At 36.8% G+C, this 72,089-nt stretch overlaps 1 non-coding gene across 1 annotated transcript; it reads right to left on the reverse strand.

Annotated features, from left to right (window-relative positions):
* Nucleotides 1–191: 191 nt before the first annotated feature.
* LOC141716500 (small nucleolar RNA R71) lies at nt 192–298 on the reverse strand. The gene has a single exon (XR_012573208.1). It is a non-coding gene; the product is annotated as a small nucleolar RNA R71 (small nucleolar RNA).
* Between the last annotated feature and the right edge of the window lie 71,791 nt (nt 299–72,089).

The raw sequence follows: 72,089 nt of genomic DNA on the forward strand, positions 1-72,089 counted from the left end.
TTATCAAGATCCGCGACACTTTCAAGTTTAATGGAGTTTCTGAAGATGCTATTAAGTTGAGGCTTTTCCCATTCTCTCTGCGGGATAAAGCTAAGTGCTGGTTACATTCTCTACCACCAGGGTCTATCACCAAATGGGAGGATCTTTCTCAAAAGTTCCTAACAAAATTCTTTCATATGGCGAAGACTGCTGCAATCAGAAACGCACTTACTCAATTTGCTCAGCAATCTGGAGAATCTTTATGTGAGGCTTGGGATTGCTACAAAGAGATGCTTAGAAAGTGTCCTCACCATGGGATGCTTGACTGGATGATCATTAACTGCTTTTATAATGGATTGGTTTCTACTTCTAGACCCATGCTTGATGCAGCATCAGGAGTAGCCTTATGGGCTAAGAGCTATGATGAAGTTTATGAATTGATTGAGCTGATGGTTGCCAATGAATACTGGAACCCAATTGAGAGACTCCTCAAGGCAAGGTAGCAGGAATTCTGGACGTAGATGCAGCTACTACTATAGCTGCTCAGCTTAAAGCCTTGACGATGAAGGTGGATTCTTTGGCTAATTATGGAGTTAATCAGATCACTAGTGTCTGTGAGCTTTGTGCTGGTGCCCATGAGAAAGAGCAGTGTGCTATTTCTAGTGAATCAGCTCAGTTCGTGAGCAACTTTCAGAGGTCGCAACAACCAGCTCCAGCCACCTATCATCCCAGAAATCGCAACCATCCTAACTTCAACTAGAGCAATACTCAGAATACGGTATAACAACCTTATCAGTAGTATGCAGCAAAGCAATACAACCACCCTGGTTTTTAGCAACCGCAATTTGCACCAAGATAACAACTCCAGCTACAACAGTCTAATGAAAAATTTGAATTGAAGGAGTTGAGGCTCATGTGCAAGATCCAAGCGGTGTCTATGAAGACCTTGGAGAATCAAATTGGGCAGATTGCCAATGCCTTGCTGAATCATCAACCTGGTTCACTACCTAGTGACACAGAAGTTTCAGGCAAGAAGGAAGCTAAGGAGCAGGTTAAGGAAATTACATTGAGTTCTGGGAAGGTTGCAAATCCCGAAACATCTCAAGTTTCGGAAGATGAAGCTGTGGCTGAAGAAGAAGTGTATAAAGAAGCAGAAGTGGAATCAAGGAAGACTACTGTGGAACATACTTCTTTTGAGGGTAATACAGGGGAGAAATAGAGTTATCCTCCACCTCATTTTCCTAAGCAGGTGTAGAGGAAAAAGCTGGATAAGCAGTTTTAGAAGTTTCTGGAGGTGTTCAAGAAACTTCATATCAACATACCTTTCGCTGAAACTCTTGAACAGATGCCTAGTTATGTGAAGTTTATGAAAGGTTTTCTCTCTCAGAAAGTGAAGCTTGATGACTTAAAGACAGTTGCTCTAACGGAGGAATGCAGTATTGTGCTGCAACATAAGTTGCCTCCGAAGCTTAAAGATCCTAGAAGCTTCACTATTCCTTGTACCATTGGAAAGTGCCATTTGACAAATGTTTATGTGACTTGGGAGCTAGCATCAATCTGATTCCCTTTTAAATCTTCAAGAAGTTGGACTTACCTGATTCAAAGCCTGCTGATATGACGTTGCAGTTGGCCGATCGTTCTATTACATATCCATGAGGCATTGTGGAGGATGTATTGGTCAAGGTGGACAAACTCATCTTTCCTACCAATTTTGTAACTCTTGATTTCGAGGAGGATAAGAAGATTCTCATAATCTTGGGAAGACCTTTCTTGGCCACTGGCCGAACCCTGATAGATGCACAGAAGGGTGAGCTCACTATGCGAGTGTTGGATCAGGATGTGACGTTCAATGTTTTCAATGCCAAGAAATTCCCTACTGATAATGAGGAGTGCTTAAAACTGGAGATGGTTTATTTGGTGGTTACTTCAAAACTTGATCAAATGCTAAGGTCTGATGCCTTAGAGAAGGCCTTGTTGGGGAATTCAGATAGTGAAGATGATGAAGGTGATGAACAGTTGCAGTATTTGAATGCTTCTCCTTGGAAGTGAAGGCTGGATATGCCTTTTAAATCTCTTGGATTGGAGGAGTTGAATAAAGCTCCAAAGCGCCTTAAGTCATCTGTTGAGGAAGCTCATACTCTCGAGCTTAAACCATTGCCTGAACACTTAAGGTATGCTTTTTAAGGTGATGCATCTACTTTGCATGTTATAATTGCATCTAACCTTTCAGGTAGTGATGAGGAAATGCTCTTAAGAATTCTAAGAGATTTTAAGTCGGCAATTGGATGGACTAAGTAGATATCAAGGGAATTATCCCTTCTTATTGTATGTATAAAATTCTGTTAAAGGAAGGTAGCAAGCCTACTGTTGAGCAACATAGAAGGCTAAATCCGATCATAAAAGAGGTTGTGAAGAAGAAAATTCTCCAGTGGCTAGATGCAGGGATCATCTATCCCATTTCTGACAGTTCTTGGGTGATCCCAGTTCAGTGTGTGCTGAAGGAAGGAGGTACCACAGTTGTTTCTAATGAAAAGAATGAGCTCATTCCTACTCGAACAGTCATGGGGTGTAGAGTTTGCATGGATTACAGGAAACTGAATAAGGCCAAAAGGAAGGATCACTTCCCTCTTCCTTTTATTGATTAGATGCTTGACAGGTTGGCTGGGCATAAGTAGTACTGTCTTCTAGATGGCTACTCAGGTTATAATCAAATTTGTATTGCTCCAGAAGATTAGGAAAAGACTACCTTCACTTGTCCATTTGGTACTTTTGCCTTCAGAAGAGTTTCTTTTGGTTTTTGTGGTGCACCTGCCATATTTCAGAGATGTTGATGGCCATTTTCTCTGAAATGATTGGTAAAAATATGGAGGTGTTTATGGATGATTTCTCTGTGTTTGGTGTTTCTTTTGACGAGTGCTTGAAAAATCTTGGCATCATTATTAAAAGGTGTGTTGAGACCAATCTTGGCGTCATTCTCAACTGGGAGAAAAGTCATTTTATGGTGCAACAGGGCATTATTCTTGGGCATAAGGTCTCTAGTAAGGGTCTCGAGGTGGATATAGCCAAGGTGGGGGTCATTGAGAACCTTCCTCCACCAATTTCTGTTAAGAGAGTCTGCAGCGTTCTTGGTCATGTGGGTTTCTATCGGCGATTCATCAAGGACTTCTCTAAAATCTCTAAACCCTTATGTAATATTCTAGAGAAAGATGTCCCGTTCAAGTTTAATGATGAATGCCTGGCTGCTTTTGAGATCTTAAAGAAGAGTTTAATCACAGCATCAATCATAACTGCACCTAAGTGGGATGATCCTTTTGAAATGATGTGCGATGCAAGTGACTATACAGTTGGAGCAGTTCTTGGGCAGAGAAAGAACAACATATTTCATGTGGTCTACTATGCTAGTAAAACCCTCAATGGTGCTCAACTGAACTATACTACTAATGAGAAAGAACTCTTAGCCATTGTCTACGGTTTTGAGAAGTTTCAATCTTATTTGCTTGGTTTGAAGGTGACAGTTTTCACTGATCATGCTACGATTTGCTATCTGATCTCGAAGAAGGACTCAAATCCTAGACTGATTTGATGGGTTCTTTTACTTCAGGAATTTGAGTTAGAGATCAAGGACAGGAAGGGTACTGAGAATCAAGTCGCTGATCATCTTTCTCGATTAGAAGATCCAAGTGTAACTTTACAGGATAATACATTGATAAATGAATCTTTTCCTGATGAGAAGTTGTTTAGAGTGCAAGAAGAAGAACCGTGGTTTGCAGATATTGTGAACTACCTTATGAGTAATATTATGCCTCCAGACTTATCTTCTGCTCAAAGGAAGAAGTTTCTTCATGAAGTGAAGTGGTACATGTGGGATGAGCCATTTTTATTTAGGAAAGGAGCTGACCAGATCATCAGGAGATGTATTCCGTACAGCGAAATAGAGGGATCTTGCGAGACTGTCATTCGACTGTTTATGGAGGCCACTATAGTGGAGATAAGACAACATCTCGTATCCTTCAAGCGAGATTTTTCTGGCCTACATTGTTTAAGGATGCACATCAGTTTGTTTTGAAGTGTGATCACTGCCAGCGTGTGGGTAATATGTCTAAGAGGGATGAGATTCCTCTTAATATGCTTCTCGAGGTTGAAGTCTTCGATGTTTGGTGAATTGACTTCATGGGGCCATTTGTCTCATCTTGCAATAATCAGTATATCTTGTTGGCGGTTGATTATGTCTCGAAATGGGTTGAAGTCAAGGCTTTGCTGACAAATGATGCGAATGTAGTGCTTAATGTTCTTCATAAGCATATATTCATAAGATTTGGGACTCCAAGAGCCATAATTAGTGACGAGGGATCGCATTTCTGCAATCACAAGTTCACCGCTATGATGCAGAGATATAATGTGAAACATCGCATTGCTACAGCCTACCATCCTCGGACTAATGGTCAAGCTGAGGTATCTAACAGAGAGACCAAGCATATTCTAGAGAAAGTTGTGTATCCATCAAGGAAGGATTGGTCTTTGAAGCTGGATGAAGCTGTTTAGGCGTATAGAACAACATATAAAACTTCGCTAGGTATGTCACCGTTTCAGTTGGTTTATGGTAAGGGGTGTCATTTTCCTGTGGAGCTCGAGCATAAAGCATATTGGGCTTTGAAGAAGTTAAACTTTGATTTGGATGTAGCTGTTAAGAAAAGGATGCTTCAATTGAATGAACTCGACAAGTTTCGACTTCAAGCGTATGAGAACAACAAAATGTATAAGGAGAAAGTCAAGAGGTGGCACGATAGGGGTCTAGTGCTCAAATCATTTGTGCCGGGATAACAAGTTCTTTTGTTCAACTCTCGTCTCCGTCTTTTTCCTAGAAAATTAAAGTCGAGGTGGTCAGGGCCGTTTGTTATCAAAACTGTGTTTCCACATGGAGCGGTGGAGATTTTTTAGAATGATCCAGGCCAAGCATTCAAGGTAAATGGATAGAGGTTGAAGCATTACTATATTGATACGGAAAATCGTGAGGTGGTTAGTGCCGTTTTATTATACACTTGATATTGAGATTCTACGTCAAGCTAATGACGTAAAGCAAGCGCTTCTTGGGAGGCAACCCAAGTTTGTTGTAAATTAGTAGATAGAGGAAGAAGAAAATAAGGAGAAAAACATAAAAAAATCAGAAAAAGAAAAAAATTCAGTCTCAACTACAGAAGCACGGCTCGCCCACGTTGAGAAGCGGGGCGACCGCGCTGATTTTCCAGTAGGTGTGTGCGCCCGCGCTGGTATGCGGGGCGGCCGTGCTTGTTTTCCAATAACACGGCGTGCCCGCGCTGCTAGGCGGGGTGGCCGCGCTGCATTCCTGTACTCGAAAAAAAAGAAACAGAGAATCGGGACTTTGAATACAAAATCAATTCCCAACCGAAATTCCCTCCTCCACTTCCCATAATTTCTATTCCAAATCAATTCCATTACCCCCATTACTCCCATTAATCCCATTTCTTTTCCATAACTAATTCCTAATCTCCTATATATACATACTCTTATTCACAAACTTCTCCATCACTTCTCAAATTCACAACACAAAAATCTCTTAAACATACATCTTATTCTCTATACCTGTTCAAGTTCATTGGCACCCAAAAGACAAAGAACCCAAGTTAGCAGCAGCACTACCGATTCTTCTAGTGTTGGAGGTGTGAGGCCAAGGTTTGTAACTCCAGAGGTTGAGGCGGAGTATATGAGGCTACTTTCGAAGCCCATAGCCAAGGAGCGAGGTTTTATGCCATCAGGGAGGGATGGTAAGTTGTTGCAGATGATTGTGAAGATGGGTTGGATTACTTTTTGTGACACGCACTGCGGTGCCTATGAGTGTGGTTCACGAGTTTTACGCGAATGCAAAGGCGGATAAGAACGAATTTACCGTGATGAGGGGTTGACTGTTGACTATAGTGTTGAAGCAATTCGGAGGGTGATTGAGCAACCCGAGAGAAGGCCAGAGCAGGAGAATTGGAATGAGAAGACGGGGGATGATTTTAACTTGGATTTGATCATTGTCACACTGTGTGTGCCTGACACTCACTGGAAGTTCAAGAAGGGCACAAACGAGTGTGTCACATTCCCTGCCTCGTGCATGAACATGTTTGTATGTGCATTGAATTCCTTTATTTGTGCCAATATCATGCCATCTTCTCACATGCATGATGTTATTATGGAGCGTGCACGATTGTTATGGGGGATTCTTTAGGGAGACTATGTAGATCTTGGAATGGTGATTCATCAGGGTATTTTAAGGTTTCTTTGTGGGAGTACTATGGGTTTTATACCCTATGTGTCCATTGTGACAAAGCTATGTGTGGCGGTTGGAGTTCATTGGCCCGCACATGAGCAGCTGCAACTTCCTAGTGCCCTGATTGATAGTTCGACGTTATTGAGTATGCAGGAGTTGTACAGTGGGAAGCCTGATCCAAAGGGGCTTGGTTATTCTTATGACTACTTGCCGGGTGGACGTCCATCACCTCAGGGATACGTTGGTGGTACGACTCAGGCGAGCAGAGCAGCTTGGAGAGCTGAGTTGGGCGAGGCCGGTCCTTCGCGGTCACAATAGTAGCAGTAGTAGCAGCAGCAAGAGGAAGCACAGGATAGTGCTGGTTTGGGTTCAGCGCAGTATAGGTGCTTGATGAGGAGGATGAATGCGATGCATGATATCCATAGTCGGTTTGCACAGGACCTTACACGAGCGTTGGGGACTACATTCAGAGCTACGGGAGTTAACATCCAGCGGCCAGTATTCGGTGAGGATTTTGTGTACCCACCTCCTGACACTCTTGACACTCCACCCGTTGAGGGTGATGATCCTGATTCTGAGTAGGTATGCATGATTCCTTACTATTACCTTCACCGATGATAGTGAATATTTTAAGTTTGGGGGTGGTAGTTAAGGAATTTATGTTATGTGTGTGTCTCATATAGTTTGCATATTCATGATAGTTTAGTTCATATAGTTGCATATTTGCCATGTAGTAGTTTTTTTAATTTGCATGATAGTATGTTGCATGTAGTTGCATGTGCATTATAACATGATCCCTTAAGTTTGCTTTTCCGATTAATTTGTGATCTTGATGCTAGTGTAGTGATGTCGTATTTAGTGATGTTAAGTCTTATCGAGTTGATTTGCATGCTAGAAGCAATAAAAATTTCACTAAGTCTTATAGGTTGCTTGCGTACTAGATCACGATCATGGTTTATTTGTTTGTTGAGCTTTAATCATTTGTTTATATTTAGAACTAAGGATATTCTCTTAATGATAAAATAACAGGTATAATTAATAATTAGAAAAAAATTGGATTTCATTGCTAGTTGTTGTGGCTAGGTGTTAAATGTCTAGTAGCCGGATCATATTTTATATGAGTATTCTAGGTTTGAATGAGATGGGGCGAAACGTACTCGTTCAGAAATCATGGAAAAAAAGAAAAGAAAAAAAAGAAAGTAGAAAAAAAAGAAAAAAAGAGAGAAAAAAATATGTGTTATGCATAAGTAATCACGAGTGGGCTCTTTAATACTCGAGTTATTAAGTTCTTAGGGGACTTTGTGCCTAGTGACTTAAGGCTTTTATAGTCTGAGATCCACTAACCTAACGATCGCTACATGGGTATTATTGTATAAGTCTTTTATGGATCTCACTAATTGCACGGTCAAATAAGCATATTTTTGTTATTTATGTGTTGTGAATAAAAGCATGAATCCATATAATAACTCTGATATAAGAATTGAAGTGTTGTAAGTCATTTTGAGTTTAGCTTTTATTCTATTTATAACCTGATGATTGCCTTGATGTATAGTGAGTCATGATTATTGATCTAGTTACGATAGTACATCTGTTAAGAAATTGCACACACACACGCTTCTGGTTTGTGAGTTGATTTTGAGATTTAATTGAACTTGTGCGAATAACTGCATTCGTTGAGATGTTGCTCATCGGTTGCTTTAGATAATCTGAGGGGATCAATGCATTGATGTAGTTACATTCATGCATATTTTATTTCTCATTCTTTAAGTCTGTTTATGCTTGAGGACAAGCATAGGTTTAAGTTTGGGGGTGTGTTAAGTGGCATTTATGTCCACTTAAAATGCTCTATAAAGGCTTGAATTGATGTTTTGTACTCAAGTTATTTGTGTTTTTGATGTATTTTGTAGAGTTTTTGCATTTCAGGCATATAACAGGGATCAAGGTGATTTAGCATTATTTTGGTGCTAAATTGGTGCTAGGAATGTCTACAGGAAGTTAACTCCTGGATTGCCATCTCAAACCAGCAAGAAAAATAGAAATCAGAATTTTTTCCAGAAGGTCAGCGTGCCCGCGCTGTGATAGCGCGCGCCCGCGCCCGCGCCGGGTGAATAGAATGTCAGCGCACCCGCGCTGGTGAAGCGCACGGCCGCACCAGGTCGGGTTTCAAGAATTCTGTTTCCACTACAATTTTGAATTCTGGACTTTTCTGCTGATCATGGCTGCTATATAATGATAACTTAATATCGTTTTTCAAGACGAGACGTACCGGAGCTTAAGGAGAAGACGTAAGAAGACCGTATAGCACAATTCAACCAAGGCGAAGAGGATCGTTTATTCTTGAGATTCTTTATTTTAATTTGTAATCTTGGATGCTAGTTTTCTTATTCATTGAACCTAAAACTCTTGTTTAACGTACTTGGTCTATTATTCGTATTTATAAAGACCTAGTTTATTATACTATGCTTTCATCGGAACCCACAGTGATGATGAGTTCAGTTATGGGCTAATCGTTATCGTGGGGTTCTAGCGGATTTACTTATGGATTTTTTTAGTTAATTTGTTTTGATACCTTAGTGTGTGGTGATTGTATGATATCCTAGTATTGGTTGTGCTTATTCGTATTGTGAGAGTCGCGAACTTATACGATAGCGTGTTAACCTCTATTGAAGCGACGGTGAATATAGGGGTTTAGAACTTGCCATGCTAGCATAGGTTCATGTAGTTGATATGCATGATTCGTAGGTAATTTTAACCATCTTACTTGCCCTATGTAATCAGGATATATAGCTTGTGCATTAAACTGTTATGTTGTTAAATTCTATATACATATATGGTCTCAATATAATTGGTATCTATTCAGCTTCTATCTCTTTTGTTGATGTCTGGTAGTAGGGTATACGTACAACGAAAGTTGGCATTTACAAGTTTCGTGTTATCATATTAGTATCATCACCATTGCATGCTAAGGTTAAGAACAAAAAGGCTATTGAATGAAGTAGTAATAAAGTTAGAATCCCATGTTTGTGTTATATAAGTAAATCAACCCTTTAATTCTCATAGTTAATTGAATGTTAGTTGATAATCTTAGTTATTAACAATCTCAATTTATTATTCGTCTTAGCATTGAATAATAACCATACCATTGTTGCATAAGTGCATTTACTGAAATTAACCTAAACCGGTCTATGTGGAAACGAACTAGAATTAGTTTTATATTACTTGCGATCGCGTATACTTGAGTGTAATTTTAGCGCGTGTTTTCGCCCGAACAATTATCCAAACAAGTACTAATGTTGTGACTGAGCTCAGTACAATAGGTGCACTTAATCTTAGTTTTTGCCTTTTCAGTCTTGTTGCAAATGTATCAATTGTGTCATTGATCTTATTCTTCTTCTTATTTGGCCTACCAGGCTGCACCTTACATCTGGTGACAAAGGTTTTGGAAATGGAGTTGCAGTCCAGTATGTTTTCCCACATATTGACTCTAATATATTCGTATAGCAAGATAAGAAACCTCCTGAAGACATGGTTACCAATTACTTAGCACTTCTCTAACACCCTACAAATCCGGGGTCTAGATTTGGGGGTTACTTGCCACTAATTACATTACTAAACCTATACAATAATTATATAAACACAAAACCAACCCTTTTCTACTACTACTCAGGATCTTTTAAGGTTAAAGTATAACAACAAGAACAATTCTCTACTTTTATTACAACCCAAATCAATAGTCTTACAAATTCTCTTTATTACAGACCAGTTATCTACACTAGTTTTAAACTAAGTTTCTTTTATTCAAACAACATCTACATCTATCCCTACTACACCTGCTCGGGCATTTCAAAACTCTCTTCTTGAATTGGAATTAGCACCCTTGGTGCCATAGGGTCCCGCCTTTTGACCCACTTCTTGACTACTCGAGTACGGAAGGGTTTCATCCTCAGCCTTAACTGAAAAATAAGGTGAATAACAATAATAGGGGTGAGCCATAATTGCTCAACAAGCCTACAACATATATATAAATAGTATAAAGGGAATTTTAAATGAACCGATAATCTGGTTGTTCGAGTAATCACATATTTCTGCAGTGAATAATGAAGGCCACTATCGGCGATTACCAATGAATTAGACTGGACATAAAAACCAACATATGCACTATAACCTGCTGATCAGCCATGATATAGCGCAAATCTATGCCCAACTGTATAGAACTACCAACATATAGGATACCCATGCACTATGGCCTAATAATCAAGGGTCCGGTTCATACCCGGCCCACATCGTAACCATCGACTCCATGGATCAGCATCCGGAACAATCGGTATGTGTTGATGTATCTCAACATCAGAATATATCAGAGTATATGTATACGTATATATATAACTATTGGAATATGAATAGAGGATTCAATGAATTAGGAGAAATCAGGAATCGAAATGAACCATGAATAAAGGAACAATAATTGTGTATCAGTGTTTGTGAACATGTGTTATCAGTGTGTAGCTGCCATAAGAATCTGAAAGCAATTTACTATTCTGAACTTAGAATAGGGGAGAAAATTGCCTCATACTTGTTTTACTTCAACAATATCACAATTCTCGAGCACGGGTTGAATCTGCCTTGTTGGAGTTGTATCTATCAAATAAAGATGCTCATTTAGTTGACTTATATTGTAATCGTATCTCAGACTGAGGTCACGCAGCCCTGATTGTCTACCCGTATGACTCTAACTGACTCGTATAGCAATTATCTAGGAATTAGGACTTGAGTAATCACATAAATCACATAGCACATAAGGCACATAATTAATTTAGGCTCAAAAAAAGTTTTAGAATTGAAATCGGATCTATACTCGCCTTAACAAACAATATCTGACTCGTTTTCTAATATTCTGGGATTTATTAGACTCGTGTTTATAGATAATAAGGTCTTTAATTAAATAAATATCATAAATCGACTCATTCCCGAAAGAAATTAAGAATTTAAACTAATTTTAATGGAATCAGGTCATTTTTCTGAGTCTAGGGCTTTCGTTTCGATTAAATCGAATGAATGGTTCAATTATTATGCTAAAAACAAGAATAAATCAATTTATTATTCAATATTTAAGAATAATGCAATTATTATTCATAAAAATTAATTATTCTAAAATTGAACCTCAATTATATTATTAAATATTTATCTAGGAAAAATCAGATTCAAAAATGATTTTTCCTTAATTTTTGGAATTAAATTTGATTTATTACAAATTATTTAAATAAATTGATTAATTATAAAATAAGTAATCAACTTAAATAAACAATAAGTAAATAAATAAATAAATAAATAAATTTTTGAATTTTAAAAATAAGAAAATAGTTTAAATTTATTTATAAAATAAATCAAATAATTAGTCAAATTAGTTACTTGATTTACTAAATAAAAACTGATTTTCTAGATTTATAAAATAAAAGTAAAATAGAATATTCAAAAGCATGTTTTTAGAAATCAATACAGCAAAAATAGGATCAAAACCGGGTTGACCACCGGGTTGAAACCGGGTCGACCCCGGGTCTTCAAGAAACCCGCCGGTCACTGCCCAGAATCTGGTACTGGCTGGTCTTCCGGTGAAAACTCCGGCAGGAGTGAAACGAAGCCTACACAACGTGATTCCACCCGAGTTTCGTCCCATTTTCTGTCCAAAATCCACGAGCAACTTTCTAGCATCAACAACAACCACGAACAGGCGGAGAATCGCCATCTCGGGCCGAAAACCCGAACCACTCCGGCAGGTCGATCAGAAATATGCCCCCTCCCTAAAATCGATTCGAAGCTTCACAATATACATACCAAATTGAAGCTACAGACTTCTACAATTTATTTTAATCATTCAATTATACTCCCAATCAAACACAAATCCAGAATTTGCTATTGAAATTTTACAAAATTTAAAATCTCGATCACTAATATTCATGAATCGTTTGATGAAAATAAGGGCACAAATCGATTGTAACAATCAATACCAAGCTATTCCAATCATTAACAACATCTAATAAGCCCTGGAATCAAAACCCCTAATTCACAGCATGAACCCTAATTTTAAAAATTAGAATCGACGAAATTAAACATGAAATTCATATTGTTAATAGAAAGTAGAGATCACCAACTTTGATTTGGTTACTTACATGATTGATTTGGACAACAGAATCACTGATCAATCTTCAAACAAATCCAAGAACTTGTTCTTCACCCCCAAAGCTAATTTTTCAGATTTTTTATTTTTAATAACTAATTTATAATTAATTAATAATAATCCAGCTATTTATAGTAGTAATAAAAATACCCCTAATTAGAATTTACGCCCTAATTATATCCCTAAATAAAATTAATTGGCCCTTAATTATTAATTTCTTGGGTATAAATTTTGAATTTTTAAATATCCAATAAATACAAAATATGTCAAAAATTTCCAAAAATTGTGAATAATACAAAAATGCAAAGAAAAATAATACTTGATAATTCCATGATCCTATAAAAATAAAAATGTGATTTTTGTGGGGCTTTTGACATCCGCAGGGGTCTAGAAAAGTCGTTTTTCATGAAACAAGAAAATTTATAAAACGACTGGATGTTCAGAATATCGATATGGTATAAGCCATACTAGGCAAAATGAGGCCAATGATTTTGTATGAATTATCAGCCATTAAAACAATGTTTGGGTCGTACAACTTTTGATATAAAAGCATTTGACTTAGAATAAAACACACGATAATTACACAGAACAAATTCTGACAAAACAGAATACACGTAGCATATAACAGTTAAGGTTTTATAACTCAACACACTTAATGACATATTAAAACACATAATTCATCTTTATTAAGATATAATACAAGCATAATTTCTCAGTCGTTACAACCTCCACTCTAGAGAATATGCCATTAATCTGAATGGCCTTCAATGTAGAAATAATGGGTAGGTCTCTGTAATTTTTTATTGTACTGTTAAAAACACCTGAATGGTTATTAACAAACATATCACTTTTGCAATTATTTCTGAATGCAATCCTAGACCATTGGCTTCTCGACTTCTAACTTCTATTCAAAGCATTTTCTTGACAACTGTTAAGAAATAAACATTTAATATGTGTAAAAAATACAATTACTTTTATACTTGTGGACTCTACATGCCAACCACATTACCACAATACATTTCATTCCTTTTTAACTTTTCCATGTGCTTGTTAAATGTGTACTCAACTATGGCCCTGGTTGTCAATCATTGAAATATCCTAACCCCAATCCCTATGTGGTCCTTTCACATGTTCTTGTATAGGTGCATAACACAGAACATATGTTATTCATTAGGAAAAACAACTTTCAATGAATTTTTAAGACCCTAACAGAGTAAGAAAATACTTTAAGTAAGAACACTAACCATATGCAATAAACAATTCAAATAAAGTTTGGTCACATATATTTTTTCTGTCACTTATGAAGGTAAAAAAACCATCATTCTCAAATTTTAAATCATTCTTCAGGTTCTTCAAAAACCAAATCCAACTGTCATTATTCTCAGCTTCTACTACAACACATGTTAGGAGATACATCTCAACATTTACATCACATGCAACTGTTGCAAGTAACTTACCCGCACATGGCCCTTTCAGATGACATCCCTCAAGCCCAAAAGGTCCTACATCCATCTTTGACTCCCTTCTACAGTGGACCAAGATATATATAGAATCTATTAAACCTCCTACGGCCTTTAAAAAGCAGTGAACTCTAGATCTCTTCCTCCCATCAGCCAATTATTGGTTTTCAGTCATTAACATAACTGTTATGTTAAGCGTTGCTTTTATCAACTAATTTCCATACTCCCAAAGCCTCACCTACTGATCAACATATTTTCCTCTTATGTTTTCCAAAAACTTCCAATTGGCCCTAGCAATTACAAATACACTGACATAACAATATCAATCTTTAACAACTTTCATCCTAAAAGTTGCTAGTGGCCAGATTAAATTTATCCTTATTTCATCTTCATAATGTTATGTTATTTGCATTGATCTATTTTTGATGAAATGTTACAGTACATGTATGCTTAGGATTGTACACTTTGATCTGGTATGTATCAGTGTTGCTCATCTTTGATGCATATATTTTCCAATAACATGGATTTTCACAGATAAACTTGACTCTGACACCATAGTTCCTGCATTGATTTATAGGTTTTATGTGCTTTATTGCATGCATTCTCACTGCAGCTCTGAAAATTTTGTCTGTTGGAAACAACAAGTCATTCTCAAATTGTGGATCATCCATCCGTGTCTTCTGATTGAACACTGGACAAGAAACTTCATCTTCATCTATAGAGATAATTTCCATCCTCTCATCATCACTTGAGGCATAGTGTGTTGATGCATCACTGACATCACCTTCTTTAGATTCACTACCATTTTTCTCATTTTCAGCATCAATCCATAAGTCTTCAACAGTCTTATTCTTCTCAATTATTGGTTCCTCCTATTTATCATTGTCCAAACATTTCTTTTTTTCATTTACTTTCTCTTTTGCTTTTGTTTTGGCCTTATCCTATTTCTTCTTAATGATTTCCTTCTTGTGATTACAAAACTCACCATCAATGTTATCCATGTTGGACCTATCTATGTAAAAAATGTAGTCACTCAACACCTCCTTATTTTTTATTGGTTTGTAATTCTCATTAGACTCACCATTACTAAGGTCATCTTCAGCATCTCCCTCATTATTATGCATCATATCTTTAAAGTTTTTTTATGGCTGCTCTGTCCTTCGATCAACATATTATATAGTCTAATTTATTTATTTGGGGGGAGAACTCCTGAGTTGCAACACCATCACCATCGATAACAACAATAGCTTCAGAATTAGTGGCATATATATATCACTACTCTTGAACTCTTGTTGTTACCGATGGTGATGGTGTTGGAACATTTCCTTTTCTAAAATCCCACCATGTTTGTCTAGGGTGTGATGCCCTCCAAATTCGAGGTCTAATTTGGGAGTCACTAACTACTAAATAGTAAAATAATATACACAGCGGAATAAAATACTAGTTATTACCCATTCATGCATAAGGATCGAGCACAGGTTATAATATGAAACATACACTATAACAAACCATGAGTTATTACAACTACAAACCTGATTAGGATAACCTCTACCAGGAAGTTATATTAATCCTAAAAAAGTCTAGATAAGTTTTACATACCAGTTTATTTTTATTAATACCTTACAAACTAATGTACAAACTACACCGTCTTCTGATCCATCCCTACTTTGGAAGCTGAAACCTAAAAATCTGATGATGCTCAGATGGCATCCTCTTCTTGGCCGTGTGTAACATACGAGGCTTCGCTCACTCTCACTGAAAGATCAACATAATAAAACAAGTATGAGCTATGAAATGCTCAACAAGCAATATAATATATGTGCTTGAAATGATAACAATAGTATTATGCTGATAAATAAAGATAAAGAGATAAACAATGATATCTGAACAATAATCAAAGCTAAATATGCTATAAACAATAAGCAATAAGTTTTAATTTTGAATCTTTCAACAACGGACGTACTATCACAGTTGATCAATCCGTGTGATAGCACTGGATCATGATTTGTAAAAACATGTCCCACAATACGAGTACTTATATAAAATGACAATATATCTAGTTGTGGCAAAATTTGTATTATAAATATTTTATATATTACATGACCTTCCGCTGGACCGTCCGTCCCGATCACTTACGCATTCATCCAATCAAAATATTTTTCATAAAGGAATCGAATCAATCGATATCCTCAAATAACCAACTCCCCATTTCACATGGTCTGGGGTAACTGTAACAACTGATGGCGAAATAACTAGCATGATTAGTTATTCGCTAAATATAACAATCATTTTCCAATATATAGAGTATATCAGGATAGAATAGTGTTAGATATATTTGAGATGTCATGTCTAATATGTTTCATGTTTAGTTTTCAGATCTTAACTAACAGGAAATATCAGTTCTTACTGGAATCAGGACTTACTGGAAGTCAGGACTTAAGGATATCATGACTTAGATTATCAGAAGATAATATCAGAAGATGGATATCAGAACTTAAGTACTGGAGGACTAACAGTTAAGGAAAAAAGTTGATTTACAGGAAAGAATATCGATACTAATACAAGAAGAAGATATGCATGGAAAGAGTTAGAGGACTAGAAGAATTATATAAGATATCTGATTAATATATTTTAGGAGACAGAATTATATTCCATATCAATTAGAAGGTATCTTGTAACTTTGTATCTATATAAACACAGACATAGGTTTACACTATATGTGTTACGATCATCGAGAAGATCATACGTTGTAACCTAGCAGCTCTCGTGATATTTGTTCATCACTGAGAGAGAACAGTTCCATTGTAACAGAGTTTATTATATCGAATACATCTGTTTTCTGTTACTTATATTTTAAATCGATTTGATTGTATTCTACACTGTATTCAACCCCCTTCTACAGTGTTGTGTGACCTAACAAGTGGTATCAGAGCCTATCTGTTAACACACACACAGTAAAGATCCAAAACAATCATGTCTGAAGAAGTAGAAAATCCAACCAAGCCCGCCAAAACTGAAGAAACTCCAAAGACTCAAACCCACAATCGATATGAGACTATCAAGGTTCCCATACTGAGGCCTTCTGAGTATCCCATATGGAAAGTGAAGATGGCTATGTTTCTGGAAGCTACAGATCCAGAATACCTTGACAGAATTTATGAAGGACCGCATAAGCCAACCAAGCTCTCTGTTGTGGTTGCAGATCAGCCAGGAAAGACCATACCAAAGGAGAAAAGTGAATACACAGCTGAAGATATCTCATCTATTGCCAAGGATGCAAATGTAAGGCATTTGTTGCATAGTGCCATTGATAATGTCATGTCAAACTGGGTAATTCAATGCAAGACTGCAAAGGAGATATGGGATGCTTTGGAAATAAGGTGTCAGGGAACTGATGTAATCAAGAAGAACAGGAGGACTATACTCACTCAAGAGTATGAGCACTTTGACTCAAAAAGCTGATGAGTCATTAACTAGTTTATATGACAGATTTGTCAAACTCTTGAATGATCTGTCACTGGTGGACAAGGAATATGATCTTGAAGATTTAAATCTTAAATTCCTTTTAGCTCTTCCTGAAAGTTGGAATTCGAAGTCAACTACTATAAGAGACAACTATGCTCTTGATGAAACTACTCTTGATGAAATTTATGGTATGCTTAAGACTCATGAACTTGAGATGGATCAAAGAAGCAAGTGGCATGGGAGAAAGTCAAGGACAGTTGCTCTTAAAACTGAGAAGGAATCCCCTAAAGTGGCTGCCTCAAAGAAAGGAAAAGGAAAGGCTCTCATCATAAAGTCTGATTCAGATTCATCAAGTTCTGATGATGATGATGACTCAGAAATTGAAAGTTTACCTGAAGTAGATGCTGATGAAGAGATGATGAAATTGTGTGCTCTTATGGTGAAGGGTATCACAAAGATAGCCTATAGGAAATTCATAAAGGGAAAGAAGTTTTCCAGGAAAGGAAGAAGTTCTGATAAGAAGGGCTTCAGAAAATCTGAAGGCAAAGGAGGAAAGTCTGACAGAGGAGATTACTCAAATGTCAAATGCTACAACTGTGGTGAGAAAGGCCACATATCTCCTGACTGCAAGAAAGGAAAGAGTGACAAAGGCAAGGCTCTTGTCATAAAGAAGAAAAACTGGATAGACACTTCAGATTCTGAAGATGAGGAGAACTATGCCTTGATGGCAAATACTGATAGCATTTCTGATGCTGCTGAGTTAAAGGTACTTCAAACAACTTATGCCTTTCATACTGATGATATTACTGAGTTGAGATTATATCTTAAAACCATGTTTATTAGTTACAGAGATCAAACTTTAACATGTGAGAGATTAACTTTTGGAAATTTTGCTTTTAAAAAAGAGGAATGATTATTAAGAAAAAGAGTTAGTCATGTTCCATCAAACTCAGAAAGATAGAGATGATGCTTTCTATGTTAGAGATGAAGTGCTAAAAATGAATAAATCTCTAAAAATTGAGTTAGAAAAGGAGATAGAGATTATCAGGACTTGGACTAACTCTGGCAGAACAATTCAGGATATACTAAGTAGTGGGAACTGGAAAGAGGGCTTAGGTTATGGAGATGAGAAAAGTGAAAAAGGAACTGAACAAGTTAAGCCAATTATTGTTAAACAGACTACTAAGCCAAAGGTAAATCCTATTAAATTTGTAGCTAAAACTGTAAAGTCTGATTCTGAAAAGATGAAAGATATTGAGACAGAAGTGAAAGCAGAGTCAACTTCTGACAAATTAGAACATGATAAACCAACTGAAGTTAACATAGGCTTAATGACAAAGAAGCAGCTTAAACATAAGTTGAAAGAGATTATCAGTGTAAACAAGGTAAATGTAGCTAGGAAAAATAGGAATGGAAAGGAAGGTGTGAATAAAAGCAACAATTATATGCCTGTTCCTAATGCTCCTGGAAAGAAATGCTATAACTGTAGAAACTCTAACCATCTGGCTTCTTTTGGCAGGAAGAATAAGAATATAAACTCCTTACCTTCTAAATCAAGAGTTAAGAGTCAGTCTGTTAGTGTTAGTCCCTTAACAATATGGCAAGAATTACAAAAGGGGGGTTGAATGGAATTCTTGAAACTTTTTCTTTCAAATAAAATTGTTCTAACTCGAATATATATATATATATATATATATATATATGTGAATTGATTAGCACAATGCAGAATAGTTACTTAAATGAATCAAAACACAAGTAATTAAAAACAAGAGTCTTTAAAAAACTTTCTGGTGGATTTGAATGATTCCACTAGAGATATATAATATATATATATCGAGAGAACTCTGTGTGCAAAAAGCTCACAGCTGCTTACAAATATTGAACAACTAAGAATGCAGAGAAATGCTAAGAATTCTGCTTACAAATGTTTCTCTGCTTCTATCTCAGATCTCTTTCTTAGTTGCTACATCTTGGTTTATATATCACCAAGATTACAAAGTAATAAGACAGGATAATAAAACAAAAACTATCTAGTCTATTACAATGCTACTTCATTACTCTATTCCAGCATCTTTGAATATCTTCATAATAGCATGGAAATGGTAATGCTTCTTTATTCTCGAAAACCCAGTTGAATAGGCTACCACATTCCATTTGCATCCACTCGACGCATGTGACTGTGTTGTCACTGTCAACAGATATTTGAATTCTTTATCCGTCGGGTTCATGATCATCCATCGAGTTATTGATCATCCATCGAGTTGTTAATCATCCGTCGAATTCATTGTAGTTCATCCGTCGGGTAGCAATCAGGCACTTGACTTCATTTCACTTATGCAGAATTACAAGACATCATCTATGTATAATTAATCAACCTATTCTGCATATCTAATTAAAGTCGACATGACTTAAGTACTACTATAGATTCTAAACAATGTGTATGCAGAAATGTGCTACAGACTTATTGTTATATAAGCTACTCACTCAATGGATAATAAGTCATCATCCTTCGGGACTATATTGAGTCATCCGTCGGGACTATAAACCTTATCCGTCGAGTGCTACATAATTTCACTAAGTAAACTCTACCAAGGTATTTTTTCATGAAATCATCAAGTACACAACATATACACAACAATCTCCCCCAATTTATGTCTACTGGAATTGTAGTCATAAATTAAGAGACACTTGATGATGACAAAACACCTTAAAAATACAACTTTTAAAAGACAGTAGATAATACTGAAAAGTTCTTCAATTAACAAAATGTACAAAGTTTTGCTCACAGTCGTTTTCAAGATTCTCCTCTAGCTTGAGCAGATTTATCTAGTTCCTTGAAGGTCTGGTCTCTTTCCAAGCTTTCTGTTGTTTTCCTCAATCTGATTTTGGAGCTACCTGTGGAATTCCAGTTCATCAGATTCTGAGAGATTTAGCTTTACTTGTATTTCCAAAAGAGTCTCATTGCTAGAGATGCTCAATTGGTCTTCTAATCTGAAAAATTTTCTCACTCCTTTGTCATCCATGAACTCCATCATCCAGTAAGGCCTTAGATGCACTCTTCTCCCTGTGTAGGGGATGATTAGAGTCTTTGGGAGTGCATATTTAGCTCTAACACTCCTTAGCTCTTCAATCTTCTTCAATACCAATCTTCTTACAGTAATATTGAACCCAAAGTTCTTCTTGAAGGATGAATAAATTTTAATCAGCACAACTTGGCTTTCTTGAATGATCCTGTTAAGTGGCCACTGAATCTCCTTTCCTCCTTTCTACTTGAACACTAACCTTTCAGGTAGGTTTCTGTATGCATCAATTCCTTTCACTTCATCTAGTTCATCTAGATAGAGGTTTAGATCAGAATTCTTTGATGTCACACAAGTACATGTAATCTCCACTATTGACTTTGGATTGAGCTTTGACTACTGATTTGGATTTGAGAGGTGACAGCTTCACTTTTTTGACTGCTCTTGACTTTGTTTTCTTTGGCTTGTTATGGATTGGAAAGTAGAATTCAGGAATTGGCATGTTCTCCCATTCTACTGGTTCATCCTTAGGCACTATTGGTTCACCATGGATGTTCCTGTAGGGATCCACCACTTTGATATCTTCAAATACCACAGAGGGTTTTGATGCTTGAGTTGTAGTTGGAGTGGATTCCTTGGGAAATTGATTCTCCAATTCCTTATCAACAATGTCCAATTTCCTTTTAGTTTTTTAGGCCAATTCCTTGATTCTTGGAGATTTCTTCTGTTGTTCAACTTACTTCTTTGATTCAATAACTTCATATGGCTGATAGGGAATTTGTTGTGATGAATTTACAGCATGTAGCTTGGCCAAGATAGCAATTTTCTCTTTCTTTTGTTTAGTCTTTTTAGCATCCAGCGCACCTTGCTTCTTTTCCTGCTTTAATTATCCTTTTCTTCTCTCTTTGCTTGAGCAAATTGAGGATGTCCAGCCACCACACAAATTTCTTTCCCATTCCTAAAAATTTTAGCTATTCTCCTTTTTGAAGCTGAATCAACTGGATCTTTGTAGAAAGCAATTGATCTTGACAGAAGCTTCTTTTTATCAGGCTTAGGTGTCTCATACACAGTATCCAAAGGGTTCTTCAATGATGATTTTGAGTAGTTCACCCTTGGTTTCAGAATTATTTCAGCCTTTGGAGATTTGATGCATGATGGTTGTCCTCTTTCCAGACAGTTCATGCTCATCTCATTCACAAAAATCTTCCTGACTTGAGAGTGATGGATGGCTGACTTGACTGGCTCCTTGACTAATTCAAACTTTTTTTGTATATCCTCATCAATTTTCTCCCAGTTGACTAAACTCAACTTCTCCTTATCAGGTGCTCTTATGTTGGCTGCTACTGCATTGATCAGATCTATATTGTCTGTTACTGGTGGCTTTGAGATAGTAATTGAAGGCACAATTACTTTACTGATTTGAATCTGAAGCCTCTCCCCCTCACTTGGTCCTTTCTCCTCCTTTTTGTTATCATCAAGTTGAGTAGAGGAGAAGGTTTGAGCAGCCACCAATTTTTGAAGTAAATCTGTCTGTTGGGCTTGATGAAGATGAATGGCTGTTAAAGATGCTTCCATGGCTGACATTCTTGTGTCCAAGGCATCTATCTTGGTTGAAAGATTAGAATTTTTCCTTAATTTCCTCTTGATGTCAAGCATTGTAGCTTCTGGAAGTTTAGAATCTATCTTGTCTGAAATGGCCTTCTTCATCTCCTCAATGTCACCCTTCGTTGTGTTTACATCCCTAGCATGTTGGAAGCCTTGGATTTGTTGAAGTTGCAGGGAGGCTAGATGCGCCTGAAGGAGCTTCTTGGTGCTGGCATTAGTAGAGGTTTGAAGAGCAGTATTTGTCTGATTGTTCAGTTGGATCAGGGTTATCTTGAAGTAGTGCTCATCACAGTGCTTTGAAAATGCCCATGATGGCATACCTGATCCTGAACTTGAACCTACTTCTCCCCCTATGTCCATTACCTCATCTTCACTATCCCCACTCCCATCTTCAAAGAAATAAGCTGAACCACCAGTCTCATAGTCCACATCACTAGTTGTAGAGGGCAAAGCTGTGATGGCATCCTGAAAGGAATATGTCCTAAGTCCAATAATGTATTAGGATTTAGGAATAACTTCCTGTGTAATCTGTTTTGATTTCATTGATATTAATAAAAGACTTGTTTTATTTTTATTACGGGCTTTATCTATTTAAGTGTTTAAATAAGATATACCATAGTTTAGAGTAAAGCTTTTTATGGATTATGATGAGATCATAATAGTGAGACCTAAAAAGATGATAACTCTAAACTTAAATAGTTCTTGGTCATAGGATTACTAACTGGTAATTAATAATCCGCAAAGATCGGTACATACTATGCTTGCTTCATTATGAAGGATGTCTGTTCTCATAGACATTTGTGTGGTGACACTATAGCTAGTATGTAGGTGCTTATTATGGAATAAGTTCACTGAATATGACTCGCACAGCTGAACAACTGATGGAGTTCACTCACGTGTCAGCAGTTGTTCACATAGTGATAGTTGTACAAGTATCCTTAGACTTGAGGTCATCATAGTCATCTTGTGTACACTAAACTATGCTTTGGTTTAGTTCTTAGTCTCTAGGGACAATTATTAGGGCTCTTCTGGGTATAGGAATTTGTACACGAAGATAGTGTATGATCAATAAAGGATCTACCCCTTCTAGTGAAGGAAGCGAATGTTCAAGGCTAATCCACTTATGCTAGTTCAGGAATCTCTGGCCAGAGTGAATGAAATTAGAAAGGAGTTTCTAATTTGCATAGAACTAAGCATAGTAAATGGTAAGCAAGTGATTGAATTAGATAGGCTTGACACGAGATCCATGCCTTGTATTTAATCGGGACATTGTAGGGTAGAAGGAGTTTATTGTACGGTAACTATTCACTGAATAGGTTCTTGGTATTCTAAGCAGTGAATTCATATTATCCGGATAGTCGCGATATGCTGAGAAGTATCCCTCACGATGTAGAATAAATGTGATTAATTAAATAATCACATTTAATAAATTAGAAAATTTATATAAATAATGATAAAATAGTTTTATTATTATTTATTTCTACTACCGGCTTAATATTGAACCTACAGGGTCACACCATAAAAAGAGAATGATTTAATGGTGGAGAAATTAATTAATAATGACTAAATAATTATTTATTTATGAAATAAATAATTAATTGGCAAATTTAATAATTGATTAAATGAGATTTAATTGATTATAAATTAATTAAGAAAAGTTCTTAATATTATTAATTAAAGGATTTAATTTTTGGAAATTAAATCAAGAGAGAGAATTATTTCTAAAGTGTTTAGAAAAAGGATTAATGATTAAAAGGTGTTTTAATTATTAATGAGAATAATAAATGGGATAATAATAATATTATTTATGGGAAAATTTCAGCTGAAAATTTTGCCTATAAATACACTATTATAGACCCTATTTTTATTCTAACCCCATTGGAACCCGAAAACCCAAAAAGTTTGGAAAACCCAATTCTCTCCACCTCCTTCCTCCTCCTTAACATCGTTTTCTTGGTGGATACCGGTGGAGTGCTTCACACTTGAGGAGCAACTGCTAAGGATCTCTGATCGTTGTCTCCGAATTATTTTTAAAGGTTAGATTTGATCCCTCGAATTTTTATTCATGCTCTGAAAAATTTCAGAATTTTATGTGCTTGTATGAATTAATTATGATTTTTACAAGTTATATCATGGATTAATTTTGTCTGATGAGAAATCATTTCTCAGAATAATTTTGAATGTTGATCTGGGTTCTACAAGTGTTGTAGATCGTCTGGGTATTTTTTTCATAATTTTATGATGTATAGATTTTTTATTATGAATTTTTGAAGTTCTTACAATTAAAATTCGTTATTAAATAAGTAAATATATGTATATATAGTATATATATATATTTGTATATACATCTGTACTGTTGCAAAAGAATCTGTGATGCACGGAAAACAAACAAAGACAGACTAGCACAGGTGACAGCGGCAGAAAGGACAGGCACGGAAATCGAGGAAAGATGTCCGCTGCTAAAAAACAAAAAAAAATAGGGGTGTAACGCATTCCGGGAATGCGTTACACACCTGTGGCGCATTCACGGAATGCGTTACACCCTTTAATGGCTTAAAAGGGGTGTAACGCATCACCGGAATGCGTTACTGGACTTGTAACGCGTTCATGTAATGCGTTACAGCCCGTCTGTTGATTTTAAAATTGATTTTCTGGGAGTTTCGTAACTCCGTTTTAGGCGTGCAATATACCGTTGGATTCATTTTTTCGAGACGGATCTAATGGAGTGATCAATTTTAGTTTATATAAAAGTTTTGAACTGTTTATATTTCGATGAAGTGTTTTAAAGTTGTTTTTGACTGTTTTAATTGCTTTTAAATGCTTCATGTGATGCATAGAGATGTATAATGCTGAGACTAATGTGCTAGATGATATAACATGCCTACCTTGATGTTTATTCATGTTGATATATGTGATATATGCTTAGTTTATCATGCGATGATAGATTTAGGTGAACTTAAATGAACATAAGGCGTTTGTTAGACAACCTAGTATAGTGAAATTGTTTCATAACCTTAATAACAATATTATGAATACAATCATGAGATTCTTGTGTTTGTGAAACACGTAATTGAATATGAATTTTCAATATGAGAGAAAGGATGATTCTGTCAATAACAGACTTCTATCTGTAAGAAAGGGTTATTAAGTGACGCCTCTTGACAATGCTCCACCCGACCTGGGAATCATCTGATTATTGATTATTGATTTGAAATATTTAATTTAAAAGGAAGAATTTCTTTATAATATGATTATGATTGTAACGTAATATAATCCCTCTAAAATTAAATAATATCAAGTAGTAATTGGCCAATGATACAACGGGCTTGTGTCGGTCATAGCCTTCCAACATGATAGAAAGTAGTTCTTATTTTTGAATCATTGTCGGTTCGTGCTACAGCCGAGGGCTTTGATTTCGAAATAAGAAATACTTGTCTATTACATAGAGATGTGTACATTGAATAAGAATCTAAAGGTCGGTACGTGCTACAGCTGTGGGTCTTTGGGGACTGATTTAACTATACGGAATGTTGGGTTAGACTTGACTTAGAATATTGAGTTTGTCGTGCTACAGCCGAGATTCAATTATTCAAGAGGCTAAAGTTTGATTAGGGAATAACATGAGATGTAATTGACAAGAGTTTTCTGCCTATTGAACATTACATGGCGGTTCGTGCTACAGCCGGGGTCGTGTAATGGAATGTAGGATCCCTATTCCCACTAGCATTAGGAATGCTTAATTTTTCACGTAAGGGGTTGAATAAATTAGATAAACTAGCCACTTATGAATAAAGACCCGATTCATGTAGTATTTTAAAATGAAATCGAATATTTGCTAAGTGTTGTTATGTATTTATCATTTACAGATTTACAATATACATTATGTCTTCTGCACTATCACTCAGGAGCATACTAGATGCTCATAAATTGACTGGTCCTAATTATGCTGACTGGCTTCGAAACTTGAGAATTGTTCTCAGGATTGAGAAGCTGGAATACGTGATTGACTCACCTAAGCCTATTGAACCTGCTAGTGATGCACATAATGATGAACATGTTGTGTATCGTAGGTGGATAGATGATGTAAATGTTGCTCAATGCATTATGCTAGCTTCCATGAACATTGAGCTACAGAACCAACATGAGCATATGGATGCTCACACTATCCTCGTGCATCTACAAGAGTTGTATGATGTGGCAGGGAGGACAGCTCGATATGAGATATCGAAGGAGCTGTTCGGTTGTAGGATGTCTGAGGGATCATCTGTGAATGACCATGTACTTAAGATGATCAATTTGATTGAACGTCTTGGACAACTTGGTTTTATCATGGATGGGGAGCTGAGCCAAGACCTGGTCTTGCAATCGCTTCCGAGTTCATTCTCACAGTTTGTTGTGAACTTTCACATGAATAAGTTGGATGTCAGCCTGCCTGAACTCCACAACATGTTGAAGACTGCGGAATCGAATTTTCCCCCTAAGAAGAGTTCTATTCTTCTAATTGGTGAAGGTTCCAATCCTAAGAAAAGGAAGAGGAACCCTTCCAAGAAGAAGAAAGTAGGTGAGAAAACGCTGGTTCCACCAAAAGCTGAAGACCCCAAGAGCAAAGTCGTTTGCTTTCACTGTAACAAGGTGGGGCACTGGAAGAGGAACTGCAAGGTTTACCTTGCAGAATTGAAGAAGAAGAAGGGTAGTGAGACTACCACTTCTGATTCAGGTATGTTCATGATAGAAGTGAATATGTCATTTCTACTTGGGTATTAGATACCGCCTGTGGTTCTCATATCTGCAATTTGTTGCAGGGACCAAGGAGAAGTAGGAATCTTGAGGAAGAGGAGGTGATTCTACTGATGGAAATGGAGCAAGAGTTGCTGCTGTAGATGTAGAATCGTTTCATTTATATAGGCCTACGGGCAAGACTATTGTTTGAAATAATTGTTATTTTGTTCCCTCGATTGTGAGGAATATTATTCCCATGTTAGACTTGGGTGGATTTTTCATTTATTATTGAGAATAATGAATGTTCTATTCTTAGAAATAATATTCTTTATGGACGTGGTGCTTTAAATAATGGTATGTATTTATGTGACATAATTTACTTCAGATTGAACAAACTAATAAAAGAAAAGGGATGATGAAAATCTCACTTTATAGTGGCACTGCAGTCTCCATTTAGTGGACATGGAGAGAGGGCTGCAGATTTGCTAGGAATGGTACACACAGTTGTATGTGGACCAATGTCTACGCAAGCCATGGGTGGATGTTCATACTTCATTACGTTCATAGATGATAGATCTGGATTCGGATATGTGTTTGATAAAACACAAGTCTGAGGCCTTTGAAAAGTTCAAAGAATATAAGTATGAAGTGGAGAAACAACCAAACATAGTATTATAACTCTTCGATCAGATCGAGGTGGTTAATACTTTAATGGAGTGTTTCTAGATTATCTCAAAGTAAATGGTATAGTCTCCCAGTGGACTCCTAGATTGGTATTTGAAAGGAGAAATCGAACTTTGTTAGACATAGTTCGGTCCATGATGAGCTATGCAAATCTTCCAGTATTCCTATGGGGTTATGCATTGGAAACCTCAGCATATTTACTGAATAAGGTGCTTTCCAAAATCTGTTCCTCAAACTCCGTATGAGATATGGAAAGAAAGGAAACCGAGTCTTAAACACGTTAAGATTTGGGGATGTCCATCTTATGTCAAGTAAGTTGACCCAGATAAGCTGGAATATCGATCCGGAAAATGTAGTTTTGTGGGATATCCTAAAGAGACTTTAGGGTATTACTTTTGCACCTATCATCGGGTGTTTGTCTCCAGACATGTACCTTCTTGGAAAAGGAGTTTATCCTTGAAGGAAACAGTGGGAGCAAAATTGAACTTGAAGAAGTTCAAGAAGCACAAACTACTATGGTTCAAGTGGAAACACCTGTTCTTACTGAACAACCTTTTGTGGAACAGCCCATTCATAGATCAGGGAGAGTGTCTCGCCAACCTGAGAGGTATTATGGCCTTGTCATTGAGAATGACAATGAGTTGTCGATCATTGATGATGACGACCCTGTAACCTATAATGAGGCTATGAGTAGTGTTGACTCAGAGAAATGGCATAGTGCCATGAAATCCAGAATGGAATCTATGTATACGGTATACAAAAGATAGATTATAGCAGATGGCCAGGTGGAGACCTTTAAGGCCAGGCTTGTGGCAAAAGGATTCAAACAAAGGCAATGCATTGACTTTGATGAAACCTTTTACCTGTAGCCCTGTTAAAATCAGTTCGGATTTTGCTTGCGAATGCTGCTTACTACGACTATGAGATCTGGCATATAGCCAGATGGTTTTCTTTCCAATGGAAATGAAAACCTAGTGTGTAAGCTGCTGCGAACCATATGTGGTTTAAAGCAAGCTTCTCGAAAGATGGAACATTCGTTTTGATGAGACAATCAAAGAGTTTGATTTTATCAAAAACGTAGATGAACCATGCATCTACAAAAGGGTTAGTGGGAGCGCGGTAACATTTCTTATATTGTATTGAATTAGAGTTGACACACATAACAACATAGCAGACCCACTCACAAAGCTACTTTATGAAAGTCACTTTGATCGTCATAAAGACAAGATGGGTATTAGATACCAGAGTGATTGGCTTTAGTACAAGTGGGAGATTGAAAGGAATATGTCCAAAGTCCAATCATGTATTAGGATTTAGGAATAACTTCCTGTGTAATCTGTTTTGATTTCATTGATATTAATAATAGACTTGTTTTGTTTTTATTATGGGCTTTATCTATTTAAGTGTTTAAATAAGATATACCATAGTTTAGAGTAAAGCTTTTTATGGATTATGATGAGATCATAATAGTGAGACCTAAAAAGATGATAACTCTAAACTTAAATAGTTCCTGGTCATAGGATTACTAACTGGTAATTAATAATCCGCAAAGATCGGTACATACTATGCTTGCTTCATTATGAAGGATGTCTGTTCTCATAGACATTTGTGTGGTGACACTATAACTAGTATGTAGGTGCTTATTATGGAATAAGTTCACTGAACATGACTCGCACAGCTGAACAACTGATGGAGTTCACTTACGTGTCAGCAGTTGTTCACATAGTGATAGTTGTACAAGTATCCTTAGACTTAAGGTCATCATAGTCATCTTGTGTACACTGAACTATGCTTTGGTTTAGTTCTTAGTCTCCAGGGACAATTATTAGGGCTCTTCTGGGTATAGGAATTTGTACACGAAGATAGTGTATGATCAATAAAGGATCTACCCCTTCTAGTGAAGGAAGCGAATGTTCAAGGCTGATCCACTTATGCTAGTTCAGGAATCTCTGGCCAGAGTGAATGAAATTAGAAAGGAGTTTCTAATTTGCATAGAACTAAGCATAGTAAATGGTAAGCAAGTGATTGAATTAGATAGGCTTGACACGAGATCCATGCCTTGTATTTAATCGGGACATTGTAGGGTAGAAGGAGTTTATTGTACGATAACTATTCACTGAATAGGTTCTTGGTATTCTAAGCAGTGAATTCATATTATCCGGATAGTCGCGATATGCTGAGAAGTATCCCTCACGATGTAGAATAAATGTGATTAATTAAATAATCATATTTAATAAATTAGAAAATTTATATAAATAATGATAAAATAGTTTTATTATTATTTATTTCTACTACAGGCTTAATATTGAACCTACAGGGTCACACCATAAAAAGAGAATGATTTAATGGTGGAAATAAATAATTAATTGGAAAATTTAATAATTGATTAAATGAGATTTAATTGATTATAAATTAATTAAGAAAAGTTCTTAATATTATTAATTAAAGGATTTAATTTTTGGAAATTAAATCAAGAGAGAGAATTATTTCTAAAGTGTTTAGAAAAAGGATTAATGATTAAAAGGTGTTTTAATTATTAATGAGAATAATAAATGGGATAATAATAATATTATTTATGGGAAAATTTCAGCTGAAAATTTTGCCTATAAATACACTATTATAGACCCTATTTTTATTCTAACCCCATTGGAACCCGAAAACCCAAAAAGTTTGGAAAACCCAATTCTCTCCACCTCCTTCCTCCTCCTTAACATCGTTTTCTTGGTGGATACCGGTGGAGTGCTTCACACTTGAGGAGCAACTGCTAAGGATCTCTAATCGTTGTCTCCGAATTATTTTTAAAGGTTAGATTCGATCCCTCGAATTTTTATTCATGATCTGTAAGCTTTTATTTGGATTTTATATGTGTAAAAGTGTTTTGACATGCCCCCGCTGCGTTTAAAATCCAACACATCCTTGGCTCTTAGCATACACTGAGTGGTATGCACCAAATTCAGCATCCTTTCTGCATTGTTTTTGCCCTGTTCATCTAGAAGTTGATAAGCTGGAACAGGATGAGTAAATGCCTCAGCATCAAGGGAGGTGGAATCTATAACAGCTTTAGGTTGCTGAGATAGTCCCTCCCTGTCTGCATCCTGGACATTCATTAACTCACTAGAAATGACATCCATCCTTATAGCTCCAGTACCTGCATTTCTTTCGTTTTATCTCTTTTGTTGTATCAGGATCTCACCCTAGCTCCTCACCCTCACACCCTCACCTTCACCTACTAAGGTGGGATTCCACTCACTCTCTTTTGCCAATCCTGAAGAAATGGATTGCATAGTTTCACTCATTTCCTCTCCTTTTTCTTGGCAGCAACCCAGACTCTCACTCAAAACACTCTTCTCTCTCAATCCTAAGAGTGACTATACAACCACTAAATCTTCTGCACTTGTGTTATTCCTAGTGGACTAACAATGAGATTTACAGAAGGGGGGTTGAATGTAAATCTCAAAACTTTTTCAAGTTTTGAGCAGTTTTAAAGGCTTTGTGTTCAAAATAAACAAGTGTGTGAATTGCTTTAAGCTAATACAGACAGATATATATTCAAGCACTAATGTAAAGAACACAACAGACCTTAAAAACTTTTCTGGTGGATTGTTGTTCCACCAGAGATGGTATTTCAGAAAATCTGTGATTCAAGAAGTTGATCACAGATGCATCCTAGTACAAACTAGATAATTTTTCTCTCAAGATTTTTCTAAACAGCACTGGAAAAATTCTTATCTAATTACTAGCTGCTACTTGGTTTATATAACACCAAGTGTACAAGTGAAGACAAAGATAAAAATACAATAATAAAATAAGTTCTCCACTTGTTTCTTCTCCATATCACTCAAGTACTTTGTTGACTATTGCCTCTTTGTACTAGAGTAGAACGGCTGCTTTTTCTGATGTTCCTGAAATTAGGCTTCCACATTTCAGTTATCTCTGTCAACCCATGTGCCTCTGTCTGCTGTTACAACTACCACTTATCAACTGCTATTTAACAGAACATCCGTTGAAGCCTTCATCCTTTGAAGACTTTATCCGTTGATGTGTTAGCAGTTGAAGCTCTATCTGTTGAAGCTTTAGAGACATCCGTTGAAGCTTTGTTTCTCATCCGTTGAAGGTCTTTAAGACATCCGTTGATACCACTTCATTTATACAAAATTACAAGGCATGAAATATTTACAATTGGCCTTCCTATTTGCATATCTTCTAGTAGTCAACATGACTTATATTTTCTCTTAGCTTCTAAGAATTATATCTTAAATACAGAGACTGAAATGTGCTACAACACTAGACTTATTTCTAAGTAAAGCTGCACCATCAACGGATAGCCAAAGTGGTCTTATCCGTTGAGGCTGCAAACACTAAACTTCTACTTAAGTGTTTTGTTAAATATATCATCAAACTAATGCACATATATTCCTAACAATCTCCCCCTATTTATGTCTATAGGAATTGTAGACATAAATTTAGGGTTAACTTGATGATAACAAAACACTTAACAAATATATGAATTGAAACTAAGTAGAAATTTAAAAGTGCTGCAAAAGTGTATGTACTAGGAGGTAATTGAAGATTTACAGAATTTCCAAGGGTGCTCCTTTAGTCTGAGCAAATCATCTTTTTCTTCTTTGTTCCCTTGTTTTCTTTCCTAACCCTTTATCATTTTCCTCAATTTGGAGTTGGAGTTGTCTGTAGAATTCAGCTTCATCTTCATCACTGATATCCAACTTAGATTGCATTTCCTTGAGAGTTTCATTGCTGGCAATCTTGAGTTGGTCTTCAAGTCTGAAAAATCTTCTGACTCCTTTATCATCTCTAAATTCCATCAACCAATGAGGTGATTTGTGGAATTTAATTCCCCTTTCTTGAATAAGTAAAGTTCTGGGCAAAGCATTGGGCTCCCTCCAAGTTTTCCTTATGTTGGCAATCTTGTTGAGAATTTCAGTCTTGGCAGTCCTGGTAAAGCCAGAATCCTTTTGTATGGCTGAAAAGACTCTGATCAAGGTAGAGTAGCCTTCATTCAGAATCCTGTAGAGAGGCCATGTTCTTTCCCCAGCTCCTTTGTATCTGAACACCAATCTCTCTGGTAGCTGTCTATAGGCAGCTATTCCCCTTACATCCTCCAGCTCATCCAGATAGAGTTCAATGTCTGAAATTTCTTTTATGTCACAGATGTGAACATAATCATCTTTAGAAATGGGTGGCTTAGGCTTAGGTTTTTGTTTTTGAGTGAATTTCTTAGAGGTTAGGGGAGGTGTAGATTTGGATTTTCTTTTCTGTTTCTTTGGTAGTGGAAGAGTGGTTAAAAAGGTAGGCAATTTGATGGTGTCCCAATCAATAGGTTCCTCTTTTGGGATGATTAGTTCACCATGGATGTTTATAGTGGGATCAGCAACACAAGGTTCAGGTATGGAAGGTAGTGGTTTAAATATTGATTTAGTTTCTTCAGTGTTATCTTCACTCCTTCTATGTGCCTTGGCCTTTCTTCTGTTTCCCTTCTGCCATTCCTCTCTTTCCTCCATACTCTCACCAAATATACTCCCAAAAACCTCATCTAGGTTTACAATCTTGTCTTCACCCCTGACTTCAATTCCTTTCTCTCCTTCAACTTGACTTGACTTTAGCTGTTGTTCAAGCTTTGCTTGTGCTCTTTTGTCAGCCTTGAGTTTTTCAGCTTCTTTCTTCAACCTTTTGGTTTCTTCCCTCTTGGCCTTTAGAAATTTGGGATGTCCTTGCATCACACAGATACTCTTTCCCTCTCTAAAGATAATGGCCATTTTCATTCTTTCAACTATGTCCTTGGTCTCCTTGTACTTTATGATGTTAGCACCCAAAACTTTGTCTTCATCAGGCTTTGGAAGAGGAAAGTCCACTTCTTTCATCTGAGCAAAGTCTAGGGGGTTCTTTGTGGAGTCCTTGCTGGATCTAGTGTTGGGCTTGAGAACCATAGGTTTTAGATTCTTGAAAGAAGTCTCTCCAACCTTATTCCTCCTTTCTGGCTTGTGCTCCATAATGATTGGTTCAACCTTTGTGCTATGTTTCACAGATATTGATTTATCTTGTGTTGAGCCAAACACTTGTTGCACCCTTTCATCAATTCTCCTCCTTTGCTCTTTGACTTGAATTTCAGCTGCTGCTAGCTAGATTAGGTCAATTCCATCAGGCTTTCCTTTGATTTGCATAATTGGAGAAGTAGTGATGGCAGGAACTAGCACTTTAGATATCTGGATTTTTGTAGATGGCTCTCCTTCCCCTTCCCTTTTTCTCTCCCCCTTTTTGTTATCATCAAGGAGAGGGGTCAAGCCTTGTGCCTTTGCCAGCTGCATAAGTAGAAGTTTTTGAGATTGTTGGTTGTGAAAAATACTGGCCACAGAATTTTCAATAACTTGGACTCTGTCTTCTAACTTAGCCAGCCTCTTTTCAGTATTTGAATCCTTTTTCAATCTCAACAATAAGTCCTTCATTGTACCATAGGGCATGACTGAATCCAATTTTTCAGAATTGTAGGATTTCAAGTCAGCAATATCCTTCTTGAGTTCATCCACACTCAGATTCTGTCTTACTTGCTGCAACTTCATAAGATGCAGTGAGTCCAGGTGAGCTGTAAGGATTGCCTTGGTACCAGCATGTGAAGTTTTTTGAATGGCCTGTTAGATAGTACTGATTTGTTTGACTAAGGAGACATTGAATTGCCCTGATATAGACTCCTTTGTCAAGGCCCATTCAGGTAAATTTGGAATAGAACTAGGGCTTTCATCTCCCCCTAAGTTCATGCTTCCATCAAAAGAAACAGAGTCATCATTATCAGAATTTACTCCAAATTCCTCACATGACTCACCAGCTGTAGAAGGCATCTTGTTAATAGCAGCTTTATCCCTTTGAAGAGATTCTGTTGTATGTACTAGATGTAGTGTCTTTTCTGCCTCCTCATTGCCCTGAGCAGCCAACAACTGATAGGCTGACACAGGATGAGTAAAAGTGTCGGCATCCAAGGAAATGTTATCAATTACAGCTTTGTAATGTTGCTGAAATTGTCTTTCCTTTTCAGCATCATCCACAATCATTGACTCACTAGCAATGGCTGGATCCACCCTTATATCTATTGTACCTGCCTTTCTCACACTCCTCACTTCCTCACCTTCACCTACTAAGGTGGTACTCCTCTCACTTACTTTTGCCATGCTGGAAGAAATAGCATGCATATTTGAGCTCTCAATCTCTCCTTTTGCCTGGGAGCAACCCAGCCTCTCACTCAAATTGACACTCCCTTCCCTCAGTCCTAAAAGTGATTGTACAGTAATCATGTCTTCTACACTTGGAATTGTTTCAGTTGAGTGTGTAGAGACTATCAACGGTTATGGAATAGCCGTTGAAGCTGACACTGATGGTATCAACGGATAACTGCTGTTAAGCTTATCCGTTGAAGAACAACCACTTGTCAACGGATGAGTGATATCCGTTGAAGAAGGAAAAGAAGTAGAAATTGAAAGTGATATAACTGTTGAATCTGTGTGGATTGATTTGAGTTTTGGTGACACAGATCCTTCAATTACATCTGAAAGAATTTGCGGGTGATCCAACAAATCATCTAAAAGATGATGATCACCTGTATTTGAGTGGGGCTCCTCCCTGAGTTGTAAAGAGGGAGAATTAGGAATTGATGGGAATAACATATCCACATCCAGAGATGGTGATGAAGTGTGTGGTGATTGATGTGTGTTAATTGTGAGAGAATGGGGCTGTGACTCCACATTTGTTGGAGCCACATCAAACTGAGTTTGAGAAGGCATAGATACAGATGGATATATCTGTGCAGTGTGCGCACCCTGTGTAGAAGATTGGGTTCTAGCCCTCTTTCTTCTAATAAAAGCTTTTGTTGGTGAGTGTTTGGCTTCTGTGTCCCTCCCTCGTTTGTTCTGTGTTCCTGGTTGGGAACTATTTTCAATAGTTACATCCTTTTGGGAGGATGCAGCTAGGGATATGCTAGAGACCTTTTCAACCACCACAGCTTTTTGAGAAACTGTGGTTTGGCTAGCTTGGGAAGCACTTATCTCTCCTTCCTTATCCTGGGGGTTTCTTTGATGTTCACCCCTCCCCTCACCACTCACACCCTGTTCACTCCCCTCAGGGTTAAGGGTAGGTGTTACAACTGTTGTCTTTTGAGAAACAACAGAGGTGGTTTTCTTTGTCTTTGATTTTGAAATTTTAGTTTTGGTGACCTTGGTAGGAATCTGTTGGGGCATTGTCACAGATTCCATGGGCACACTAGAAGATAAAGAAATAGAGGGATTGGAAGAAGTAGGAGTTGTAGAAACAATTATCTCACTTACCTGAGGTGCATCCATGATTGGTAAATATACCAATGGTACACTGCTGTTGAGATCCATTCTCAATAAATCTGCAAGAACTCTTTTCTCTTGTGCCCAGCACTTGAGTTTATTATTCTCATTGGTTATGACCAAACCTTCAGCAACATGGTTAGCCAATAACATAAAGAATCTAGCATAATAGATGTTATTAGGTCTATTAGCCTTGTTACCTAATCTAGTACCCAATTCTAGCATAACATAATTGCTAAAGTTAAAATACCTATCAGAAACAAGCATATAGAGCATATTAACAAGAGATGAAGTTATGGCATCAAAATTACTAATTTTCCCAGAGAAAACCTTGATAAAGGCATCCCCAAGAAAACTCCATTCTTTCCTAAGGCCTTTTCTTTTAATACTCCCTAAACTAGCTGAGTTAAGAGAATAACCTATGGAATCTAACATGCTGGATACATCATTATCAGTGTGTGGTGTCATGGCATTGTTCTCAGGCAATTTAAAACATGCTAGTAAATCATCACAGTTAACACAGTGATTTTTACCTTTGAGAGTGAAAGAGATGGTCATATCTATGGAGTTGAACTCAGCAGTTGTCCAAATCTCCTCAACTACTTCACAGTAAATTGTTGGGGCTTCCAGCATTGCATAGCTAAGTTTACAGTTTTTGATGAAGTCCATCATTTTGTGATAATCTGAGTGGGCTTCATCAAAAACTGTAAACTTAGCTATGCAATGCTGGAAATTGTTCTTCTCATAGATGAACCCAGATTGAGACATAATTTTTACTACAGGTGCCATTGTTGTAAGTAGAAGTTGCAGAGAATAACTTGAAGGATTTGCAGAGAGAAAATGGTAAAAGCTTTGAAATTTCAAGAAAGCGTAAAGTAAAAATTTCATCAGAAGGGCTTATATACTTTCTCAAATTAAAAAGTATAAATAAAAAATTTAAACAAAAAATATATTTTAGTGAATTTCAGCCGTTTAAGAATAAACTGTAAGTATTCTAAAAACTACCTTTAAAACAAATACATACAGCTGTATGTATGAGTATCAACGGTTAAGAAAATAGAATCAACGGCTGTGAAACACCTGAATCGACTGATGTGACATTTCAATGGATAAAGTAAACTGTCATCCGTTGAAAGGTACTTCAGTTTTATCCGTTGACGGATAAAAATTCCAGAAATGTATATGTCTTTCAACGGATAATGAACATCCGTTGATAGAACAATTTTGACTTTCAACGGATAGGAAATATCCGTTGATGGAATAATCTTTGTTAAGAAGTCAAATTTGATCTAGCAACTAATACATTTCAGGCTTCAATTCAAATTGCAATAAGGACATAAATTTTATGAGTAATTAAGCATACCTAGCTCACTTACCAATCTTGTGAATGTTGATTCATCAAGTGGCTTGGTAAATATGTCTACAATTTGTTGTTCACTTGGAACAAAATGTAGTTCCACTGTACCATTCATGACATGCTCTCTGATGAAGTGGTACTTGATATCAATGTGCTTGGTCCTTGAGTGCTGCACAGGATTCTCTGTTATGGCTATGGCACTTGTGTTGTCACAAAAGATAGGAATTCTATCAACATGAAGTCCATAATCAAGGAGTTGATTCCTCATCCATAACACTTGAGAGCAGCAACTTCCAGCAGCAATGTATTTAGCCTCAGCTGTAGAAGTAGAGACTGAATTTTGCTTTTTGCTAAACCATGATACAAGCTTGTTTCCCAGGAATTGGCAGGAGCCTGTTGTACTTTTCCTGCCTATTTTGCAACCTGCATAGTCTGCATCTGAATAACCAATTAGATCAAAGCCAGATTCTCTAGGATTCCAAATACCTAAATTTGGTGTACCCTTGAGATATCTGAAAATCCTCTTGATAGCAATTAAGTGAGACTCCCTAGGATCAGCTTGAAATCTAGCACACAGACATGTAGCAAACATTATATCTGGTCTGCTAGCAGTTAAATATAAAAGTGAACCAACCATGTCTCTATAACTTGTAATGTCCACAGACCTTTCAGTCTTATTTAATTCAAGTTTGGTGACAGTGGCCATGGGAGTTTTTGCAGATGAACATTCCATTAAGTCAAACTTCTTTAAAAGATCATGAATATATTTATTTTGACTAATGAAAATTCCATCACTAACTTGTTTAACTTGTAAACCAAGAAAATAGGTTAGTTCTCCCATCAGGCTCATTTCATAATTACTTTGCATTAGCTTAGCAAACTTTTTGCAAAGTTTATTATCTTTAGAACCAAATATTATATCATCTACATAAATTTGAACAAGTATACTAGAGCCATTAACATTCCTAAAGAAGAGATTTTTATCAACAGTACCTCTAGTAAAGTGATTCTCCAAAAGGAATTTTGATAGGGTTTCATACCAGGCTCTAGGTGCTTGCTTCAGTCCATAGAGTGCTTTCAACAGATAATACACATAGTCTGGAAAATTTGGATCTTCAAACCCTGGAGGTTGACTTACATAGACTTCTTCCTCCAATTTCCCATTTAGAAATGCACTCTTGACATCCATTTGATAGACTTTGAAATTGGCATGGGCTGCATAGGCTAGAAAAATTCTGATGGCTTCAAGTCTTGCAACAGGAGCATATGTTTCATCAAAATCTATTCCCTCTTGTTGAGAATAGCCTTTAGCAACCAATCTGGCTTTATTCCTTATGACAATGCCATTTTCATCCATCTTGTTTCTGAATACCCATTTTGTGTCAATAGGACTCTTGTTCTTTGGTTTGGGTACCAGCTTCCAAACTTTGTTTCTCTCAAATTGGTTCAGCTCTTCCTGCATAGCTAATATCCAATCTGGATCCAATAAAGCTTCTTCCACTTTCTTAGGTTCCTCCTGAGATAGAAAACTACTATACAGACATTCATCTTGAGTAGCTTTTCTTGTTTGCACTTTAGATGATGCATCACCAATGATTAGTTCAAAGGGATGATTCTTGGTCCATTTCCTTTGAGGTGGAAGATGTGCTCTAGATGAGGTGGCCTCAGTATTGTCATGATGTGAGACAGAGTGTTGATTAGTTGAAACTCCCCCTGAGTTGTTGGTTCTTTGCAGGGAATTTGGAGTTCTATCAACTGATGATGTAAATCGATTATCCGTTGATGAACTATGATCAACGGATGCTTCATTTTGTACTTCAACGGATGATGCACTATGTCTTTCAACTGATACTGCATTGCCTCTATCAATGGATGCAGAATTTTGTGCATTATCCAAGGGCATATTTTGAATCCCTTTTGAAGTGTCATCTCCATCAATCTCCTCTTCACTATCATCATAATATATCTCAATGTTGTCAAATTTGAGTCTCTCATTGTGTCCCTCATCTGTTAGTCCATCAATCTTTTTATCATCAAACACAACATGAACAGATTCCATAACAATGTTGGTTCTTAGATTGTAGACCCTATAAGATTTTCCAGCTGAGTAACCAACAAATATCCCTTCATCAGCCTTTGCATCAAACTTCCCTTTATGGTCAGATTGATTTCTCAGTATAAAGCATTTACATCCAAAGACATGAAGAAAGTTTAGAGTTGGTTTTCTTCTCTTGAACAACTGATAAGGAGTCATGCCTTTAGCTTGATTGATCAAAGAAATATTCTGAGTGTAGCAGGCACAATTAACAGCTTCAGCCCAGAAATATGTTGGTAACTTTGATTCTTCAAGCATTGTTCTGGCAGCCTCAATCAAAGATCTGCTCTTTCTTTCAACTACCCCATTTTGCTGAGGTGTTCTTGGAGCTGAGAACTCATGCATGATTCCATTTTCTTCACAGAATAGCCTTATTGACAAATTCTTGAACTCAGTTCCATTGTCACTCCTGATATTCCTAACCTTCAAGTCAGGATGATTATTGACTTGCCTGATGTGATTGATAATGATTTCACTTGCTTCATCCTTTGATCCAAGAAAATAGACCCATGAAAACTTTGAGAAATCATCTACAATCACTAAGCAATATCTTTTTCTTGCAATTGACAATACATTGACTGGTCCAAACAAATCCATATGCAGCAGCTGTAATGGTTCATCAATTGTTGTTTCAAGCTTCTTTTTGAATGATGCTTTCCTTTGTTTGCCTTTCTGACAAGCATCACACAAACCATCTCTTGAGAATTCAACAAGAGGAATTCCTCTGACTAAGTCCTTTTTGACTAGATCATTCATTGTCTTGAAATTCAAATGGGATAGCTTCTTGTGCCATAGCCAACTCTCAACTGAACTTGCTTTACTGAAGAGACAAGTAATAGATTCTGCATCTGTAGAGTTGAAGTCAGCTAAGTACACATTCCCTTTTCTAACTCCAGTTAGAACCACTTTGTTGTCTTTCTTGCTGGTGACAACACAGGCTTCTGAATTGAGGGAAATTGTATTCCCTCTATCACATAGTTGACTGATACTCAGTAAGTTGTGCTTGAGACCATCAACTAATGCAACTTCATCAATGATGACATTCCTTGTTGAAATCAAGCCATATCCCATAGTAAACCCTTTGCTGTCATCTCCAAAGGTTATGCTAGGGCCAGCTCTCTCCTTAAACTCAGTGAGCAGGGAGAAATCTCCTGTCATGTGTCTTGAACAGCCATTGTCCAAGTACCATAGATTTCTTCTTTTTCCCTGGTTGCTTGATGAACTAACTTCATTTTCCTCAGAATCAGCCATGAGAGCCAAGTTGACATATTCCACATCTTCATCCTCTTCTTCTCCATCAGCTGCCCAGTCTTTTTCTTGAGTAATGAAAGCCCTCTCCTTTTGCTTGAGCAGATCAAAATATTTCTTTTTGTAATCTACTTGGTCAAATTTCTTCTTTTCAGAAGTTGGCTTTCTGCACTCACTTGCAAAGTGTCCACTTATACCACAATTGAAACACTTGAACTTGGATTTGTCCACCATGTTCTTATGAGGTTTAGTGGCTCTAGTGTTTTTCCTAAATTTCATCTTTGCAAATCTCCTGGACAGAAATGCAAGATGCTCATCAATACCATCAGAGTCATCTTGGCTAGAGTTGTCTTTATTTTCAGCAACTTGCTCCTTACCCTTGCTTGATTCTGATTTGCTTGTGCCATCTTTGGAGTTTGATGTAGATCTCACAGTTTCTTGTCTGCATTCTTTCTCGTTTTCAGCTACCAAGGCAACTGAACCTCCTTTCTTTCTTCCCTTCTCCAATACCTCATCCTGTTCCAGCTCTAGTTCATAAGTCTTCAAGATTCCATATAATCTTTCAAGAGTGAAGTCCTTATAATCTTGAGAGTTTCTCAAGGAGACAGTCATGGGTTTCCATTCCTTTGGCAAGGATCTTAAAAATTTAAGATTTGAATCCTTCACCTGGTACACTCTACCATACAGCTTCAGTACATTCAACAACTTTTGGAATCTATTGAATGTGTCATTTAAAGATTCATTTTCTTCAAAATGAAAATACTCATACTGTTGAATGAGAAGCTGCATTTTGTTTTCTTTTACTTGTTCTGTACCTTCACACAGTAGCTGAACTGTGTCCCAAACCTCTTTGGCAGTTGTGCAATTTATCACATGATCAAACATATCCTTGTCAAGACCATTAAACAAAATGTTCATAGCCTTCTTATCCTTGTGGACTTCTTCTGTGTCTTCCATTGTCCATTCTGCTCTAGGTTTTGGAATGGATTGACCAACAGCAATTGTGGCCGTAGCAACTGTGGCTACTTTGTGGGGAATGTGAGGACCATTCTCAATGCAGTTTACATAACCTTCATCTTGGGAGAGTAAATGAAGCTGCATTTTCACCTTCCAATGGTGATAATTGTCTTTGTCAAGAACTGGGATTTTTACTCCAATATCCTTCTTACTCATCTTTGTTAGTTTCCAAGATCTTTAAACTCTTTGTGTGTCAAGAGCTTGCTCTGATACCAATTGTTATTCCTAGTGGACTAACAATGAGATTTACAGAAGGGGGGTTGAATGTAAATCTCAAAACTTTTTCAAGTTTTGAGCACTTTTAAAGGCTTTGTGTTCAAGATAAACAAGTGTGTGAATTGCTTTAAGCTAATACAGACAGATATATATTCAAGCACTAATGTAAAGAACACAACAGACCTTAAAAACTTTTCTGGTGGATTGTTGTTCCACCAGAGATGGTATTTCAGAAAATTTGTGATTCAAGAAGTTGATCACAGCTGCATCCTAGTACAAACTAGATAATTTTTCTCTCAATATTTTTCTAAACAGCACTGGAAAAATTCTTATCTAATTACTAGCTGCTACTTGGTTTATATAACACCAAGTGTACAAGTGAAGACAAAGATAAAAATACAATAATAAAATAAGTTCTCCACTTGTTTCTTCTCCATATCACTCAAGTACTTTGTTGACTATTGCCTCTTTGTACTAGAGTAGAACGGCTGGTTTTTCTGATGTTCCTGAAATTAGGCTTCCACATTTCAGTTATCTCTGTCAACCCATGTGCCTCTGTCTACTGTTACAACTACCACTTATCAACTTCTATTTAACAGAACATCCGTTGAAGCCTTCATCCGTTGATGGCTTTATCCGTTGATGTGTTAGCAATTGAAGCTCTATCCGTTGAAGCTTTAGAGACATCCGTTGAAGCTTTATTTCTCATCCGTTGAAGGTCTTTAAGACATCCGTTGATACCACTTCATTTATACAAAATTATAAGGCATGAAATATTTACAATTGGCCTTCCTATTTGCATATCTTCTAGTAGTCAACATGACTTATATTTTCTCTCAACTTCTAAGAATTATATCTTAAATACAGAGACTGAAATGTGCTACAACACTAGACTTATTTCTAAGTAAAGTTGCACCATCAACGGATAGCCAAAGTGGTCTTATCCGTTGAGGCTGCAAATACTAAACTTCTACTTAAGTGTTTTGTTAAATATATCATCAAACTAATGCACATATATTCCTAACAACTTGAAATAAATGAAGTTTGAAGTTGTGCAGAGATACTCGACGGATGAGTGATACCCATCGAGTGAGTAGTTTTGCTATCCGACGGATGACTGCTGTTAAGCTTATCCATCGGGATAAAATCACTACTCGACGAATGAGCGATATCCATCAAGAGAGTAGAAATGAATGAATTGGGAAAAGAAACTATTATTGACTATGTGCTGATTGAAGATATTTTGGGCACAGATGATACAACAGTTCCTGAAAGAATTCGCAAGTGAGCCAATAAATCATCTAAAAGATGATGCTCACTTGCACTAGATTTTAGCTTCCCCAACAGAGTTAAAGAAGGGGAATCAGAAATTGATGTGTTTATCATATCCACATCCAGAGAATTTTTTGGCGAGTTTGGTGTTTGAGGTGCTTCTATGACTAAAGATTTTGGCTGTGACTCCATATTTATTGGAGCCACATCAAACTGAATTTGTGAAGGTGCAGTTACTGTGTCTTTAGCACCAGTTTGCACAGTGTGTGTACCCCGTGCATCCCCAAGGGTTTTAGACTTCTTCTTTCTGGCATAAGTTTGGGATGAGCTGATGTCCCTAACCCTCTTGGCATGTGCTCTTAGTTGAGAGCTTTGTTCAATAGCTACATCCTTTTGGGAGGATGCAGTTAGAAATGAGCTTTTAACCTTTTTAAGCACTACAGTTTGTTCGGAAATTGCAGTGTGGCTAGGATGGGATCCACTCAACTCTCCATCCTTATTCTTAGGGATAGATGAACTTACCTCACTTACCTGAGGAGCTTGCATTACAAGAAAATAGAACAATGGCACATCCTTGTGATGATTGGCCCTGTTCAAATCTGCACTGAGCCTTCTCTCTTGAACCCAACAATCTAGTTTGTTGTTTGGGTTCTCAAGCACAATCTCTTCACAGAGGTGGTTAGCTAACATCATAAAGAATCTAGCATAATACACATTTTTACCTCTTTTATTTAACTCTCCTAATTTAAAGCCTAACGCAAACAAGATAAGATCACTGAAATTGTAGAATTTATCTATAGCTAGCATGTAGATCATGTTAAACAAGATAAGACCTTTGTCACAACATCACACATAAAACTCTATCCTTTCCTAAGACCCATTCTCCTAATGTCACTTAACTTAGAAGTAGAAAGAGCATAGTTCATGGAATTCAACATATTGATTATATCAGTGTCAGTGTGTGGTGAGGTCACAGTGTTATCAGGAATTTTGAAACATGCTTTTATAACATCACTATTGATACAAAATTCTTTATCTTTAATAGTGATTGTGATGGTCTTATCTGTAGAGTTGTAGGTAGCAGCGGTCCACATCTCTTCAACAACTTCACAGAAGATTGTGGGAGATTCCAGCATGGCATAGCTAAGCTTGCAATTCTTTACAAAGTCCATCATCTTGTGATAATCACCAGATTGTTGAATACCCTTGTTTACTAATGCAATGAAATTGTTCTTCTCGTAAATGAACCCAGTTTGAGACATAATCTTTACTACAGGTGCCATTGTTAGAGAATAAGAGCTTGAAGAGAAAGAGAGTAAGTACTTTGAGAGAGAATGAAATTAGAGCAGTTGATTTGAGAATGATAAAAGAAAATCAATTGAAATGAAATAATCTTTTATACTATCTCAAAAATAACTATTAAAAATAATAAAGTAAAATAAAGTAACCAATAGAAATTGCCTAAAATAGCCGTTTAAAAATAAACTGTAAAAATTCCACCCATTATCTATCACACCCCCAACTTGACCAACAATTTAAATATAACTATTACAACATTTTAAAAATAAGTAAACATAACCAATCCAAGATCTTACAGTTTAGGGTTTGGAACAGCCCAACACTACCATCTATTACAACTGATTTTAATATCGAGTCCTCACACAAAACTACTATCTCTTATTCTACCTGAGCTCGAACATAACATCAGCGTCACAGGTCTTATGGGCGGTCTGCTTGAATCTAACCATAGCTGCTAGCTGTAATATCAGGGTAAAGCAAGGAGTGAGCCAAATGCTCAACAAGTGCTAAACAATACGATACGAAACATAAATCGAGATATATATTAAAGAATGACAATGTGAAGACATAACCAATAACAACAAGAGATAAAACTTTGGGTGATGGCATTATTTGCTTGTATCAAAACATTAACAAAATCATATCTTAATCAAAAGCATTTTATGACGCTACGGATTACAGCCAGTGATCAGCCACGAAGTAATCCCGAACCTCGCTGGGTTCTAAAACATTAATGGGATCCCTATGAAACTTTTAAGCCTAATATAAGTGTGGAAAAGACTCGCGTCTTAGTCCAGATCCACTATTCAAAGAAAACATTTATCCCCCTTTGGGACTTGAAAATCCACATTTTATTTATTTCAAAAATTGATGCCGATTTATGACAAAATAAACATTTTTATCAAGGGATTATAGATCAACTTGAAATACTGGAAATATGATACTAAATTTAGGGCCATGATCCACTAATCTTTACTCCAGTAGGGTAACTGAAAGGTTTTCATATATAAAAACTTGGACAAGGAATTTTGGTAAGGCAATTGGATATTATGAAAGAGTAATACCAAACTAGGCTTTAAGCAATGGTTTTCGATAAGGTACAAGTGCTAGAACATCAAAAAGACAAGTTTCATGAATACTAAGGGTGTTAGGGTATGAAGAAATGATTTTTAGCTCAAGGTATATCAGGATTGTCAAACTTTAGGGTAAGAAAGAGGGGTATCAAGATTTAGGGTAAGGATATGGTTATCAAACAATCATGAACGACTTTAAGAAATGATTGGCTTTTAGGTATCAAGGTAAAGTTTCTATAGAGGTTCAAGCATCAGGGTGAGATATCAATGCTTAGGAATCATTAGCATGTTAATCAAGAGGATCGACCAAGTGTTATAATAACTCTTTATTTTAATCATGGCATTCAAATTACTTTAACATATTATCAAGATAAGACTTTTGAACTACTTGCAATATGTACTCGAGGATTCATGGCATTTCTATAGGATTCAAAGATAAACATAAGATACGCTTGATTCAATTATATCAAAATGACTCAGGATAGTTGCATCAATATATATGAACTATTTGTAGTGAATACGAAAGATAAGTTGAATCACTTGCCTTGAGAAAGGCTGGTCTGGTCTGACTGGTAGGAGCAACTGGAAGCTTCACTCGACCTTTATGGCAAGTTTACCCTCTTCTCGAGATCCTACATAAATAATAATAATCCTCATTATAATATATTCTCACCAACTAAACCTATTTACAACCCGAATTTAAACACGAATGGCACTTAGGCCTATATGCACTTAATTTATATTTACCTTTAAAATATAATTACACACAAAGCCACATATACTCACATATCATATTGTAATACCAAATAATACCACATACACCATAATGCAACACTAGGCTTGGATGATCTCGACTCACAACTTAAGTCACTTAGTCACTATACTAGACAAAGTCTCCAAATTTTGGCTTCCTAACTCGATGTGCCTTTACTAAAATATTCAAGACCTACTGACCCTCACTTGGTCCTTCTACTCTACTGACTTTATACTATCTTACAACCATGGTGGTCCACCTAAATCTCACTCCTAAGTGTTCTAAAACTATGTGATAAGTGAAAGTGCTCACTGGTGTAAATTTCAGAATGATATCTATGGTTTCTTGAGTGCATTAGACACCCTTAAACTACAAGTTTTCCTCCAAAACTCTTACAGAAGACTCTCCTGACCTTAGGGCATCTCCCAAACTTGATGTGGCTCAAGGTCCTGGCTTGGGCCTCCTTGGGCCTAAGCTTAAAGTCCATGGTTCCCCTATTTTTCTGGGCAGAAAACACCCTGACTTGAATTAACTTGTGACACATGGTTCTAACTTATATCCTATGAACTATGGTTGGAACAACTTCTCTGACATTCCCTCTAACTAAGGCCCACCAGGGCCTAATGAGGCCCTACCCATGACATGGTCAAATCTCCCTATTTATAAGTTGCAACAAAACTGTCCCCTTCTGGACAGATTTTGTTAATCTACTTGCACCTAACCAAATGACATGTAAAACTCCAACCAACTCCTAAAACCTTTTATATACTCCTAATACTAATTTCTGGTGGCTTGGGCCTCAAAGTGCACATCAATGACATGGTCAAAACTCACTTTAAACCTCAGGGTACTAAACTGATTTTCTGCAGAAACTATGACTCTCCTTTCTCCAAGGTTTTTACTTGACAACTCAACCACCAATAACCAAAATACCCAAACCAAGACTTAAACATGGTGATCTACTGAAATAACTCCCTTACACTCAAAATAATCTTGGTGGAGATCATCCTTACCTAAGGTGCAACATGGCAAAACAAAGGAAATCACATTTCACAACTTACAAGTCATCAAGTTTTTAAAAATAACAAGTTATGTATTTTTATAAAATATATACACGAATTATTACCATACATCAAGGAGCACTAATCAAGGTTAACACCTTATCCTTACTGAAATTAAAGCTTACTAACAAAATCTTTCCAAATGATCAAAATCTTCTAACATTCTAAGAGAAATCCACATGCATGCATAACTTCGAGTTTTACAAACCAAAACAACATATTTTCTAAATATATTCTATCATGGAATTGACATGCAAGCCTAGCATAAGCTATATCTAGATGATCACTTAGCATGCAAAGAGTTTCATCAAGTTTTCACTACAAAATTCATGCCATTACCACATAAACATACAAGAATTAAACAAAGCAACAAGTATGATCTCAAGGACCATTCATTCGGCTCCCTTAAGGTCATGGCCATTCAACATCAAGAGTTTCTTGCTCAAGACTTGGCATTTCACCATTCCTTGTAGTCCTCTCAAAAACAACCTTAAATCCATAAGAATCAAGATTGTACTTTGAGTTCCAACTAAAACCTTGACATGTAACCTTAAAACTTAAACTTTTTACTCAAAACTCTTTGAAATATATATGGACAACATGTAGGGAGTAAGATTACTTGAATATAAGATGGATGTTTGAGTGAAAGAATGGAGAAAAAAAAGGGGATGGGGGCTTCGGCTATGGTGATTGCCGAGAGGGAGAAGAAGCCGAGGGGTGAGGGAGGAGGGAGGGAGGAGAGAGTGAGGGTGGAGTGTGGAGTGGGGTGAATGATCACAACACTTTGTATTTTGGGCTTTTATGATTTTGATTGATTGAAATAAGTGAGTGGAAATGAGAATTGACAAGATTAACCTTCCAACATACTAAGACCATTTTGCATGCAAGAACAAAGGAGTAATTTGGTTAGCAAGATGAGAGTTAGTGGGGTTGTAATTGTCCTTTTTAGCCCTTTAGTTGAATAGAAGAGAGTTTGCATGCAATGATATTCATGTAATTTGATAATTATCAAGCAACAATTTTTCAAAGATTTATTTTTATATAATAAAATAAAAGTTCGAAAATTATAAAATTTATACCATAAAATAATTTGAATTTTTAGAAATTTTATAAAACCACTTTCAAAATTTATGAACAAAGTATCTTTTAAAAGAAAATTTCTCCAAGGATTAGTATATTCCTTATAAATCAAAAATAAAGGAAATAATTAAACTTTTACTTTGAAAAATCATGTACTATACTTAAAAATTTTATAATGCAGAAATTCTCACTAACACAAACGCGCAATCATTGAACATATTTACTTTCGTCATTAATACTATATCAAAACAACAAATAATATTACACAAAAAATGTCGGTCATAACATCCTCTCCCCCTTAAGGGATTCTGTCCCCAGAATCTAAGAGAACAGATGAGGATACCAGAAACGCATATCAGACTCTAACTCCCAAGTCGATTCTTCGACCTTAGGGCTCCTCCAAAGTACTTTTACTAACTTTACTGACTTATTTCTAAGACTCTTCTTTTTCCAGTCGAGTATTTTCTACAGGTTCACATGGCTAGCGTCAGGATTGTACTTCTTAAGCAACGACACATCGAACACATTATGCACATGCTGATACTGAGGTGGTAAGGCCAACTCGTAGGCCACCTTCCTCACTTGACTCAAAATTTCAAAAGGACCTATATATCTAGGTGCTAACTTCCCTTTCTTCCCAAATCTAGACAACCCTTTTCTAGGCGACACCTTCAGCAAAACAGCTTCGCCAACTTGGAATCGAACATCCTTACGCGCTGGGTCTACATACTTCATTTGTCTATCTTGAGCAGCAAGCAACCTTTTCTGAATTAACTTGACTGTGTCATGCAACTGTTGTACCAATTCCGAGTCGAGAATCCTTCATTCTCCTACTTCATCCCAACTTGTCGGTGAACTACATTTTCGCCCGTACAAAGCTTCGTATGGTGGCATGCCAATACTAGAATGATAGCTATTGTTGTAAGAGAATTCAATCAATGGCAAGTGGTCGTCCCAACTTCCTGCAAAATCGATTGCACAACTGCGCAATATGTCTTCGATCGTTTGAATTGTCCTTTCGCTCTGACCATCAGTCTGCGGGTGGTACGTCGTGCTCATATTCAACTTCGTGCCAAGACTTTCTTGAAATTGCTTCCACAATCTCGAGTTAAATCGGGGATCTCTGTCTGAAACTATCGATACGGGTACTCCATGCCTTAGTACGATTTCGCGCACATACAGATGAACCAATTTGTCCAATGATGACTTCTCGTTAATTGGAAGGAAATGCGCTGACTTCGTAAGACGATCAACTATAACCCATATAGCATCATGTCCGGATTTCGTTCGCGGTAGTCCCACTATAAAATCCATAGCAATATTTTCCCATTTCCATTCTGGAATCTTTAGGGGCTGAATTAATCCGCTTGGTCGTTGATGTTCTACCTTCACTTTCTGACAAGTATAACACTTCACAACCCATTCTGCCACGTCTCGCTTCATATTTGGCCACCAAAAGTTCTGCTTTAAGTCCCGATACATCTTGGTGCCTCCCGGGTGGATTGAAAATTTCGAATTATGGGCTTCTTGTAGGATTTCATTCTTCAATTCAGGTACATGAGGAACCCAAATTCTTGAGGAAAACCTTAGTATACCTTGTTTGTCCTTTTGAGTGCCAATCTCCTCCAGTTAGCTGATTCTTCTCTTTCTCCATTACTTCTTCTTGACATTTCTTTATCCTTTCCACTAGTGTTGGCTGAAAAGTCATTGCACGACAAACTTCTTCAACTCTTCCACAATCACAGAGTTCCAGTCCAAATCTCTTGATCTCTTCAGTCATTCCTTTGGTGTTGCCATCATATTCAATCTCTCCTTCCTGCTTAGGGCATCGGCCACAACATTCGCCTTTCCAGGATGGTAATTTATCGAGCAGTCGTAGTCCTTGATCAATTCCAGCCACCTCCTTTGCCTCATATTGAGCTCCTTCTGAGTGAAAATGTACTTTAAACTCTTATGATCTGTGTAGATTTCACACTTTTCTCCATAGAGGTATTGTCTCCAAATCTTAAGTGCGAACACTATGGCGGCTAGTTCTAAGTCATGCGTCGGGTACTTCAACTCATGCGGTTTTAACTGTCTTGACGCATACGCGGTCACCTTACTGTGTTGCATTAACACACAGCCCAATCCCTTATGTGAAGCGTCACTGAATATCACAAAGTTCCCTTGGTCATCTGGAAGTACTAACACCGGAGCTGTTACCAACCTCTTTTTCAACTCTTGAAAGCTATCCTCATATTCTGCACTCCATTCGAACTTCTGATTCTTCCGGGTTAACTTGGTCAGTGGCGTGGCGATTTTTGAGAAATCCTTGAAAAACCTTCTATAGTACCCTGCCAATCCTAGAAAACTTCGCACTTCCGTAGGTGTCTTTGGCCTTTCCCAACTCATAACCGCCTCAATCTTTGCCGGATCCACTTTAACTCCTTCATTTCCAATGACGTGCCCCAAGAATTGAACTTCCTTTAACCAAAACTCACATTTGGTAAACTTGGCATACAGCTTCTCTTGACGAAGTATCTCCAATGCTATCCAGAGGTGCTGCTTATGTTCTTCTTCCGACTTAGAATAAATAAGGATGTCATCAATGAATACCACTACAAACTTGTCCAAATATTTCTTGAATACTCGATTCATCAGATCCATAAATGCGGCCGGGGCGTTGGTCAATCCAAACGGCATTACTAGGAATTCATAATGCCCATATCTAGTCCTGAATGCTGTCTTGGTAATATCTTCTTCCTTAATCTTTAATTGATGGTATCCCGATCTCAAGTCAATCTTTGAAAAGCATTTTGCTCCCTTCATCTGGTCAAAAAGGTCATCTATTGTTGGTAGCGGGTAATGGTTCTTGATCGTTACCTTATTCAACTCCCGATAATCTATGCATAATCGCATACTCCCATCTTTCTTCTTTACAAACAGAACAGGTGCTCCCCATGATGACGTACTTGGCCGTATCACTCCTTCATCCAATAATTCTTGTAGCTGACTCACCAACTCTTTCATTTCTGCTGGTGCCATCCTATATGGGGCCTTTAAAACTGGTTTCGTGCCTGGAGCAAGGTTGATCTCGAACTTGATTTGTCGATCTGGTGGTAAACCTGGTAATTCATCTGGAAACACATCGGGAAACTCGTTAACTACGGCAATATCTTCTATGTTGGGACTGCCTTTTTCTGAATCTACTACATAAGCTAGGAACGACTAACAACCTTTTCTAAGTAACTTCTTAGCCTGGACGATTGTAAGAAATAGTTGTTCTTGCCTCTGCCCCTTAAATACTACCTTTTCTCCACTCTTCGTCTTTAAACACACTTTCTTGGTCTTACATATAATCTGGGCGTTATTCTTCCCTAACCAATCCATTCCTAAAATTATATCAAACTCTCCTAACTTGAAGAGTATCAAGTCGGCTGAAAACTTATACCCCGAAATATCAATCTCACATTACGGACAGAATTGTTTCACAGGAATCTTCTCTTGGTTCGCAATTACCACATTTACTACCTCGCTCATAACCATTTTATCACATCGAAGTTTATTAATAAAAGTTTCTGATATGAAATATCCTGTTGCTCCCGAATCAATCAATACTTTAGCTTTGACATTATTGAGTAAAAGTATACCTGCTATCACCTCAGAATTCTGAACAGCATCCTTCATCTTCAGATCGAATGTCTTGCTGTTGTTTGCGGGGTTGTTGTAGGTAGTGGAGGTAACTCCAATACCTCGGCTGGCACGCTCGCACTGGTACTTGCCACATTCATTAGAGCTTTGACTGGTCCGGTTGCCTTGCACTCCCTAGCTATGTGCCCAGTCTTCCCAAACTTGTAACACGTAACTCCTGGCTTCGGCATCTTGCACTCATTTGCCAAATGTCCCTTCTGGTTACACCTATAGCAGGTCATGCTCAGTTTACTGCACACTCTAGGGTGCCTTCTTCCACAGTGCTTGCATTCCGATCTCTGGAACCTGTTTTCTCCAACTTTTCCTTGGCTTGCCTGGTTGTTCCCCTTTGATTCTTGCCTTTTTCCCAAATTTCCCTTCTTTTGAAAATTTCCGCCCTTATGGAATCCGATCCTTTTTACATTCCAATCTTGTGAACTTCCGGCTTCAGGCTTTTCTCCATAAAATGGAATCTTCCTCTTCTTGTTATCCCTTTCCTTCCTTGACTGCATCCCATTATTCTCAATCAGAGCAGCTTTCTGTACTACTCCCGCATAGGTTTCAAGTTCAAACATAGCCACTCTATCTCTGATCCAAGGCTTCAATCCTTGCTGAAATTTCTTTACTTTTTCCTCCTCAGTGCTATATTTTGTCAAAAACCTTGACAACTCGGTGAATTTCTTCTCATACTCCAGTACCGTCATGTTCCCTTGCTTCAACTCAAGAAATTTAAGCTCCATCTGATTCTGCATGTACTTAGGGTAATACTTGTCCAGAAATAACTTCTTAAATCTCTCCCAAGAAACTGGTTGAGTTGCTTCCATAGCTTTTACTGATTCCCACCAATAGATGACTTCGCCCTTCAAGAAGTAAGTAGCATATGGCATCTTCTGATCATCTCCTAACTGTACCAACTCAAAAGCCCTTTCCATTTCCTTAATCCATGTGTTAGCTATTACTGGATCAGTGGTATCATGAAATGCAGGTGGATTCACATTCTGAAATGCCTTGAAGGTGACAACTTGTCTAGGTGGACTGGTGGTTCGGGTGGTTGGTGTGGTTCACGGTTATCTTGGTTTTCAATTCGTTGTTGAAGAGTTAGTTGTTGTTGAGCTATAGCATTGGTTTGTTGTTGCAAAGTTTCCAGTAATCGAAGAATATTTGGGTCTGTGGTGGATGTGGTTGTTGGGTTCTTCTTTTTGGGAGGCATGATCCTGAAATAAGAGTTATGTCAAAACAGATATGAATGATAAAATAATTTGAGGGTATCGCATGGCATTCTTATTTACATATGAGGTCAAGTTTCATATTAAGCAGATATGGCAATGCATATGAAGGCATAAAATAACAGTTGAGAGCAAATGGAACAATAGTGCATAATTACTGAAATTTAAAGGTCACAACACATCAGGATTAGGACAAAGTCTGTTTCTAGGAACAACAGGCTTATTTAAAGAAAATAACGGAAACAACTGGGAATTCTACGGAGTCTGATACAACAACATGAAAAGGTAAATGAAAAGAACTAAGGCTCCACTCCATCTGAACGGGGCTTGGTAGTCTTTTCCTCTCGAAGCGTCTTCACAATGCTCTGGAGCTCATCTGCCACCATCTAAATGACATACTGGCTGGTGCGGTCCCGGTGCGCTGGCATCTCCTCAAGCTTAGTGTTGACGTACTGAACCAAGGTCTCAAGTCTCGCAGTCATCTACTCCTTGGGCTTCCCTTCATAGTTTCGGCTATCTGGGTACACGTTCTTAAGTCGGTCTATCATTCGGTCGTACTTGCCCTGAAGCATGTCAAACTCACGCCTCAACTCAGCATACACGGAGAAAGCAATAGTGTCGTCTGACCCAGAGGGTGACGAGGAATGCGCCCTTTACTGACAAACCAATAAGAGGAGTATTAATAATAATTTTACTTAGCCTACTCTCTCGCATATTATCTATAGCCTATACATATACCATATAACCTATTTGGGCTGTCCAAGGACTGTAAACCGTAGCTCTGATACCAAAAACTGTCACACCCCCAACTTGACCAAAAATTTCAATATAATTATTACAACATTTTAAAAATAAGTAAACATAACCAAATCCAAGATGTTACAGTTTAGGGTTTGGAACAACCCAACACTACCATCTATTACAACTGATTTTAATATCGAGTCCTCACACAAAACTACTATCTCTTATTCTACCTGAGCTCGAATATAGCATCAGCGTCACGGGTCTTACGGGCGGTCTGCTTGAATCTAACCATAGCTGCTAGCTGTAATATCAGGGTAAAGCAAGGAGTGAGCCAAATGCTCAACAAGTGCTAAACAATAGGATAAGAAACATAAATCGAGATATATATTCAAGAATGACAATGTGAAGACATAACCAATAACAACAAGAGATAAAACTTTGGGTGATGGCATCATTTGCTTGTATCAAAACATTTTCAAAATCATATCTTAATCAAAAGCATTTTATGACGCTATGGATTACAGCCGATGATTAGCCGCGAAGTAATCCCGAACCTCGTTGGGTTCTAAAACATTAATGGGATCCCTAAGCAACTTTTAAGCCTAATATAAGTGTGGAAAGGACTCGCGTCTCAGTCCAGATCCACTATTCAAAGAAAACATTTATCCCCCTTTGGGACTTGAAAATCCATATTTTATTTATTTCAAAAACTGATGCCGATTTATGACAAAATAAACATTTTTATCAAGGGATTATAGATCAACTTGAAATACTGGAAATAAGATACTAAATCTAGGGCCATGATCCACTAATCCATACTCTAGTAGGGTAACTGAAAGGTTTTCATATATAAAAACTTGGACAAGGAATTTTGGTAAGGCTATTGGATATTATGAAAGAGTAATACCAAACTAGGCTTTAAGCAATGGTTTTCGACAAGGTACAAGTACTAGAACATCAAGAAGACAAGTTTCATGAATACTAAGGGTGTTAGGGTATGAAGAAATGATCTTTAGCTCAAGGTATATCAGGATTGTCAAACTTTAGGGTAAGAAAGAGGGGTATCAAGATTTAGGGTAAGGATATGGATATGGTTATCAAACAATATGAATGACTTTAAGAAATGATTGACTTTTAGGTATCAAGGTAAAGTTTCTATAGGGGTTCAAGCATCAGGGTGAGATATTAATGCTTAAGAATCATTAGCATGTTAATAAAGAGGATCGACCAAGTGTTGTAACAACTCTTTATTTTAATCATGGCATTCAAATTACTTTAACATATTATCAAGATAAGACTTTTGAACTACTTGCAATATGTACTCAAGGATTCATGGCATTTCTATAGGATTTAAAGATAAACATAAGATACGGTTGATTCAATTATATCAAAATGACTCAGGATAGTTACATCAATATATATGAACTATTTGTAGTGAATACGAAAGACAAGTTGAATCACTTGCCTTGAGAAAGGCTGGTCTGGTCTGACTGGTAGGAGCAACTAGAAGCTTCACTCGACCTTTATGACAAGTTTACCCTCGTCTCGAGATCCTACATAAATAGTAATAATCCTCATTATAATATATTCTTACCAACTTAACCTATTTACAACCCGAATTTAAACACAAATGGCACTTAGGCCTATATGCACTTAATTTATATTCACCTTTAAAATATAATCGCACACAAAGCCACATATACTCACATATCATATTTTAATACCAAATAATACCACATACACCATAATGCAACACTAGGCTTGGATGATCTCGACTCACAACTTAAGTCACTTAGTCACTATACTAGACAAAGTCTCCAAATTTTGGCTTCCTAACTCGATGTGCCTTTACTAAAATATTCAAGACCTACTGACCCTCACTTGGGCCTTCTGCTCTACTGACTTTATACTATCTTACAATGATGGTGGTCCACCTAAATCTCACTCCTAAGTATTTTAAAACTATGTGATAAGTGAAAGTGCTCACTGGTGTAAATTTCAGAATGATATCTATGGTTTCTTGAGTGTATTAGACACCCTTAAACTAAAAGTTTTCCTCCAAAACTCTTACACAAGACTCTCCTGACCTTAGGGCATCTCCCAAACTTGATGTGGCTCAAGGGCCTGGCTTGGGCCTCCTAGGGCCTAAGCTTAAAGTCCATGGTTCCGCTCTTTTTCAGGGCAGAAAACACCCTGACTAGAATTAACCTGTGACACATGGTTCTAACTCATATCCTATGAACTATGGTTGGAAAAACTTCTCTGACACTCCCTCTAACTAAGGCCCAACAGGGCCTAATGAGGGTCTACCCATGACATGGTCAAATCTCCCTATTTCTAAGTTGCAACAAAACTGTCCCCTTCTGGACAGATTTTGTTAATCTACTTGTGCACCTAACCAAACGACATGCAAACCTCCAACCAACTCCTAAAACCTTTTATATACTCCTAATACTAACTTCTGGTGGCTTGGGCCTCAAAGTGCACATCAATGACATGGTCAAAACTCACTTTAAACCTCAGGGTACTAAACTGATTTTCTGCAGAAACTATGACTCTCCTTTCTCCAAGGTTTTTACTTGACAACTCAACCACCAACAACCCAAATACCCAAACCAAGACTTAAATATGGTGATCTACTGAACTAACTCCCTTACACTCAAAATAATATTGGTGGAGATCATCCTTACCTAAGGTGCAACATGGCAAAACAAAGAAATCACATTTCACAACTTACAAGTCATCAAGTATTTGAAAATAACAAGTTATGTATTTTTATAAAATATATACACGGATTATTACCATACATCAAGGAGCACTAATCAAGGTTAACACCTTATCCTTACTGAAATTAAAGCTTACTAACAAAATCTTTCCAAATGATCAAAATCTTTTAACATTCTAAGAGAAATCCACATGCATGCATAACTTCGAGTTTTACAAACCAAAACAACATATTTTCTAAATATATTCTATCATGGAATTGACATGCAAGCCTAGCATAAGCTATATCTAGATGATCACTTAGCATGCAAAGAGTTTCATCAAGTTTTCACTACAAAATTCATGCCATTACCACATAAGCATACAAGAATTAAACAAAACAACAAGTATGATCTCAAGGACCATTCATTCGGCTCCCTTAAGGTCATGGCCGAATGAAATGGAAGGGAAATGGCCATTCAACATCAAGAGTTTCTTCCTCAAGACTTGGCATTTCACCATTCCTTGTAGTCCTCTCAAAAACAAACTTAAATCCATAACAATCAAGATTGTACTTTGAGTTCCAACTAAAACCTTGACATGCAACCTTAAAACTTAAACTTTTTACTCAAAACTCTTTGAAATATATATGGACAACATGTATGGAGTAAGATTACTTGCATATAAGATGGATGTTTAAGTGAAAGAATGGAGAAAAGAAAGGGGATGGGGGCTTCGGCTATGGTGATTGCCGAGAGGGAGAAGAAGCTGAGAGGTGAGGGAGGAGGGAGGGAGGAGAGAGTGAGGGTGGAGTGTGGAGTGGGGTGAATGATCACAACACTTTGCACTTTGGGTTTTTATGATTTTGATTGATTGAAATAAGTGAGTGGAAATGAGAATTGACAAGATTAACCTTCCAACATACTAAGACCATTTTGCATGCAAGGACAAATGAGTAATTTGGTTAGCAAGATGAGAGTTAGTGGGGTTGTAATTGTCCTTTTTAGCCCTTTAGTTGAATAGAAGAGAGTTTGCATGCAAGGATATTCATGTAATTTGATAATTATCAATCAACAATTTTTCAAAGATTTATTTTTATATAATAAAATAAAAGTTCGAAAATTATAAAATTTATACCATAAAATAATTTGGATTTTTAGAAATTTTATAAAACTACTTTCAAAATTTATGAACAAAGTATCTTTTAAAAGAAAATTTCTCCAAGGCTTAGTATATTCCTTATAAATGAAAAATAAAGGAAATAATTAAACTTTTACTTTGAAAAATCATGTACTATACTTAAAAATTTTATAATGCAGAAATTATCACTAACACAAACGCGCAATCATTGAACATATTTACTTTCGTCATTAATATTATATCAAAACCACAAATAATATTACACGAAAAATGTCGATCATAACATTATCCGTCATTTTATGCTTACTAACTGTAAGTATACTCGATGGATAATGTTCAGGAAATTAACGGCTAAGATTAAGATAATTCGAAGGATGAGGATAAAATATTATCCGTCGAGTTATAAAATATTCCATAAAGATAATTGATTTTTATTAGCAAATAGTATACTGACGGATGATCAAATTCGATGGATAAATATCATCCGTCGACATGTAAATTTTGACTTAGCCAAAATTTCATCTCAGACTGAAAAATCAATTAAATTTCTGGCTGCATTTCAACTTACAAATTAACTCATATAGATTTAAGAATAATTAAGCATACCTAACTCACTTACCAATCTTGAAAAGGTGGATTCATCCAGTGGCTTGGTAAAGATATCTGCAAGCTGCTTCTCACTTGGAACAAAATGTAGTTCTACAGTACCATTCATTACATGTTCCCTTATGAAGTGGTACTTGATATCTATGTGCTTTGTCCTTGAGTGTTGTACTGGATTTTCAGTGATGACAATTGCACTTGTGTTATCACAGAAAATAGGAATCCTCTCAACTGGCAAACCATAGTCTAGCAATTGATTTTTCATCCATAATATCTGTGCACAACAACTACCAGCAGCAATATATTCAGCTTCAGCTGTGGAAGTAAAAACTAAATTTTGTTTTTTACTAAACCAGGACACAAGCTTGTTTCCTAGAAATTAACAGGTTCCTGTTGTACTTTTTCTATCAATTCTACAACCTGTATAATCTGCATATGAATAACCAGTTAGATCAAAACCAGAATCTCTAGGGTACCAAATGCCAAGTTTTGGTGTTCCCTTGAGATATCTGAAAATTCTCTTAATAGCTATTAAATGAGATTCTCTAGGATCAGCCTAAAATCTAGCACATAAACATGTAGCAAATATTATATTTGGCCTACTAGCTGTTAAGTACAGAAGTGAGCCAACCTTGCCTCTATAACTTGAAATATCCACAGACTTTTCAGTAGTGTTTAATTCAAGCTTAATTGCAGTGGCCATGGGAGTTTTTGCAGATGTGCAATCCACTAGATCAAACTTCTTTAAAAGATCAAAAATGTATTTAGTTTGACTAATGAATAATCCATCACTAACTTGCTTAACTTGTAAACCAAGAAAGTAAGTCAGTTCTCCCATCATACTCATTTCATACTTACTTTGCATCAATTTGGCAAACTTTTTGCAAAGTTTCTCATCTGTAGAGCCAAAAATAATATCATCTACATAAATTTGAACAAGTACACTAGAGCCATTAACATTTCTAAAAAATAAAGTTTTATCTACAGTCCCTCTTGTGAAGTGATTTTCCAAAAGGAACTTTGATAAAGTGTCATACCAGGCTCTAGGTGCTTGCTTCAGTCCATAAGTGCTTTCAGAAGATAATAGACATGTTCTGGAAAATTTGGATCTTCAAAACCAGGAGGTTGACTGACATAGACCTCCTCCTCCAAATCTTCATTCAGAAAGGCACTTTTGACATCCATTTGATAGACCTTGAAATTGGCATGAGCTGCATAGGCTAAAAAGATTCTGATGGCTTCAAGTCTTGCAACATGAGCAAATGTTTCATCAAAATCTATTCCTTCTTATTGACAATAGCCCTTAGCAACCAATCTAGCTTTGTTCTTGATTACTATGCCATTTTCATCCATCTTGTTTCTGAATACCCATTTGGTGTCTATTGGATTCTTTCCTTTAGGCTTGGGCATCAGCTTTCATACATTATTCCTTTCAAATTGGTTTAGCTCCTCCCGCATAGCTAAAATCCAATCAGAATCCAACAAAGCTTCTTCTACCTTCTTTGGTTCTTCCTTGGAAAGAAAGCTGTTGTATAGACATTCTTCTTGAGTTGCTCTTCTCGTTTGAACTCTGGAAGAAACATCACCAATAATAAGCTCAAAGGGGTGATCTTTTGTCCATTTCCTTTGTTGAGGTAGATTAGCTCTAGATGAAGAGGCCTCGTTGTTGTCTTGATGTATGATTGAGTTTTGATTATTAGAAACTCCCCCTGAGTTTGTGGATCTTTGATTTGAGAAAGGGGAACTTTCTATAGGTGATCTATCTTGATTTCCAGCTTCTCTTGATAACCCGACGGATGGTGAATTTTGAGTACCGACGGATGAAGCTGGTTGTCTCCCGACGGATAAGGGAGATTGTCTCCTGAAGGATGAAGCATTATGCAACTCGACAGATGTTGAGTTTTGTGCTTCATTGGTAGTAGATTTTTCTGCATTATCCTTAGATACTGTTTCTTGATCACTTTCATCATCACTGTCATCACTAACCATCTCTATATTGTCAAATTTGAGGCTCTCATGGTAATCTCTAACTTGTAGTCCTTCAATCTTTTTATCATCAAACACAACATGTATTGATTCCACAACAATGTTGGTTCTTAGATTGTAGACTCTATATGCTTTACCAACAGCATATCCAACAAAAATTCCTTCATCTGCTTTAGCATCAAACTTCCCATTTTGATTAGTTTGATTTCTCAGAATATAGCATTTGCAGCCAAAGACATGAAGAAAATTTAGAGTTGGCTTATTATTCTTGAACAATTGATAGGGAGTCATGCCTCTTGCTTGATTAACCAGAGAAATATTCTGAGTGTAGCATGCAGTATTAACAGCTTCAGCCCAAAAATATGTTGGCAGTTTAGATTCTTCAAGCATTATCCTCGCAGCTTCAATAAGTGATATGTTCTTCCTTTCCACTACTCCATTCTGTTGTGGAGTTCTTGCTGCTGAAAACTCATGCAGAATCTGTAATAACCCCAATTTTTGGAATTTTTGAAACACGGATGAATAGTAACTTTTGTTGATGATGCTGATTAAGAAAATTATAAGACCACGCTATATAGGAGTACTGTTATGGAAATTCTAAGATCGTATTAGTATTCCATAAAGTAAATAAGTGTATGTAAAGATCGTAAGAATCCAAATTCGAACACTTTAATTTTTCCCGAAAATCCACCAGATACCGAAAGAATTGAGTATAAGGTAACATGATTAAAAGGATTTAAATTTAAGGATTATAAGAGAGGACCATAAAAGGAATATGAAATATTGAGAAAGGTTTAGGGGAACTTAAGTAATGAGATCCCGGATATGATCTCTCAAACGATCAACGAGAATGAACAATAAACGAGTCGTAAAATAATTAAACGACTAAGTAATGCAAGAGGCAAGGAGGAGGGTCAATTAGTGCAAGATTAATGCACTTAGTTAACATCTTAATATAAGGATTAAGCTTAAAAAGATGTTTCCACCATAAGGACGAGACAAGTGGCAAGGATTATGTAAGCTTGATGACATCACCATGCTTATGTCACTTTCCACTAATTTAAACAAAACAACTAGTCAAGTAAATATCCTAAAATCATTTCATTTCCACCACAAGTTCAAGTCAACACAAGCTCTCATCTTCCTCCCCCATTTCCATTGCTCTCGGCCAAAACAGAACCTGCACATTAAAACTGCTGTATCTCCTTCATTTCTCACTCAAATATTGTGTTCTATAGCTCGTTGGAAAGGTATTGAGATGGCCTACAACTCTTGTTCACAAGTATTATCCAAATAATCAGGGTAAGACCCTCATTTTTACAGTTCTTTCAATCGGACTTTTAGAAACTTCAAAGCCTAACTTTGTGTTCTTGATTTCTTTGGAAAGATCAAGCTTGTAGGAGGCTTCCTAAGGCTTCCTAGCAACTCAACACCTCCCAAGGAAGGTATATACTTCAAACACTATCCTTTACTTTGATTATTAGTGATTTTGATGGTTGGTTTTCTAAATGAGAAGCATGACCTTTGATTATTAGTAGTTTGATTTGGATTTGGAGTGATTTGGTGAATGAATCTTGTTATGGTTAATAAAACTTGATTGTGGTTGGTTGAGATGAAGAATCTGAAGAATAAGGACTGGTATAGTATTATTTAGTTGAGGTTTTGATGTGTTAATGATTGTGGGTTGTTTGGTGAGGTTTTGGTGTAGTGAGAAACTTGGAAAACTCGTAAATATAGCCATCGCAATGCCCATTTTTATTCAACTGCTTGTTCTTAGTGTTCAGGACAGAAAACTCAATAAACAATCTTTAATATTTCCATTTTTAGCTAGAGCGTGTCGTAAGATTCGTTTTGATATGTGGATCACTTGGTTCCGATGTACGGCTTAGGAGAAACGGCCGTTTTAAGTAACGTCGTTTCGCGAACGAACCATTACCCCTCGCCTTACTTTGAAACCTTGGTTAAGGTCCTTAAATGACTAATTGGAGTATGAAACAATTATGTAAAGTGGATTAGGCAGTTGGTAGGGTATTGCGAAAGAATCGACTTAAAATTCTTAATGGTTAATTTATTAAAAATGGTGGAGCCAACGGTACTCGAACGACTTATGTGATTCGTTAAGCGTAGAAGTGACCATAAGCAAACGTTAGGGTTCAATTGGTTAAAGTCTAGTTTCTTAAGCGACCGTGGTTTAATTCCGACTTATGTTGTTGTTCATAGGTTATCGGACCCACTCTAAGCTTAAGTCTAACCGGGAACACTCAGGCAAGTTTTCTACCCGTTATACTGTTGTTGTGATGTATATATGTATATGCATTATATTGTGATAAGTGCATGATTATTATTAGCAAAGTCTTGCGATATATTGGAGCAAGTGATATGATATTTATATGCATGCCTGTTTTGTAATCTTGATATCTAATTGCTGATTCAAAAGCTTATAAGTTGCATAATACCTATGCTAGAGATAAGCAGTAGTTGCGTATACCTTTAGTATAGGGGACCCAAAGGTGAACATTTTCTAAACCGGGAGTCGATGTTCCCGAGTATATTATATATATATTTATATATATATATATATAGTTTTCAAAACTATTAATCGAATAAGGTTTATTCGATAACTTTATTTTAAATAATGAATATTAGTTGAATATTCATTCGAGGAATTATGACTCTGTTTATTTTATTTAATGAATATTATTAGTTGAATATTCATTCGAGGACTTATGACTCCGTTTATTTTATTTAATGAATATTAGTTGAATATTCATTCTAGGACTTATGACTCCGTTTATTTTATTTAATGAATATTATTAGTTGAATAGTCATTCGAGGACTTATGACTCCATGAATATTAATTTGAATATTCATTCATGGACTTATGACTCCGCTTATTTATTAAATAATATTCTTTATTTTATTAAAGAATAATGTTTCGATAATCAAACTTATTTTTGATTATTCAAATAAAGATCTTACTTTCGCATAAGTATATCTTTGGTTATTTATTATTCATTTCAGGTATGAGTTTTAAAACTTCTACTTTAATTTTTTTATAAAGGTTATCCTTATGGGAATATTATTTAAATAATAATATTCAGATATTTTCTAATATATCGGGACTGATTTATTTCATTAAATCAGCATTACTCCAAACATTCTTAAAAATGTTTTCGAGTCTTCAAAATGATTTTTAAAATTTAGGGCGGATCCCAAAACTCATTTTTATATTTAAGATCCTCCTTTCGAAGGGGATTTAAATACTCACTAAAAATCTGAGGGATCCGGCTCTGTGGTGTATTTTACATTCGCAACGAGGTTGCTGTTTTGAGAAAACAATTTGATTACTTGCCCAATATTCGGGAAGTAAGCCCATCTAATTGAGTCGGCATAAGCGACAGGCCGGGGTACGGTCTATCAAAGTGTAAGTGGCTGGGTGGCAGTCCATCAACGCGTAAGAGGCCGGGTGGTGGTCCAGCACAAGGTCCTAATGCGGCCAGGGTGATGACCGGTGGGGAATTCATCCATCTACTAGTAGAAAAGGTTACTTATTGGTATCTTTGCCTGATCAGCAAGATATCGGGTTTATGCCAAAATTCTTTTCTTTCCAAATTCATTGAATATTGCAACTCTGTTCATACTTTACATGACAGAGGTTTTCAGGAAATGTATGAGAGATATATTGGATATATATATATATATATCGGGACTTAATGAAGTATCTCGTAACTTCATTTCATTCAATAATATTTCAAAGATTGAATCTATTCAAGTATTATCTTGTAGTCTCATCTGTGTGATGAACTTTTGAAACTAATTATAACTTGAACGGTGGTAGTTCAAGTAGTATTCAGATAAGATATAAGTATATGGGAGTATCTTGTAACTTCATCTTTTCAACTTATATCTAGTAAATGATTATCTTATGCATGATAAAGATTTTCAGAAAAACGTTGAGACAAGGTTAGATATATGAGATCACCTTGCAACGATATTTTATATAGTTATAAACTGGAATTTTGTGTATATTATACATGTCAGAGGATTTCAAAGATTTGAGAAGTATATATGTATACTGAATATTTTGCGACTTCGTCGCATTAAAATAACAAACTTGGTTCATTTCTTCTTGACCAAGACTTTTATGAGTACTATGAGAGTGCTCATATATTGTTAATTATAATACCTATTATTTCGGTGGGCTTGTTGCTCACCCTTGCTTTCTTCTTTCATCACACAACAACTGATAGACAAGATGAACAGGATCAAGCTCCCAATTCGCGAGCGGATAGGAAACGTTCCGCAGTTTCCTGTAGGCGTTGATGCCATTGTAGCTGAGGTAGGGTCTACCAATAGGCTAGGCTTTCAACTTTTGATGTACCAGACTTATGTATATTTATGAATTATAATAATGGCAAAGAATATGTAAATTTATTCAGAAACCCTTTTGAGGTGTAATGACTTATAATTGAGGAATAAAATGACTTGTGTTATTGTTTAATATTCATCTCTGAGACTATAACTTGTGGTGTGTGTGTGTATATTGTGGGGTCACAGTACGCAATAGTTGGTTGATTATTAAGATTAAGTATTATTAAGGGAAATGGAACTCGTGACAACCCGGATCCCCGACCCCGGATTTGGGGGTGTTACAGAAATGGTATCAGAGCCAAGCGTTATAAACCTCAGAGATGATGTGACATTAAAATAATAAGTTCACTAAGATAATAAGAACTCTTGCCAAATTCATAGTCAGACTACCTAACATAATACTGAAAGTTAAAACCCTTATGGGAACCCTTATAAATATCGTGATAGAAGCGTAGTTCATTATCGTATATGGTAGCGGGACTCCGAACCCTGAGGTTGAGGAGCAACAACGCGATGATGTTTTATTAATTATTGGAGATCAGATTGTAGATTCGATAGAGCGTCCTAACATGAGACCGGATGATGTTCATATTGAGGATGTAGCGGTTAAGGATGTCGTCCTAGAAGAGATTATTGCTGAGAAGGATCCCGTGGAGGATCCTGACAAGAATGAATAAAGGACCACTGAGGAATTGATAACCATGGTTAGGGCGACTACCAGAGGTAGGATTGGCCGGTCACTACCGGAGGTTCGTTCAAGTTTGTAAAGATAGTAGCCCCTTTAACGCGGCTTACTCATAAGACTGAGAAGTTCGAATGGACAGAGAAATGCGAGAACAACTTTCAAGAACTGAAGCAAAGGTTGGTAACGGCTCCTATGTTGGCATTGCCGGATGGAAAAGGAGATTTTGTGATGTGTAGTGACGCTTCGCATAAGGAATTAGGGTGCTTCTTATACAGCACAATAAGGTAATCGCGTACGCATCAAGAAAATTAAGGGAATATAAAATTCGATGTCCCCACCCATGAGCTTGGGCTCGTGGCAATAGTTTTCCCCTAAAGATTGGAGGCACTACTTGTATGGAGAGAAGTGCGAGATTTACATAAGCCATAAGTGCTCTAGTGCATTTTCACGCAGAAAGAGCTCAACATGTGCTAGAAGAGGTGGTTAGAGCTAATCAAGGATTACGATTATGAGATTCTTTATCATCCAGGGAAAGCCAAAATGGTGGCTAAATGCCCTTAGTATAAAGGAGAGACTCAAGATGAAAATGTCTTTGGGAGAGTTGATAAGAGATTTTGAGAAAATGGAAATAGAAGTGAAGGTAACCGGAGCTGGTACCGAAAAGCTATTTGAGATTGCAATACAACCTGAATTATTAGAAAAGATCATAATGTGCCAAGAAAAAGTGATGAATGAAGGCAGAGAGCCAACAAATAGAGAAGAGATTAATACCGAGAAAGATGATAAGGGAATAATGAGGTATTCCTACAGAATTTGGGTTCCAAACGTTCAAGAGCTTAAGGACAAGATCTTAGATGAAAGCCATAGTTCGAGGAATAAGATTTAGGGCAAACCCTGAATGTGATAGTCAGGGAGGTCGCCATCAAGAAAGAAAGAACCCATAACATAATGAAATGGAAAATAAGGATTTTAACGTATAAGATAACCCTGATTATGGGAGAAGGATGAAATATTTCATACGGAGAAAACAGAAGTTGAGCAAGATAGGGAGAACCGGGATGGTACTCCTATGGGGAAATTCATGGACCTGCCTAAACAAAAATTATACTTTTATTCCCAAACACCACCCTGAGGAAACAATGCGGTGGGAAATTCTTTCAGGACCTTTAAGTCACTAAGCTCTCAGAGTTCCAAGGAACAAGCTGACCTAGCCGAGGCAAGAGCCTGACAAAGGAATTAGAGGACTGATTTTATATTCTAAATGATTGATGAAGCGCAAAAGACTGTTTTTGTCACTTACCTTCCTAAGAGAGAGGTCACCCGCTGGTGAAAGACCAAGAAAGCACGGAGCCAGAGGTTAGAATAAACTGATTAAAGTTCAGTCAATTATTTTCGGGAAAGTAATTCCCAAGGTTATGGAGATAGTGTAAAAGCTTTAGATCCGGAACAAAGGCGGACGAGTATGATGAATTATGAAGCTAAGTTGTAAAAGTTGTCAAGATTCGTTCTGATGACAAGAATCCCAGAACGACGTGATATTTGAAGTCAATGATAAGTGGGTGCATGAAATGATTATAATAGAAAAGAAAATAAAAAGAAACTGAAGTGGAAAGGAAAATAAAGACAATAGAGTTTGAGGAATGATACGGGAGTTGGGTATGAGGAAACCCTAAAGACTCATAGCAATAGAAATAGAAAAGTATGTAATCGTCAGGATGAGGGAGATTCACCATGAGTTAAAGTTGATGGTTGAAGGCATAAGAGATACATATTTTTTATCCCCTGTAAGTTGGAAGGATTCGAGGAAACCTTGAGATAGTTCGAAGGATAAATAATGAGACGCGGATAGACTGAGGAGACAAGAAAGTAAGAAATTAGGAAAGTTGGATGAAGGAAGTGACCTTCAAGAATGTGAAGTGTAAGACCGGTGGCATGATACCCAGAAAGGGAGACGCCAGGTTTGAAAGATATCCTAACATTGAGATGAGTGTTAAGATAAACAACAAAAGTAAATGAGGAATTATTAAGAAGAAGTTCACGTTGAACACGACCAATATCTTCCAGAACATCCCTGTTGTTATTACCAAATTAGGAAAGAAAAATGGGTAACCATTGTTATCTTTTGAAGGCCATATGGGTTAACCTCAGTTTGAATAAGGATGCTATTGTGAAATTGGTATAGGCTATCGAGGTGGGAATGATTGAATAAGATAATCTATCAAGGATATATGACTTGATTTATCCATGGAAGGATGCAAGTACCTTTTTAAAGGTGGAATTAAGGATATAACTTCGATAACTTGAGATGAACCCTAGGGAAATGCATAAAAGTTGGCATTTCGCCCTTAATAGGGACAGCATGAGTTTTGATAGTATGAATTAGAAAGGATTAAGGTAACAACAACCTTTAAGGATTAGTGGAGAAATTTTTCAGAAGTATATAAACAATGGTTCTAGTATTAGTAAATGGTATTTTGATATGCCCTGTATCTAGGGAATACAGGAGGAACGATTCAAGGATAACCTTAGAGGTCTTAAAAGGAGAAAAGGTAATATTCAAAGTTCTCAACAATAGAAATTTTGATAAAGGAAATATGACGTAATTATAATAATGTCAGGTGGGGCACGTGTTGAACCATAAGAAAGTATAGATCGACCCAATGAGGGTCGAGATTGGTGAAAACAAGAAGGACCCAAGATAAGAGACGTCTTAAGTATGATCGAGAGTCAGTCGTGGCAATGGAAAAAAATGGTGATTTTTTTCTTCTCACCAGGACTTAAGAAAAGCATTTTCACATAAGCAGTGATTGAAATGGGGTAGAAAATTTATTTGGAGGTGGTTAAAAAACGACATTGATTGTAAGGAAATTTTACTATCAGGAAAGGTCAAAGAGGTGGCCGACACTTTAAGTGTAAGAGGACAATTATAAGCACACGTGCCAGAGGAATACAGTGATGATGGTTAAAGCCGTGAAGGTTGTATTATGGTTTGAAAGATTGAAATTTCTTCTGATGATTGTACGATGCTCAACCGTAATAGTAGTTTGGTAAAGATTTAATTCATGTTAGCACTGTGAGCGGGCTATCTATCTTAGAAGGTCCTATCTTGAGAATAAGTCAGGACCATGTTTGAAAAAGGACTAAACAAACCTTTGAGTTAAGTCTTCTATTGAAGGCATATGATTAAAAATGGTATTAACCTGCTATCGTTGCTTTCATTGAAACTCTTCTGCAATTTTATCTGCTTCATGTCATATGTATGTCAAGTTCAGGAGTGTTCTCCATGAATCATGAACGGTGATCATGTTACCTCCTTAGAAGAATTTGATACGATATGTACGGACTCCGTATGGTTAGCTATTAAGACTTCATGGAAAACGAATGACTACAGTAGGTCAACGGTGGACCATAGTAATGCATGAATAATTCTACGAGTAATGAGCCGATTACTTACAACCGTGAGAGTTGTATTGGAATGGATATTGAGATTGAGTACCACTAATCGGGTCGTGGTGGTGTATAAGTTATCATTGATAGACTAATTAAGTAGATTATCTACCTATTGAATACTTATTCCTTCTTATCAATAGAGAGTCGTATTACTATACGAGGAAGGTTGCGGTGCAAGCATAGAATTCTAGTAACGATGATGTCCAGAATGAAATCCCTTATTCGAGTTTCGATGTTGAGGGAGTTTCAAAAGTGATTGTTTATGAGCTCGAGCAAGAGCATGGATCCATGGAATGATGGACGGAATAGTAAATATTTTGGCACGTGAAATGCGATGCTATAATACTTGATGTTGATATATATACACATATGTTTTGTTCTCCTATGACAAACCTCTATAGTTCAGAGGTAGATTCCAAGCCAGATATTTGTGGCAGTATTTTTTTCATATACAATTCTCTTCAATTCATTCTTTTCTCTCCTTTTCATTTTGTATAAGCTGAGAAAAACAACCCTTCCAGAAGGGGAGGTATTGTCGAATGACTATCTATCTGTGTTATAGAAGCCTAGTAGGATACCACATGTTGTTTAATTGCTTGTCAAGTACTAAAGGCTGGCCACCTTCTGTATTAACTATGCAATAGAACAAGTGTTCATGATCATAGTGATCTCTCAATAAAATCTTTTACTTCTATACGATAGATCAAGCTTTCGAAGATAGAAGCAGCTAAAGGAAGTAGTATCAGTGCGATGGTATTCCGAATCTAACGCGTTCATGATACTAAGGTTGACGCGGTTATTAAAAGGTTATAGAATACTAACGAGCAAAAGTGTAACCAGTATAGTATTATATACGGAAGATAGTAACGATTACGAACTGGAAAAGAATAAGTATTGAGAAACAAAAGCTATAATGCTAGAAGCTATGATGAGAGTCTGTGCAATAGACTTGAAAGAATTTGGAATGGTCACTTAGCACGGATTGAGTTTTCTTACGATAATAGATCGTATGTCAGTATCGAGATATCGCCTTATGAGATCCTTGAGGGAAGACAATGTTGATCTCCCTTATGTTAGGATGAAGTTGTAGAGAGCAAGATGCTCGGACCCGCAGTAGTCCAAAGGACCAAGGATATAATAGATCTAATTAGGGGACGGCCGGTAGTAGCCCAAGATGGACATAAGAAGTATGTTGATTTGACTCGAAAGGACAAAGAGTATTATGAAATAGGGGATCTAGTGATGTTAAAGGTATCCCTTGGAAAGGATTGATGAGGTTCGGAAAGAAAGGAAAGCTAAGTCTACAATTTGTTGGACCCTTGGATATATTAAGACGTATTGGGAAGTTAGCATATGAGCTAGCCCTACCCCCGAACCTGTAGCAAGTTCATAACGTGTTCCACGTATCAATGTTAAGGAAGTATAATTTGGATGCCAGACAAATTGGGGCATATGAGCGCATAGACATGCAACCAGACGTAACCTATATGGAGCAACCAGAAAGGGTCATAGATTGAAAAGGAACAAGTGCTTAGGAGAAGGGTTATCAAACTAGTCAGAGTTTGATGGTAGAACCACGATGTAGGAAAATTTACTTGAGAGTTAGAAAGTGCAATGCTAAGAGAGCATCCATATTCATTTTCTATCCGATTCCGAGATGGAATACTTTTAAGGAGAGGAGACTGAATAACCCCAATTTTTGGAATTTTTGAAACACGGATGAATAGTAACTTTTGCTGATGATGTTGATTAAGGAAAATTATCAGACCATGCTATATAGGAGTACTGTTATGGAAATTCTAAGATCGTATTAGTATTCCATAAAGTAAATAAGTTTATGTAAAGATCGTCAGAATCCAAATTCGAACACTTTGATTTTTCCCGAAAATCCACCAGATATCGAAAGAATTGAGTATAAGGTAACATGATTAAAATGATTTAAATTTAAGGATTATAAGAGAGGACCATAAAAGAAATATGAAATATTGAGAAAGGTTTAGGGGAACCCAAGTAATGAGATTCCGGATATGATCCCTCAAATGATCAACGAGAACGAACAATAAATGAGTCGTAAAATAATTAAACGACTAAGTAATGCAAGAGGCAAGGAGGAGGGTCAATTAGTGCAAGATTAATGCACTTAGTTAACATCTTAATATAAGGATTAAGCTTAAAAAGATGCTTCCACCATAAGGATGAGACATGTGGCAAGGATTATGTAAGCTTGATGACATCACCATGCTTATGTCACTTTCCACTAATTTAAATAAAATAACTAGTCAAGTAAATATCCTAAAATCATTTCATTTCCACCATAAGTTCAAGTCAACACAAGCTCTCATCTTCCTCCCCCATTTCCATTGCTCTCGGCCAAAACAGAACCAGTACATTAAAACTGCTGTATCTCCTTCATTTCTCACTCAAATGTTGTGTTTTATAGCTCGTTGGAAAGGTATTGAGATGGCCTACAACTCTTGTTCACAAGTCTCATCCAAATAATCATGGTAAGACCCTCATTTTTACAGTTCTTTGAATCGGACATTTAGAAACTTCAAAGCCTAACTTTGTGTTCTTGATTTCTTTGGAAAGATTAAGCTTGTAGGAGGCCCCCTAAGGCTTCCTAGAAACTCAACACCTCTCAAGGAAGGTATAAACTTCAAACACTATCCTTTACTTTGATTATTAGTGATTTTGATGGTTGGTTTTCTAAATGAGAAGCATGACCTTTAATTATTAGTAGTTTGATTTGGATTTGGAGTGATTTGGTGAATGAATCTTGTTATAGTTAATAAAACTTGATTGTGGTTGGTTGAGATGAAGAATCTGAAGAATAAGGACTGGTATAGTATTATTTAGTTGAGGTTTTGATGTGTTAATGATTTTGGGTTGTTTGGTGAGGTTTTGGTGTAGTGAGAAACTTGGAAAACTTGTAAATATAGTCGTCGTAATGCCCATTTTTATTCAACTGCTTGTTCTTAGTGTTAAGGACAGAAATCTCAATAAACAATCTGTAACATTGCCATTTTTAGCTAGAGCGTGTCGTAAGATTCGTTTTGATATGTGGATCACTTGGTTCCGATGTACGGTTTAGGAGAAACGACCGTTATAAGTAAAGTCGTTTCGCGAACGAACCATTACCCCTCGCCTTACTTTGAAACCTTGGTTAAGGACCTTAAATGACTAATTGGAGTATGAAATAATTATGTAAAGTGGATTAGGCAGTTGGTAGGGTACTCGCGAAAGAATCGCCTTAAAATTCTTAATGGTTAATTTATTAAAAATGGTGGAGCCAACGGTACTCGAACGACTTATGTGATTCGTTAAGC

Source organism: Apium graveolens, chromosome 3 (assembly GCF_009905375.1).
Source record: "Apium graveolens cultivar Ventura chromosome 3, ASM990537v1, whole genome shotgun sequence".
In the NCBI taxonomy this organism is placed as follows: domain Eukaryota; kingdom Viridiplantae; phylum Streptophyta; class Magnoliopsida; order Apiales; family Apiaceae; genus Apium; species Apium graveolens.